Source organism: Phyllopteryx taeniolatus, chromosome 7 (genome assembly GCF_024500385.1).
Source record: "Phyllopteryx taeniolatus isolate TA_2022b chromosome 7, UOR_Ptae_1.2, whole genome shotgun sequence".
NCBI lineage: Eukaryota > Metazoa > Chordata > Actinopteri > Syngnathiformes > Syngnathidae > Phyllopteryx > Phyllopteryx taeniolatus.
The window spans coordinates 18,223,964-18,287,164 of NC_084508.1; the positions used below are offsets into that span (position 1 = coordinate 18,223,964).

The following is a 63,201-nucleotide window of genomic DNA, read 5'->3' on the forward strand; positions in this document are numbered from 1 at the left end:
GTACTGTACATTTGTTTTGTTAATTTAAATGACTTTTACACTGAAACCTGCCCCCACCCCCCAAACAATTATTCCCATAGTCATCTAAAAAAAACAACCAAAAACATGTCACAATGAATGCTATCACTGGTCAACACATGCCGTAACAACTCAACTGTATCAGTATTGTAGCCCAGCACACAATCTCAGGAAGTGGTCAGGTCAACTGAGAAATAGCGTCACAATGTAACTTCTTCTTGTGGCACTTCTCAGTTGCCGTTTCCGCACAATGACTTGTTTCCCTAATCTGACCGCCGCTCAAACATGTTCGCCCACTGCAGCTTATGTCTGCTGTCTATAAAAATAATTGGCAGTTTTAAGATTGCCATCTTTCTTCATGACACAAACTAAAGTTGTCCCTTTTTGTTTTCCAGAGTTGTGTGCGGATGGGCCTTTGCCTCGCCCGGCTCAAGTCATCATTTGTAAAGTTGGTTGGTTGCAAGTTTTAACCGTTCTGTGACCAAGCTCAAAACTCGACCCGTACAGTATAACAAATCAAGTGTCTTCTTTTAAATAATTTCAAATGCCATTAATGGGTACCATCCCCCCACCCCCAAAAATGTTGTTTTTCATAAAGAAAAATAGCACTGTATTGTATAGAAACATATTGAAATAGAATGGAAAGAAATAAACTGTTTTCTACAGGATAATTACAGTACATACTGTAGCGTGAGTGTTGCATGTGTGCCTTTAAGGGGTGTGGCCTCGTGAGTGATATCAGCCCGACAAGGTAACGTTCGTCCCCCTTCCCATGGGCTCACCACCTGTGGGAGGGGCCATAGGGGTCGGTGCAGTGTGAGCTGGGCGGTGGCCGAAGGCGGGGACCTTGGCGATCCGATCCCCGGCTACAGAAGCTGGCTCTAGGGACGTGGAATGTCACCTCTCTGGCAGGGAAGGAGCCCGAGCTGGTGTGTGAGGTCGAGAAGTTCCGACTAGATATAATCGGACTCGCCTCCACACACATCTTTGGCTCTGGTACCAGTCCTCTTGAGAGGGTTTGGACTCTCTTCCACTCTGGAGTTGCTCACGGTGAGAGGCGCCGAGCAGGTGTGGTTATACTTATTGCTCCCCGGCTCGGCGCCTATAAGTTGGGGTTCACCCCGGTAGACGGAGGGTAGCCCCCCTCCGCCTTCGGGTGGGGGGACGGGTCCTGACTGTTGTTTGTGCCTATGCACCAAACAGCAGTTCAGAGTACCCACCCTTTTTGGAGTCCTTGGAGGGGGTGCTGGAGAGTGCTCCCGCTGGGGACTCCATCGTTCTGCTGGGGGACTTCAATGCTCACGTGGGCAATGACAGTGAGACCTGGATTGGGAGGAACGGCCCCTCCGATCAGAACCCGATCGGTGTTCTGTTATTGGACGTCTGTGCTCATCACGGATTGTCCATAACGAACACCATATTCAAGCATAAGGGTGTCCACACGTGCACTTGGCACCAGGACACCCTAGGTCGCAGTTCGATGATCGACTCTGTGGTCGTGTCATCGGACTTGCGGCCGCATGTCTTGGACACTCGGGTAAAGAGAGGGGCGGAGCTGTCAACTGGTCACCATCTGGTGGTGAGTTGGCTCCGATGGTGGGGGAAGATGCCGGTCCGACGTGGCAAGCCCAAACGTATTGTGAGGGTCTGCTGGGAACGTCTCGCGGAATCCCCTGTCAGAAGGAGTTTCAACTCCCACCTCCGACAGAACTTTGCTCATGTTCCGGGGGAGGCGGGGTACATCGAGTCCGAGTGGACCATGTTCCGCGCCTCCATTGCTGAGGCGGCCCACCGGAGCTGTGGCCGTAAAGTGGTTGGTGCCTGTTGTGGCGGCAATCCCCGAACCCGTTGGTGGACACCAATGGTGAGGGATGCCGTCAGGCTGAAGAAGGAGTCCTATCGGGCCTTTTTGGCATGTGGGACTCTTGAGGCAGCTGATGGGTACCGGCTGGCCAAGTGGAATGCAGCTTTGGTGGTCGCTGAAGCAAAAACTCGGGCATGGGAGGAGTTCGGTGAGGCCATGGAGAAAGACTTCCGGACGGCTTCGAGGAAATTCTGGTCCACCATCCGGCGTCTCAGGAGGGGGAAGCAGTGCACCATCAACACTGTGTATAGTGGGGATGGGGGGCTGCTGACCTTGACTCGGGACGTTGTGAGACGGTGGGAAGAATACTTCGAAGACCTCCTCAATTCCACCGACACGCCTTCCCATGAGGGAGCAGAGTCTGGGTTCTCTTCTATCTCTGGGTTGAGGTCACCGAGGTGGTTAAAAAGTTCCTCGGTGGCAAGGCCCGGGGGTCGATGAGATTCGCCCAGAGTTCCTCAAGGCTCTGGATGTTGTAGGGCTATCCTGGTTAACACTCCTCTGCAACAGGGGACAGTGCCTCTGGATTGGCAGACTGGGGTGGTGGTCCCCCTTTTTAAGAAGGGGGGCCGGAGGGTGTGTTCCAACTACAGGGGGATCACACTCCTCACCCTCCCTGGTAAGGTCTATTCAGGGGTGCTGGAGAGGAGGGTCCGTCGGGAAGTTGAAACTCAGATTCAGGAGGAGCAGTATGGTTTTCGTCCTGGCGTTCGACCGTGTTTTTCGGGGGGTCGTGTGGGGGGTGCTTCGGGAGTATGGGGTACCGAACCCCCTGATACGGGATGTTCGGTCCCTGTACGACCGGAGTCAGAGTTTGGTCCGCATATCCGGCAGTAAGTCGGACTCGTTTCCGGTGAGGGTTGGACTCCGCCAAGGCTGCCCTTTGTCACCGATTCTGTTCATAACTTTTATGAACAGAATTTCTAGGCGCAGCCAAGGCGTAGAGGGGGTCTGGTTTGGTGGCCTCACTATTGCATCTCTGCTTTTTGCTGATGATGTGGTTCTGTTGGCTTCATCAAGCCGTGACCTCCAACTCTCACTGGAGCAGTTTGCGTCTGGGATGAGAATCAGCACCTCCAAATCTGAGACCATGGTCCTCAGTCGGAAAAGGGTGGCATGTCCTCGCCAGGTCGGGGATGAGATCCTGCCCCAAGTGGAGGAGTTCAAGTATCTTGGAGTCTTGTTCACGAGTGAGGGAAGAATGGAATGGGAGATCGACAGGCGGATCGGTGCAGCGTCTGCAGTGATGCAGACTTTGTATCGATCCGTTGTAGTAAAGAAGGAGCTAAGCCGAAAGGCGAAGCTCTCGATTTACCGGTTGATCCCCGTTCCTACCCTCACTTATGGTCACGAGCTGTGGGTCGTGACCGAAAGAACAAGATCCAGGATACAAGCGGCCGAAATGAGTTTCCTCCGCAGGGTGTCCGGGGCTCTCCCTTAGAGATAGGGTGAGAAGCTCCTTCACATCGAGAGGAGCCAGATGAAGTGGCTGGGGCATCTGATACTGATGCCTCCCGGACGCCTCCCCGGTGAGGTGTTCTGGGCACATCCCACCAGGAGGAGACCCCGGGGACGACCCAGGACACGCTGGAGAGACTACGTCCTTCGGCTGGCCTGGGAACGCCTCGGGATCCCCTCGGAAGAGCTGGAGGAAGTGGCTGCGGAGAGGGAAGTCTGGGCGTCCCTGCTAAAGCTACTGCCCCCGCGACCCGACCTCGGATAAGCGGTAGAAAATGGATGGATGGATAAAAAAATATATATACACACAAAAAATACACACACACAGTGCTTGCTTTCCCATTTTGTCATTTTACAATAGTGATATGTTCGCACTGCAGACATGTATGTCAGGCATGTGGCCCCGCCCGTTGATTGGGTGACAGCTTGGTGCCTTGACACACCGGCCGGGTGTCCATATGCGCACACGCACAATCGAACCGTGCAGGCTGACGAAGCTCCTTCACAAAGTAAGTACACGCATCCATTTCTCTTTAACATATTCCTGTGAAGTGTTGATCCCACTTTCAAAATAGTTGAATAACGGCCGCTTTTGAGCCCCCCCCCCCCCCCTTTAAAAACAACAACAACAAAAACTGCGAGGCATTTAAGTTTCGTTGCATGTATATGTGAAAAAATTTTTCAAGTCGCTCCAATTCCGAAGAAACTTGTAAGTATAAAATGACATGAAAAAAATATTGAGATAGCTTGAGTAAGAAGTAAAATACAAGCTTTCGGTATTATCGGTTGGTGACGCCCTTTTAACGGTAACCATTTTTTTCCCAGCAAAATTTTTATAATACCAGTTTAGGATGACTATTGAGCATTATGATGCATAATTGGACGTTTGGAGCCCTTCGAGGTGGATTTATGACCTCCAAAAATAAGTCGATAATTCACTCTTTTTACATTTCAGTTTTTTTGTGGTTCAACTTAAATATAGGTTACGTGAGTAAATCAGTATAATGCAGTGCGGTTTTACTAATTCGTATCATAATTACTGTAATTTGTCTGATAGTCAAAAGTGAGCATTGTCCCAAGATTTGTAAAGGCAAAAGGTGGTAGTTATACGACTTTTACTTGTCGTCTACTTCTTTCTTTCTTTCTTTCTTTCTTTCTTTCTTTCCACTTCAACTTAACTTCCTCCTTTTGAAAAGTCTCTCCTCATCTTTGTTTTGTCCTAAAGCTTCTCTTATATGTAGATGCCGATGCAAAATTTCAATTTCACGAGACAATACAATACTCGGTGACTAATATCATATTTCCACATGCTCCATTTTCTGCCAGATCGCTGTTAAGCAACTGCTCCGGCTGAGCGTGTGTGTGCATGTGTGTGCATTTTACATTTAAAAAGGTTGTGTGATTTTCCCACATTTGAATCATGTCCAACTTATGTACATGTTTAAATCAAGTACTTTTTCAGTAAATGCACAGTTTTGAATTGACACATTCAGAAAGGTATTTATTGAATGATATGTTTATTATGAATTTGTTAATATTGTATCATATCAAAGAACACGATGAATGTACAAAGTCCCCCCAAAACCTTCAAAATAGAATAGAGTAGGGAATTATCATTTGAAGGCTCAACACAACTTTTACAACATGAAACATTTGCACAACCAAGAAAAACTTATATTTTTTGGGGGGGGTGGGGATTTGTGGTGTGAAACTGAAATAGTACGAGAACTTAAAGCACTTGTCTAAACTCTAAACCAGTCTAATCAGGCTATCAGTCTTTTCGGACCAGCCGTATACGTTTCAGTATGGGATATTAAGATTTATGTATATTTTTTAGTTCAATGAAAATTTCAATTAATGTAATGAAAACTAAAAATAGGGTGGAGGTGATAGCTCATGCTGTTTTTACTCAATGTTTCTAAAGATTTGATCTGTGAAGGAAACGCTATCTAACAGGTTTTACCTGTGAGAATGTTACTTACAGTAATGTACAGTCCTACTTCTGTGTCTGCTTTAGCACTAGTGGACACGGACGCAACTGTCTTATCTAACTTATAAATTGATCTTTCACAATGTTCCATGATTAATATGCCTGGTATGCGCACACAGTGTAAAAATCTATGCAGTACAAAATTGGATAACCTTTGAACACCCTCAGTGCAAAAGTCACACTGTGATTGTGCTTGCCAAGTGAGGCTCAGGACGTCCAACTCAGGGTGGGCATACAAACAGATTTTGGTGGACAAACTGCCCCCCTTCGACTAATGTATTTCGACCGGGCAAAAATTCCCTCGGGACTCTCCATCCCCGTCTACGAACATATTTTGATCATGAAAAATTTCTGCCAGCAGCCGCCTCCACACTGTCGACGAATATATTTTTGTGTTTCATTAGTTAATTGCATTTTTTGCCCTTTATATTAGGACTACATTGGTGAATAGTAAATATATGATGCACCTCTTTGCTTCCCACATGCAGTACACTAAATACAGCTTTCGTTATCACACACACACACACACATACACGTACACACACGCACGCTACCACTATTTTTTTACTCAAGCATAATTACAGGTGTTTCCGTGTGCCGTTGTAGTTTCAATCAATCCTTGTGTTTTATTGTGACGTAAGAAAGGAGTGCGTCAGCCTTCGGGTTTATATTTGCTCATACGTGTTTTTATTGGCTATTGACAGTGGAGGACAGGATTTTCTACACGTGCAACGTTTTGTACATATGCAACATATTCCATCCAGCTGAAGGTGACATGACTACTAGTAATTACTTTCCACCCCACACCCATTGCACCAGCAGAGCATGCAAGCATTCTCGCCAGGTCACCTCATGTCTGCTCTTTAGCCCACGTCAGCACCTCTAATGTATAAGTACGGGTGAGAGGAGGCAGCCGCAGGAGTCTAGTCTTCTCGTGGGCTCAAAAGGGTGTATGTTGAGTTGACACAAAACAGTATGATGGAAATCTCAGTATTCTACTCCACGAAGAGTGAAAAACAAGTTTAGGTCCACTTACACATTAAAAAAATGAGTTACTCTGTAATTCCCGTCCCTGTAGATATCCCTGTAGATATATTAATATTTTATGTCCTCGGACCTCATGTGTCTGTCTGCCTGTGCCCCGATCAAATTCTTCAAAATCACATGAGACCCGCGGTCTACCTTGTGCCAGTATTTTGACGTGGTTTTAGTAGGCGTAAATTTAAGTTTTTTTTTTTTTTTTAACGTAACAGTGTCGATGTTAAAGTTAAAAAGAACAACAACAAAAAACAAGTTCACTATACTTTAATATACTATAGAAGGAAAATAACCTCTCAGCTTTTGGTGGCGAATGAATTTCAAGGGGGACCCCTAAGGTCAAACTTTACTTGTAACAAGGCAACAAACCACATTTACTTGCATACAATGTGAATTTCATTCCTGTAAATTTAACTGTCCAAATGAGCCGTGTTGCATGTGTTTATGTAATAATACTTCCTATGTTAGGGGGAACTGACTAAATAATTTAATTTATAGATTTACTGTAGTGACTTTTACATTCATATGTTTATGTTATGTTTAGGTGCTGAAATAATATTTGATACTATACAGCAGACCAATAACAACATTATGGCACAAAATAATGATATTCCATACAAATGCTGTGTGAAATATTTTGATAACAATGTTCCGTTTTGAATGAACCTGGCAGCTCACGAAGAAAAGGGACTAACAGTGAAATCAAAGTCGTATGTGCACATCGGTGGTCATTGAATTATGTGCACCAGTTGAAATACAAAAACTACCCCAAAAAAACCCCCCCCAAAAACATTAGTGTTACCAAACAAACAAAAAAACACACGTGGACTAGAAAAACCCATGGGTGCCATTGACGACTGGTTTCCAGGGCGGACAATCTTATGTTGATCTCTTTTCTTTTTTCTTGATTTTCTTTGTGGTTCAGGTGAAATAGGAGGGGCTTAAAAATAACGTGGTCACATGACCACAAATTTCTTCTGTTGGCTAGATACAGGGGGTGTCTTACATTACCCAATTTCTCACACTACCCCATTACATTACCCCATTTCCCCCTATAATGTATAAAATTGTGCATTTGTACCCAATATGATATTTCATTTGTGAATAAATCATATCTTGCACTTTCTCTCAGCAGAGTTTCAAGGATGATACACTTGAGAGCCCGAACGTGGTTGCTCTTTGGAAGTCTTAGCGTGTTAATCGTCCATCTCCTTATAGATTTTATTGACCGAAAGAACATTCACCACCAAGCAGGCATGAGAGAGGATCGCAGTAGTGTTACGGAGGCCGCCAACAAGACCAAACACTTCACCTGGCCAAGGGAAGTTTGTCACCAAAACATGTCTGTAGCCAACATGTCAGGCTTTGCCGCTCTCCCTGGTGGTATTAAAGACTTTCTATACTATCGCCACTGCCGGCGATTCCCTATGCTGCTGGACCTTCCTCATAAATGCGGCGGAGCTGATCAGTCGAGGGATGTTTTCCTATTATTGGTCATTAAAAGCTCGCCTGTGAACTACGATCGCCGGGAGGTGCTGCGCAAGACCTGGGCTAAGGAACGATTACACAACGGGGTTTGGATCAAAAGAGTTTTCCTTTCGGGTACGACGAATCAAGGCTTTGAGAAGATGAGGCTGAACAAGCTCCTCCAAATAGAGCAGCGCGAGTACAAAGACATCCTCCAGTGGGATTTTGCTGACTCCTTCTACAACCTCACCTTGAAGCAAGTGCTTTTCCTGGAATGGATGGAAAGAAACTGTCCAAATGCTCGCTTCCTGTTAAATGGTGACGATGACGTTTTTGCCAACACAGACAATATGGTGGAATTCCTCCAGAGCTTTCAAGACAACGATGGAAGCAAACATCTCTTCACTGGTCATCTGATCCAGAATGTAGGGCCCATTAGGTCACCTTGGAGCAAGTATTACATCCCGGTTCAGGTGCAGGAGTCGGACTCATATCCACCCTATTGTGGGGGCGGCGGTTTCCTGCTGTCAGGCTACACAGCCTTAGTCATATACAAGATGTCCCATTCCATTACCATTCTTCCCATCGATGATGTTTACATGGGGATGTGTCTTGCTAAAGCAGGGATTGGCCCAAGCTCCCATATGGGGGTGAAGACAGCGGGACTGTACATTCCTGCCAGCAATCTAGACGGATACGACCCTTGCTACTATAGAGATATCCTGCTGGTCCACCGATTCCTTCCGGCTCAGATGTACCTCATGTGGCACAGAATACATGAGCGTGCTCACAAATGCGGTCCTTCTGGGGAGAAACTTGCAATAATTCAACAGTGACTTTTCTGGTAAAAATCACTGTATTCACGTGCAGAGAAGGGGTGGTCCTCCATGTCTTCATGTAGATGGTTTGAGCAGAGCTTTGCACTCAGCTGGTGAGGATGACTGTCAACAACATGGCCAGGCAGTCAGTCAAACCCACTTCCCAGGAAATGGAGGAGCAGCTGCCCTGTCACTAGAAGGAATCAGGTCAACTTGTTCTTATGAGAAATGTTTCACGAGAAAAACGTGAGCACTTATTTACATTCCATCTTTGTCCAACAACGTAAGCATTAATCATTGCTCAATGAAAAGCCTTAGGTTAAAAACACAAAAAAGATCAAATGTGTATGTGAAATATCAAATTGTTTATTTTAATGAAAAAAATAATTTGCATTCTCAAAATGTATATGTATTTTTTATTTTACTAATTCGTTTTTATTTATAATAATGACTGGGGAAAAAAATCAGTAAATACATTTTAATCAAGCAATTTTATCTGGAAAAATGGTAACAAATATTATAGGGTTCTTGACGATATAAATGCTTGGTGGCCAAGATTAAAGAGCAGAGCAATTATGTGGCCCACTGGCCATACTTTGCACACCTCTGCTTAAGGTTGTACAAGTCGAAATTAAACTAATATATATATATATAAAACAAAATGCAGTCATATACTTGAAATGTTATATTTTGCCACAAATGTGCATCATTTAAAAGCATTTAGCATATGGTGAAGGCGGATTCTTTTTTTTTTTTTTTTTTTTTTTTTTTACATATATATACAAACGAAATCTTAATATACTTTCTCATTATCGCTCTGATAAACTTCTCGTGAATCACCAGCTCATCAGATGGACCTTATCATTTATTTATTTCATGACGCTTTATGACACGTCTTTCTGGTACAAGTTTTAGTGCCCTTCTATACTGCTGATCGTTATCGTCCACTCATTAAGAACAAATACATTTGTCTTCAGCTTGCTTTACTTTTCATCAGCACTTTATCCGATGTTGGTTGCTGAGGTTTGGAATGGGTTTAGTTGGAATCGTGTAATAAAGCATTCAACAACTCATCTATGTTTCCATCCAATTACACAAAAATTTAAAGTGCATGCAACAGCAAAGAAAACCCAATCACTATTTCCCAGTTCCACATTAATTATTACTGTCACCATGACACCAAAAGGTGCCTGAAATTACAGCAGGAAAATCAGTGAAATATTTTGATTTATCATTAACACGAGAAATATTCAGCTAGGGTTAATGTTATACTTGGATGTGGTGCAAATATGAGGAACTGCGGGAATATGTTTAATCTTATTGTATGTCTAATCTTGTCTGGACTATGAAGGTTTTATAATGTTAGACCAAATTATTATTCATGGCACTGCAGAGTAGAGGATTGTGCTTGGATTCCTTCTTTTTTGCTGACAATTAGGTTTTCTTTGTGTGTCATTGTTATAAACTGTTATAAATAATGTCCATGCGCTGAACATGTATCATCCTACATCTTGAGTTGTTTTGATATTTCAATGTATCAGAATCAAAATCATCTTTATTTTATGTCAAAAAGTATGTCAAGAAACACACAAGGAATTTGTCTCCGGTAGTTGGAGTATATCTGTGTATATTTATGCATTGGTACTGATGTTTGTTATTTTAAGTTAAGTTTAATGTATGGTTTTGTAAAATGTTAGTTTATATATTGTCTCAGGGTTTCTAAGGTTGTATGATGATCTTCTGTGATTTATGCTGATGAGGTTCAGAACGTTCTTTACTGTGATTCGCATTGGAAACAGTGGGCTCTGTATTGTAGTTGGGTGAAATTAGTTTACATTTTTTCCATTTTCTATTGCCTTTCATTCGGACTTTGCAGGGAGAAGTCACTGTTGCACTGTTCATCTGCCTTTGCTTTTGCTCCACAAATATTTGTATGTAAATGTGTTTAAGTCTGTTCATTAATAAATAGAAATATCCAAATGCCTTATCTATATTTATATAGCTTTTATACTATATACTGTGTATTTCAAATTCCCACAATCTACAGTAGAGTTACAAAAGGAATCCGAAGTGAAGGACTATTTTGGGAGATGGAAAATGAGATCAAAAGGGGCCATGGGTGGGTTAATTAAACAGAAAGAATATATAAGAATAACTTCTGAGCAAAAAAAAAAAGAAAAAAAGTGTGATTGTTTAGGGCTTGGTGTCCAAATACTTTTGAGCCCCTGAAAACAGAGGTAGTCTTCATAACATCCTTGATTTGTGAAGTCTTAAATTAAAGCCGAACGTCTACACTTCAATCACATTTTGATTTGAAATCCATTGCGGTGGTTTATAATGTAATAACTGTAAAAACGCCATCCTCGACTGCCCTGGCACTTTAATACTACAGTACATAACCGCTGTTGCGTTCTCACTGAATTGCTCGAAGGACAACATTGAAAGCTTACAGGTGATTAAAATTGAACTTTTTAAACTATTACGATAGGGCCCTGCAGCCAATTCAAGAGAATTCAGATCTGGAGATATGTATTCTTCGTTAAATGACTTTATAGTGACACAGTAACAGGAACTTCTCACAAAATGTAAAAACTCTCCAGTACTGTACTGCCACAGAATAAAATAATGCAAAAAAATGACAACATTATACAGTTGAAACATTTTCCTTTCCTGTGTTTTTCAACCGTTTGGATCCTGCTGCAACTGCATGTAGAGATAATCTTAACGCTCGCTCAGAGCAGCTGCAAGCATGCCGTTTTGCCATTTTTAGAAGCAGCGCGAGAGGCTCTTCCAGTCAGTCTCTCAGGTTTTCTCTCTCTTCTCGCATGATGATTTCTAGTTGATCCTCCAGGCTGGAGAAACATGGCCTCTCCTCAAAGTTGTAAACCCAGCACTGCCTCATCAAACCGTACACCTGGTGTGACAGTGACAACATTTTCAGTGACATTGCATGCAGATACATTTCATAGAAATTGGCATCATAATCAATTAATCACTTAATCGATCGTTTGGTCTATTGCGTGGAATTGATTGTTTTACACATAATACAATATTGAAGGGATTGAGGCAAAATTACTACTACTGCTTGACTGCAGCCATTTTTTCAATAGCTTGAGTGGTCATGGCGATGTGAGGTTATTAATATGATGCTGCATATTCCATGAGATGATTTGAATGTATAGCACGACTTACCTTGGGCGGGCAGTTTGGAGGGGGAGGCAACCTCCAATTGTCCTTGAGGATATTTAGCAGATGGATTGAAATGGATAATCCATGCACGTTGGTCCCAATCCTCTGTATACATAGCTGAAACATGCATGAATGATCAAACAACCATGCGTGGTTTGAAATCAATTACAACACGTTATTAAAGTTGGATGGTAAAGTTCACTTTTTTGGGGTTGGAGTTCATATCGCAGTAGGAAAAGAGCTCATGAAGAACAACTCCAAAACTCCACACATCTGACTTTTGGGAGAATCTAAAATCATTGATGGATTCTGGGGCATACCTGCATAAACACAGATGAATAATTAACCACACTTCCCTCCAAAACGTATTGGAACAGTTTGGCAGATTCTTTCATTTTTGCTGTATCCTGAAAACATTTGAGTTAGACATACAAATCTCAAAACGAGACAACAGATCAACATTTGAGGTAGCTGGATCGGATACACAATTTATAAGGTTTGTAACGCTGAGCAAAAGTATTGAAACAGATTAGTAATACTGTAATACCGTGAATGCAAATAAATAAGACTTCATATTTATTTGAAAATCATTGGCTTGCAACAACTGCGTCATGCCTGTAAATCACATAAACTTTCTTCGTTTGTGAAGCTTTTCTGGGCTTTTAGCCTCAGCATCTTTCAGTTGTTGGTTTTCGCGGTTGCTCCCTTTTAATCTCTTCTTTAACAAGTACAATGCATGCTCTATAGGATCTAAGTCTGGAGATTGACATGGCCAGTCTAAAACCTTCCACTTTGTTGTTTTGGGAGTGTGTTTAGGTCATTATCTTGCTGCAGAGTGAACCGGTTGAGCCGATTTTTTTCTTTAAATGAAAAACAGTCTACGGTTCTGTAGACTTTTGATTTTATTTATCTTATTAAAGAGACATTAGCTCTCTCGCTGTATTTTTTGGGGCAAATTCTAGAGTGTTAATTTCTTCTCTCTAATAAGTAGTTTGTATCTATTGGTTTAGACTCCGTACTTTTGTTTGTGAAGCCATCTGCAAATAGTAGATTGTGAAACCTTTACTTCTGCTATCTGGAGTTTTTTTCTTTTCTTTTTCCTGATGTCACTAACATTTGTTTTGGGGCGTTCCTAACAGTTCTCACAATGTTTCTGTCATCACTTGCTGCCGTTTCCCTTGATCTACGTATTCAACCTCTGCTACTTAGTACATTAGTGATTTATTTCTTCCTTTGGACATTCCAAACGATGGTAATGTCCGCTCTGGATAATGTTTGTGCAATGGCACCAACTAATTTTCCATTTTCCATTCCATTCTCAAGCTTGTTTTTTCCACCCATAGACATCTCTTTGAATTTAATCTTGGTTACGCCTATAACTTGTATAAATGTCATCTTCACAGGTCAAACTACAAATCTGAAATTGAGCATAGACATTCAGCACTATTTATTGTTTGAATAATCAATGTAATATGATAAACCGCACGGGTCCGTGACATGTCCCAATACTTTTGCTCACATGAACAATGGGGTGGATTCAAACAAAAGCCATAGGCTTTCTTTCGTCTACGTTGTGTAGCAAGTGACAACATAAGTACTTGGAAATAAAAGTTAAAATGTTGAGCTCTTGTCTCATGTTCATATTTTGATGTGAAACCCAAATGTTTCAGTATTCACCTAAAATAAAATAATTGGCCTCACGTCACGTTAAAACAAAAAAAAAAAGAAGAAGATTCCCACCAGAAGATGGGACTTTCTCCAGGCTGTTTGACTCTGTAGTACTCTTTGTCCAAAGGAACAATCTTGGTCAATCCAAAATCAGCAATTTTCACCAGTGATTCACTAGCCACAAGGATATTTCTGGCTGCTAGGTCTCGGTGCACATAACGTAACGTCTGCAGGTACGCCATGCCCTGGAAGATACAAAATATTGCCACACAGGGCATGACATGATTTGATCATTTGCATGCTGTGTTCATTTTGTGGATTTGTTGTAGATGTGTTTCACAGTAGGAATGGTGCTGGTGTAACAGCAAGAAATGATCATCATCCCGACCACCAGTAGGTGCTAGGCTTTTCATTTCTTCTGGTCAGAGTCTTTACGAACGTGTCAAATTGTGTGTTTTTTCTAGTTTTTGCAGTTTTGACTGAATGTGCGATAGTGACCTTGTACCTGCTCCATCGTACGATACCAGCCTTTCAGTCAGTTCCCTTGAAGGCACACGAGTGCTTACTTTACTGCCCCACAAAGCAGTAAAACTCAGTTCAACTGAATTCATATCACTTATTAGCATGTAACTACGAAATTCACTGCGTTAGGTTCCTCCTCTTTGTTAAATGCACGTGTATGTTGACATTGTGTCACACTGCCACTGTCATACTATTTACACAGCTGACACGGCTATCACTATCCTGGCCATCGGAAAAACAAGCAAGATGAGGTTTTACAGACACAAACTATTGGGAATGACATTTCTGTCAGACTCATCCTCAATGTAACAAAATTGTTCCATCTGTTTTAAGTAGGGGCATAAAAATGGATTAATGGATCATGAAGTATCCTGTAGTAGAACTGAATTTTGATTAATCAAGTTTTGAAGCAAATCAGTCAAAATCGGGTGCACTACCTGGCTGCAAACAGTAAAGGCGTTGTTATTTTAGTCTCAACTAGTTCTGGGATCTAAAGAAGAACAACATAAAATATCCGTTATTGGAAGTTGAGCAACATCTTCGGAGACATGCACTATGCCTGGCACAATCCCTCCTCGAAGCATTATTCTACAACACTGGTAGGGAGACTCAGAACATTCAGACAGCTATTTTCCCCTTAAATAGTAGTTAGAAGACTTAGACCATAATGTTATTTATCAATGTAACTGTCCACAAAGTGAAGATTTGGCATTCCTTCAATGATCTCAGTCATAGTCAACATTGCATTCACACAAACCTTGTGATGAAAACTGGTTGTAAACTTATACAGTATATTTATGTCTTACTTTACAGATCTGTGAAGCAAATAGTAGCAAGCGCCTGGTGTTGATGTTGTGTCTGTTGTTTTCTGTATATACAATAAGACTTCCGTGTGGTAAATACTCCATCACCAAACTCATGTTGAGCCGCCCTGAAAGCACAATCCAAGGTTATCACCTTTACATATTGCTTGAACCACGCTAAATCGCAATTAACGCTGCAAAGATGAAACATTGTTTTCCCTTGAAATACATTTGCATTACCCATGCTGTAGCAGACCCCTCTGTACTTGACGATGTAGTCGCAAGACATCATGCTGAGGGTTTTGATCTCCTTGCGGAAGTCCTCCAGGGTTGATTGCTTATTGGGCTGTAGCTTCTTCACAGCAACCATCTCACCTGTGTCATCTCCCAGTGGGTCGTAACGACATAGTTCGACACTTCCAAAGTTTCCCTGGGGGGGAGGACATCAGATTAACTTCATCAATAGTCTTTTATTATGTCTATAAGGCATGTAATGTTAAGTACAAAATGATTCATTAGCCAAATTATTTATACCTTACATTTTCATTAAAATGTATTTTAAATTTGGTGAATGGGTAGAATATATTTTAGCTGGAAATGACAAGAAATTGGCAAAAGTCTGCAAGTCAGTTTTTTTTTGAAATTTTAATACAGAAGATCTTTTACATTTTGAAAAGTATTCCTATCCCTGACAATTTTGAGAAAAAATATTTTGCACTATTCTAAAACATCTTGGTAACTTTTAGCATGATCTTGAGAATTTGAATAAACCAGAAATGTAGGACATTAATTGAATCTCTCTGTATTGTGAAAAATAACAGATGAGGGCAAATAGCAAGTGGGTGGAGACCCCAAGTGCAAAAGGTTGGGGGAGTGCACAATTTTAAAAAGAAGAAAAAAAAATCCCTGCTTCCTCCTACTGTGTGAATTTAAAGTCTGTCCGTGACAGGAGTAAGACAGCTACAAGGTCACTGAGGTCTGAGCTATGCTATTCTCGTACTGACACTAATGGCATTGTGTGTGTTTATGTAAAAGTTATACGACGTAGCTGTTCTATACACTGCGGCTTTTTAATTAATTAATTTATTTATTTTATACTCCCATCCGAAAGACAAAAAAAAAAAAAAAAAAAAAACTACGGTGGCCCGAAAGAATACCGAAGGATCATGTGGACCCATGGATCCTCTGTAGTCTACCTCTGTAGGTGCCTGCAACCAATGATAGGCCACTGGTTCTGCCGAGCAAACAGCCAAATAATAAAAAACATTTTCAGGTGATGTTGTGGTTGTTGTTGTTTTTATTTTTTTTTTAACCAATGATTTGTGTTCATAGGGTTTATAAAATTGCTTTTTAAAGGGAAATATGAATTTTAAAAAGGAAAGATGGTAAGGGTCCTTCCTATACAGGGTGATTTAAAAATATAGTTCCCGATTTTAAGATATTTATAAATTATTTATAACTGTATTTTTTGGTTAATGTTTGTGGTTGTTCTTTAATGTGTGACAATTTAATCTGTATTTTTTAAAATCAGTTTGTTGTTTTGCTTGTACTTTAATGTATGAGAATTTAGCGTGGTGTGGGATGACTATGGACAAGATTATGGGTCTATTAATTCTTCACGATACCATGAATACCGAAAGTTACCTTAGCGTGATTTAAGATGAACTCTGGACAGTTATCAGCGCTTGGGAGAATATTGAAGAGTTGATTTTCATGCAAAATGAATGCTTGCTACTGTACCAAATCAAAGAAGAGCAAATAGAAGGAGTCTTCTAATCTATCCCACAAGAGTTTATGATGAAATCGGGTGATACTATTGCCTCTTGAAAAGCTGGTAGCACACTCTGGTGCCTATATTGAATTTTAAATAAAAAACCTCTTGCTAAAAACTTTCTTTTCACATGCATTTGTTGTAAATATTCATACATTAAAGAGAAAACACAAACAATGGGAACTATTTCAAAATAGGGAGTTACTTTTCAATCACACTGCAGTCATATATTAATGTTGTATGGAGCCTACTTAAGTCATTTCCTGTGTACCTTTCCCAGTAGGGAGATGTACAGTAGGTGTCTGTCCTCAAACAATGTCTGGTCCTGCAGGCCGGGACTAGATGCCTGACACACTGGGTTGAGGGTTACAGGCTCAGTGGCATGAAGTATCACATAGTCTGTCAGGAAAGCAGAAAAATAGCATTCATGGTAGTTTGTGTTGATAAGAGTTTTGTTTGGCCCACTGTGTCAGAATGTGTGTAGAGACCTACACCTGTAGTATAATAAATACTGCACCAGCACCTGATGTGATGAGACTGTTGAGCTCACGGATGAGGCTGCGACATGAAGGTCGAAAGGCCGCTTTGTAGTTCATACATTGGCTGATCAGCTCAGCCAGCTCTGTCCACTGAGAGGGTGCCAGCTGGCGGAAACTCTCGTAAAACTGCTGCTTCTACAAATGAAGATTTAAGATTCTAAGCGCTTATTGTCATATGAGCAGCGTGTGCAGTAAAATTCTTTCTTTGCCGGGAAAATGGATACCAACATAATATAAGATATATAAGGTTAAAAAAAGAGACAAAAAGATAATAATACAAATCATAAGTAGAGGGATGCAATACAAAATAAAAGAATACAACTGGATTGTGAACTTGTATTGCAACTGTAAATTTATAGTACAGTACTGTGTGTCTATTATTTTCTGCAGGCCAAGTCAAAAGCGAATGTGTGATGCAACTGCAGTCCAAGGCTGTAATGCCACCAGGAGGAATATTCTATAATAAATCTATACTGATGGATTTATAACAGATAAGACCTTTTTTTTCTATTATTGCTATTATTATTAGTAGTAGTAGTATTATGATTTGTTATTATTATTAGTATTATTTTAGTATTATTATTGTTATTATTAATAGTAGTATTATGATGATTTATTATTATTATTAGTAGTAGTAGTCATAGTAGTGGTATTGTTATGATTTATTATTGTTTTTACTGGCGGCAGGGTGGACGACTGGTTAGAGCGTCTGCTTCACAGTTCTGAGGACCGGGCCTCGCCTGTGTGGAGTTTGCATGTTCTCTCCGTGCCTGCGTGGCTTTTCTCCGGTCACTCCGGTTTCCTCCCACATCCCAAAAACATGCATAGTAGGTTAATTGACGACTCTAAATTGCCCGTAGGTGTGAATGTGAGTGCGAATGGCCGTTTGTTTACGTGTGCCCTGCGATTGCCTGGCAACCAGTTCAGGGTGTACCCCGCCTCCTGGCCGATGATAGCTGGGATAGGCTCCAGCACGCCCACGACCCTAATGAGGAGAAGTGGCTCAGAAAATGGATGGATTATTTTTACTAATTAAAAAAAATAATCTTTTTTTTATTAGTAAAAATAATAAAAAAAAAAATCTTTTTTTTTTTTTTTTTTAAGTCTTTGATATGAAGAGTAAATACTGTACCTGTTGAAGGTCCCAGTCTTGCAGTGGAGCATTTCCACTGTTAAAGATCTCCCACACAGTGGCACCAAAGCTCCATTTATCACACGCCAAGGTCAGCTTGTCTGGAGCCTCCAACACCTCCGGGGCCACCCAGGGAATCCTGTCCAGGATAACTGAAATTACCATATACAGTATGTGTCAATACAAAATTATAATATGTTGCCAACTGTATTATGAAATACAAATGTATTATGTTCTGAATTTCCCCTCTGGGAATCAATAAAGGATATATTATACCAATGATGTCATTTGTGACATATTTCTACTTTTATATAACCGGGAGACAAGAGCAATGTCTTACCATCTCTCCCTATCACTGCAATGCTGATGCCAGGGTCGCTAAGCTTGATAAAGGGAGAGCTGCGCTGAGACACGTCACCTTCTCTGGCCAGTAGAATATTTTTTGCACGGATATTTCCATGAACAATGTTCTTTTCTTCCTGCAAGACCATTGCTTTTCATGAAAGCTGTCACGCTTTTAATGATCCATGTCGAAAATATTTTCTCACCAGAAAGTTGAGGGCGCATGCAAGCTGTTTGACTACGTCAAGTTTCCAGCTCACTGACATGGATCTCCCCCTCTTCAGGTAAAGGTCGAGGGCCCCATACTTTACAAACTCTTGGACCATTATGTCTGCAAAGAGCAGGGAAGGTTGCTTTAACAGCTGCAAGACTCATCAGTACATATTTGTATTTTTGAAGATGTAAAAGAATAAATGCAAGGTTACCCCATAAAATCACATTGTGAACCCCTTTTGAAGACATTCAGCAAAACCTTTGTGATATCATGGAGTAAAATCTTGCGAAGGTCGAAAACCTGCATTTGGGTTTCAACTTACTTTTTGTTCCATGGACACTAATGCCATAAACCAAGAGAAGGCGTTTGTGTGAGATTTGACTCATTATGCTGGCAGCTTCAAAAAATGACTGGGTGGCAGAAAATACAAAGTAGATGTCACACGTTTAATAATGATGCATCTGGATCAAGAGGTAAATAACAAATCATTTATGTATTTTCTTCAGTTAACTCACTTGCCAGTGGTTTTTGTGAGCACCATCAAGTTCTTTGAGGAGAACATCCGTCACATGTTTCTCCCCATCACGAAAGTCTGTTTTGGAGCCTTTAAAAACTCGAGTAAAAGATCCCTGTCCAAGGCTCTCCCCCTAGTAAGGGCGGGAAATTAAAGAGGGTGAAGTAAATTAAAGTCATGTCACTGAAGTTATCAAACCCTATGAGGGGAACAAGCCAGTGCAAACTGGAGGCTGGTACCAAGCCCGAATAAATGCAGAGGGTTGTGTCAGGAAGGGCATCCGGCTTAAAACTTTGCCAAACAAGTATGAGCCTTCATGCAAAGAATTCCATACTGGATCGGTCGTGGCCCGGGTTGACAATGTAATCTGAAGGAGGTTACTGACTGTAAGGAAGTGATAGGGGAGAGTGTGGCTGGACAGCATAGGATGGTGGTGTGAAAGATGACTCATGGTGGGGAGGAAGATTAAGAAGACAAAGGCAGAGCAGAGAAGCATGTGGTGGAAGCTGGGAAAGGAAGAGTGTTGTGCGGCTTTTCGAGAAGAGGTGAGATAGGCTCTCGGTGGACAGCAGCTTCCAGAAGACTGGACCATGACGGCAGCCAAGGTGATCAGAGAGACAGGCAGGAGATGACTTGGTGTATCTTCTGATAGGAAAGGGGAGAAAGAGACTTGGTGGTGGAACCTCAAAGTACAGGAAATCATACAAGGAAAGAGGTTAGTTAAGAAGAACTGGGACACAGATGGCTGAGGAGGAATACATGGAGATGTGACATAGGGCGAAGGTAGAGGTGGCAAAGGCCAAACGAGACATATGATGACATGTATGCCAGGTTGGACACAAAAGAAGGTGGAGGAAGAGTTAGAAAGGTGGAGATATGCAGTGGAAAGGAGAGGAATGAAGATTTGCCAAAGATAGAATATATGTGCATGAATGAGAGGGGTTGATGGGGAAGAGTGAGGCTACAGGGAGAAGAGATAGCGAGAGTGGAGGACTTTAAATACTTGGGGTCAACGGAGCAATGGTGAGTGTGGTAAGGAAGTGAAGAAACGGGTCAAAGCAGGTTGAAACAGGTGGAGAAAAGTGTCAGGTGCGTGATGTGACAGAAGTGTCTCTGCTAGGATGAAGGGCAAAGTTTATATGACAATGGTGAGGCCAGCCATGATGTACGAAGAGACAACAGGAAGCAGAGATGGTGGTACGTAAATGAAGATGTTGAGGTTCTCTCTAGGAGTGACCAGGTTGGATAGGATTTGAAATGAGCTCCAAGCAGGTTGGAACGGGTGGAGGAAGGTGTTAGGTGCGTTATGTGACAGAAGTCTTTGCTAGGATGAAGGGCAAAGTTTATAAGACAGTGGTGAGGCCAGCCATGATGTACGGACAGTGGCACTGAAGAGACAACACGAAGCAGAGCTTGAGGTCGCAGAAATGAGGACGTTGAGGTTCGCTCTCGGAGTGACCAGGTTGGAGAAAATTAGAAATGAGGTCATCAGAGGGACAGCCAAGGTTCGATGTTTTGGAAACAAAGTTAGAGAGAGAAGACTTATATGGTTTGGACACATCCAGAGAGAGAGAGAGAGAGAGAGAGAGAGAGAGAGAGTATATTGGTAGAAGGAGGATGATGAGGATGGATGCCAGGCAAGAGAGCTAGAGGAAGACCAAAGAGAAGTTTGATAGATGTACTGAGGGACGACATGAGGACAGTTGGTGTTAGAGGGGAGGATGCAGGAGATTGGCTAACATGAAAAGGATGACATGCTGTGGCGACCCCTGACAGGACAAGCCGAAAGGAAAAGAAGAATAGTCAAGTCACTGGATTACAGAAATACAGAACCTAAAAACCCAGAGGCTTGCATTAATACAGTTTAGAGATCAATCAAGATTTTTCAGAATAAAAGTCCACTCGTCTTACAAAAAGTAGATAATCACAACAGCGGTAGCATCTCATGCTACTTTCCTGGAGAAAATGCAATCAGAAGACAGTTTTTGTAACGCTCAACTGCTTCAACAACATACCCATTTTAGGTCTTCATATTTGATCATGTGGAACTGAATATGACTGAACTTTTTCCTCTCAGGTGTTGGGGACCCTTGAGCCTCAACAGAGATGCTGTTACGTATGATGATGAGATTTGTGAGCTCTACAGAAGAAATGGAAAATATTTATCGTGATATATGGAAAATCCGCAAATTGGACGGCACATAAGAAATTAGTTTTGAGGTCTTGAGGTGTTAATGTTTTTGGATTTTCTGTTCTTGATATCCTTCGTACAGCATATTAGTTTGAGAAGGAAGTAACCTTTGGGTTTTGGTGGACAGCAATGGCCGAGCTTGGCAGGAACATTATCCAGCAGAAGTTTGTGTTGTTGGTAAAAGCTGGTGAGCTCTCTTAAACTGGAAAATGACTTCTGGACACCGGGAAGACGGTAGTGCTCATTCTTAACGATGAGACAGTCTTTATAATCAAGTCCAAGAGGAGTCTGAAGGAACATAAACATGACCACACGTTCACAGTATTGTGGTTGGTAGGTTGGTTTGTAAGTAGGTACAGTATGTCATTAAAGTGAAATTTACCTGAATACAAACAGTGAGGAAGAAGTTATCAAAATCTTTGGGACTCTGCCGGAGTAGGAATGTTCCACCTTTAACTCCAGATTTTTTCAACTTGTCGACAGCAAACTCCGACCTCATTGGAGATGTCATAAAAATTATACTGGTGTTGTGGTAGTAGATTAATTATTTGTGAAAAGGACTTACGTAATTGGCCCATGAAAATGGTTTCTGATACCCTCCAGAATACTTTCAGGCACAGTGTCCTGACAGAAGTAGTGGCTGGAGTCGGTGGTCAGTCTGAAGTAGCCGTCAACAAGTGACACAAATGACAGTGCTTCTTTGAGACTCTTGAAATTGGCTTCCTTTGGTACAAATCAAGAAGAATGCAGGGACATTGTATCATTCTTTAATTAAGCATGTTTCGGCATGACAGATGCTAAAAACTCACCATGTATCTGTCGTCATGACGAAACACAGTCACCATCCTGCTGTCTTCCTGCTCATGAAATACCCTCTTCATACTGATGGCAATTATCTCCTGGAAATCACAGAAAGTCTGCCACTCCTACAAAGGAAGATAATTTTTGATTGCTTTTAATCAGCTAATTTCTACATTTTACTTCTCACGAAGTCAGCCATCAAGCCATTTTCTATCGCACTTATGCATTGAAAAAAGTCCTTTGAATTTATTTAATCGACATCGGTTGCACCTGGTCACTATGCTGCCCCAACAAAGTAAAATCTTCATTCATGCAAGGCTGAGGCACAGGTCACAACAAAAATAATGTATCTTGAGCTCACCAAGGAACCATCAGGATTACAACTTCCGCTGGTTTGAATTCCAGTTTCCCCAGTGACCTTCACATGAGTGAACGTTCCACTGGAATGGGAAGAACCAGCGCTCATGTGGTAGACTTCACTTCCTAAGGTGGGAACAATGCCAGCCATTTCGACCAAGTACTTCAGTTTCAGGCAGCACTCATCCACAGAACAGTTCCCAAGCTTCTTTAGGAAACGCTTGAGAGTATGTCTGATTCGATAGCGATCCAGGCGATTGCGCTTCTGGATGTCGTGGCGGTGTGGCTTTGGAAGGCAAGATTTGTAGCTGAGGGGAAAGAGTAGACACAATTCTTGCTTATTTTAAATTTAACCAGTGAAAGGTATTTGGTCAAAAGTGCTGCACAGAAAATTAACCCCAAGGTAGAAGGGATTGTGTGTATTGTGTCGAAGTCCTCTGCATAGAGATGCATCCATTTCGTACCTTTTTAGCTGCAAAAAAACTGAAACTTTTAAAACATCTCAGTCACACAATCCGGATTGCGTGTGCTACCATGTAAGCAAGTCATTTGCATACAAGTGGCGCAACGGTACAATGGAGGAGAATCCAGGGATTACATCTGAACCATCCAATTGCAAAACCACTTCCTCAGATTAAGGGAATGACACCTGTGTCTAAATAAATACCTGACAATCTTGCAGAGCTCCCTTACACTCCGATGCTGCTCCTTTGCCATCCTCCACATGTCCAGCACTGCCAGGCCGAGGCATTCTTCTTGAACGCTCAATGGTGGAGCCACTCCAGCTTCACCTGTGACAAAGTCACTTCGTACCTACATAACCGAAGAAATCAGTAACATACCAATGAAAAATACATGCAAGTCAAATTCAAGATTAAACCTTGAGACACAACGCAATTTTGGGCTGATAATACCCTCAATATACTCTATCTTGGCACATTAATAACATGTAACAACTTGCTAATTTACATGCTCAATTCATGCATGTTTCACGGTGGACAGTCAGGGTTAGCTTAGTTACAACTAAACTTTTTAGTTTAGTTAGGACCCACACTGGTCTCAACGATTGTTTCAAATTGTTCATTAAAAAAAAACAAAAAAAACCTATACGTAAGCATTCTTGCAAATATACAGTATAGATCATGTTTTTCTTTACCTGGGCAAAGAGATAGTCAATGACTGGAATAACATGCAGGTTAGAGCGTCTGCCTCCCAATTCTGAGGACCGGGGTTCAATCCCAGGCCCCGCCTGTGTGGAGTTTGCATGTTCTCCCTGTGCCTGCGTGGGTTTTCTTTGGGCACTCTGGTTTCCTCCCACATCCCAAAAACATGCATGGTAGGTTGATTGAAGACTCTAAATTGCCCGTAGGTGTGAATGTGAGTGCGAATGGTTGTTTGTTTATATGTGCCCTGCGATTGGCTGGCAACCAGTTCAGGTTGTACACTGCCTCCTGCCTAAGGATAGCTGGGATAGGCTCCAGCGCTCCCGCGACCCTTGTGGTGATAAGCGGCTCAGATAATGGATGGATGGATGGGTCTTGAGGTAATCCTGTAAGGTTATTTCTTTTCTTTTTTTCTTTTTTTTTTTTTTTTTTTTTTTTTTTTTTTTTTTTTTTTTACATCGTCCTAAGCACTGTCTTTAGCAATGGCAGTTTTTGTTATCTGCCAGTATTTCTTGTCTCACATCAATACAAAAAAAGTGCGTAATTTGGATTATTATTTACATCATGAAATGTAAATCATTGTGTTCTGTACAGTATGTGGACATTACACTCTCTGATGGTGTCGTATGGGTTGTCTTGCTAATGTTTGTGAATGGAAGAGATTACTGGCTCATATTGCGGCTGCATGAGCTTGACTTTGAAATCGTCAAGTGCAGACTACAAGTAAAGTGAACTCAGTCATTCATGGGCAATCATAATGTGGCAACAGTTAGGACCACACTAACGTTGTAATTATTGTAATCGGGCGGGGTGTAATCAGAACACCACCCACACCCAAGGTGCCACTTACCAACAGCACAATGAAAGGAATACCAACCACTAAAATATTACAAATGAAGTAATTATGTACAAACATGCCGCTAGGCATACCGGTCAGTCAGTCAACTTATAAACGCAAATTAACCAGCAATGGAAGTCTCGTTATTGCTTGACAATCGACGATTGCAAGTTGCGGTGTTTTCTAATTTTTTGTGGGTTGACAGTCGAAATACTGTTCTGAACAACTGCAATTTCTTGTTTTACACAAAATGTCTTCAAGTGCTACCAAAGATGACCATATCTGATGTTAAGGCTAAGTTCGTTTTTACATATCATATCATATATATATATGCATAAATAAATATGTGTTTAACTTTTGTCCAAAAACACCAGCGATAATGAAAACAATATTTCAGCAGCCTCTAATCAATGTAGTTATTGCTGCGCACAAAGGAACCTGTTTTCCAGTTTGGCCACGTGATGTTCCACAAACGGCCCATTAATAACATGTAACAACTTGCTAATTTACATGCTCAATTCTTCTTCATCTATTCTTCAATTTTTTGCATAGTTTTCCCCACTTTAATGTTTGAGATAATCAAACAAATGTCAACATCGGACAAAGATAGCTGAAGTCAACATAAAATGCAGTTTTTAAATGGTGATTATTTTTATTAAAGAAAAAAAAAACAATTCAAAGTTACTTGGCAGCTTATTAAATCATGAATTAATTGTGGCTAATCAATTTTTTTTTGGCTGAGGTCATTTTCACTGACTACACCTTTGGGGCAAAAGGGGTTCTAGCACAAGGGACCATTCAAGTTAGGACCCCCACTGGTCTCAAGGATTGTTTCAAATTGTTCATTAAAAAAAAAAAAAAAAAAACCTATGCGTAAGCATTCTTGCAAATATACAGTATAGATCATGTTTTTCTTTACCTGGGCAAAGAGATAGTCAATGACAGAGTAGTCAAGCACAGGACTAATTCTGTCTCTGGTCAGATTGTAGCGGTATGACATTCTTGATCCCTGTCCATACCAGTTTCCAAAGAAAAACCTGTACATCAATCACACATAATTCTTATTCACAGATTGATGAAAAACAAAAACAAGTTACACTGAGTTATTTTAAATGGGAACACTGTTGTATCATGTCTAAATCATTATACCGCCTCAGTATGAGTCACTAGATCTGGCAGGTAACCACACCAGAATGTACCCTGCCTCTTACCTAAAGTCAGCTGGAATAGGTTCCTGATGCAGACAAGTGCTAACAGAACATGGATGGATTAGATAACATTTGCAGCTACAGCCTGTACCCTGCTGGATTCTACTGTGTATAAGTACGTTATCACCCATCTTAAAATTGCTCATGAATTCGCAAGAATTTCTAGCATACACAATTTTTGGGGAGAATGTCAACCAATGACGTTTTGTTGTTGTTGTTGCTGTTTTTGATTTCTGAAGCACTGGCAAGATCATTGGACAATTAAATATCCCAACCTGACTCTGAAGTGGACCTGTAGGTTTTCTTCTGTGTTGAACATGTGTGATGGAGGATACCAGAATGAGAGATCACCAGATGCCAGACCAAAAAGACTTTGGTAAACTGGTAAAATTCCTTGAGAAATAAAAGACATGCATCCTCATATGCATTACCATGGCTATGAGAGGAAAAGGCATGATAAGCTTTTACATGAATACATTTTTGTCTTACCGCATCTTTTGGCTGCTTGGATGCAAACATTTTCAGCAGACATTTGGCCAGATGATATGTGTATTGTCGTTGCATCTTTTGTGGGAGGGAAGAAGTACAGGTGTACTTGCAGACTGGAAGCAGTGCTCGAACTGGACTTCTGGCTGCCTCCACGGTCTCTGATCATGAGAGGAGTAAACTCCTCCTCGCTGAGATCCATGGATGCTTTGAGGATGATATCAGCTCACTGAAGATCTACAGGTAGGGGGACCTTTGTGTATAAAGAAGTGGACACAGAAGGAGGGCATTACATTTCTAAAGCTCCTTCATATACAGGACAGCCCTTGCTGCCTTCTTTTCCTCTTTTATTGGATGATATGCAGGTACTTCCCTTCACCTTCTCAGGTCTGAATTTTTTTTAAATATGATTGAAGAAACAGCAGGCAGCTTGGTAATATACTGTAGTAGTTAGCACATCTGTCTCACAGTTCTGAGGTCCTGGATTTGAATCCGGCCTTCCTGTGTGGAGTTTGCCTGTTCATCCTGAGCTAGCATGGGTTTTCTCCAGTTTGTCCCACTTTCTCTCACATTTCAAAAACATTCATGTTAGGTTAATTGAAGACTAACGGGTGTCAAACTCACAGTCTGTGGGCCAAAACTGGCCTGCAAGGGGGTTCAACCAGCCCCACAGGATGAATTGGAAAGTGTACATAATGATTATCTCATAACAATTTATTCAGATATGGACTAACTCAGTGTGAAATCAGAAGCCTGTTTAAATGAACATACAAATGTAAAACTGATGAAGCCATGACTTTCTGTTGCATGAATGGCACCAGATGGATACAGAGGTTTATTTTACCTTCTGCCATCAAATGGAAAAAAACATTTAAATGTTCTGCCATAATGTCTGTCACATATGTCGCTGGCATAGATAGATGAACAAAGATATATTTGTGATTAGTAAATAGTAATTTTGGTCCAAATTAAGTGAAATTGAATACAGCAGTTCCCTGTAGCACCTCTGATGACCTCTCAACTCGGGAAACTCGGGTGCTACGCCACCAAGGTAGGGAATCACTGGTCTAGTAATGATTGCACACTTAACAGAACTCAAAGCTAACTGTTGAAAATCAAGTTACATTAAATCACGTCACGCTTTGACCCAACCTAAAATGAGTGCTGCCATTACCATGGCAATAGTGGCACGGAGAAAAGAGGTACAGATGATGAAGAAGGAAATGTCTATCAGCCATCACTTGAGAGCATAAATTTGAAATGTGAAATGAATGTTTGAGAAGTTCCATTTTTATCTGAAGAAATTCAATAACTTTGGATGAATTGCAACCACTGTGTGATGATAATGAAAATAAATAATAGAAAAAGACGTTATACTGGTTCATATTTTACAACATATTTTATAAATACATAACACTACATAGGATTTCTTTCACATGAAAAATCTATTAACAACCTAATAAATACACTTACAGAATATGTAAGCATTACTGGTGTGTACGTATTTCAAATATTCTGAAGCAAAATACAAAAGCCTCAAATAAATAAAAGCTGGGTTTGAAATAAGCACGCTACCCACGGTTTCATAAAATAAAACGGAATAAATTCAGCACTTTTTGGAAAAAATATCAACAAAGACACCCTTTACCTTTAAGTTTGTATGGCAGGAGTCCTCAGGTTGATAATTTGTTCAAGGATTTCTTCTCTTGTATGTGTGTGAACAGGAAGTCTTTGACAGGTTTTCCGGTTTTAGAAGAGCAGATGTGACCCGATCAGTAGTTACAAAAAGTATTGCTTACCTTATGTGCTAATTTTATCATCATCTTAAATAGATAGTGTAATCATCTGTGATTCGTATTATATTCATGTATTAGTTAAAGTAAATTCACTCACATGCAGAAATCAACTAATTGTAGCTGATCTTACAGAAAAAGAGAAGCAACCGACTGCTGCGGTTTCCCTGTTTGGCACAGAGGTTCTCAGCAGTTTCCTGTCACAGAAATAGCCACGTGGTCTGAATGGCAATTTTTTTTTTTTGTAAATGTTCCTCTGATTTCTAAAACTATTTCTCATCCGTTTTTTTTCTTAATTGCTATTGTTATGTTGCATCGATCGGCTTGTATGCTTTTGTTTTCCTACAAGTTTCTTTTCTTTTCCCCCCACCGTTTATTGGGGGGGGGGGATCACAATTTCCAAAATTACCGATAACATTAAGTTAAACTAGGTTAAAATGATTATAAATTAAAAATAATACATTATCTCTCATAATATCATACTACAATTTCTTAACTATTTAACCTGGGCATATTAATGAATAATGACTACATGCTTATCAAGTTGTAATAAAATATCCATCCTCTTTATAAACTTAATCTTCACTAGGGTCGCAGGTGTGCTGGAACCTAGCCCTGCTGAATTTGGGTGAGAGGAAGGATACACCCTGGAGTGGTCCCTGGCCCCAAACAGGTAAATATAGACAAACAAAAATTCCCACTCACATTCACAGCTATGGACAATTTAGATGTAACATGTATTATTTTGGGGATGTGGGAGGAAGCTAGATTACCTGGAGAAAACCAATGTAAGTAAGAGGTGAACATAAAATTTCCACACAGAAAAGTCAGAGCCCCAACTTCAGAACTGTGAGGCGGCTGTGCTAACCAAGACTTTACTGTGCTGCCATGAAAAAAACAACAATAATATGAATAATAATCCATCCATTAGCCGAACCACTTGTCCTCATTCGTGTTGCAGGTGCGCTGGCGCCTATCCCAGCTGACTTTGGGTACACCCTGAACTGTTCGCCAGCCAATTGCAGGGCCCATATAAACAAACAACCATTCATACCTACGGACAATTTAGAGTCGTCAATTAACCATAAATGTTTTTGAAATGTGGGATGAAACAAAAGTACCCAGAGAAAACCCACACAGGCGCGGGCACAACATGCAAGCTCCATACAGGAAGGCCCGATTTGTACCCAGGACCACAGAACTGTGAGGCGGATGTGCTAACGACTCATCCACCGTGCCGCCCATTAATAATAATAATAATTAATAATAATTAAAGCAAGCAAGGAACTAAATACTAGCAAAGTGACGAGTCAACGAGGAGCACCTGGACAAGACATGCGTGGCTGGCGGAAGGTGATTGGTAGACACAAGGGACAGGGCTGACGAGTACAGGTGGAAACGAAAACCTAACAAGCAAGGACACACGGGAAAAACATGACATACCACTCAAACTAAATCTAATCAAAACAAAGTCAACAAAGACATAGATCATGACACAAGCGGACAAAATGAGTTTCCTCAACAGGGTGTCCGGGCTCTGCTTTCGAGATATGGTGAGAAGCTCGGTCATTCGGGAGGGGCTCAGAGTCGAGCCGCTGCTCCTCTGCATAGAGAGGAGCCAGATGAGGTGGCTCGGGCTTCTGGTTAGGATGTATCCAGGAAGCCTCCCTGGTGAGGTGTTCCGCCCATGTTCCACTCGGAGGAGGCCCCAGGGACAACCCAGGACACACTAGCTTGACTACGTCTCTTAGCTGGCCTGGGAACGCCTCGGGACCCCCGGAAGAGCCGGACGAAGTGGCAAGGGAGAGGGAAGTCTGGGCTTCCCTGCTGAAACTGCTGGCCCTGTGACCCGAAAACAGAAGAAAAAAAATGGTAAGCCAAAACTTACATTTGTACCACCAAAATGTTCTTTACATTTTTTTAAATACAGTATAGGGGACTGTAATCAGACTGAACAGTTTTTAACAAGATCCTATAAAAATGTACTGAGCTAAGCTATAAGGTATATAATGTAGCTTAAGGCAAGGCAACTTTATTTATAGAGTGCATTTCACAAAGTAACTGAATGTGCTTTACATCAGTAGTCCCCAACCACCGGGCCGCAGAAAAAGAATTACCAATTTATATAATTGCTCTTGTATTGCAATTGGCGTGTCAATGTGTTTTATTTTGAAAATTGACCGCATCTTCTTCGCCGCACCAGCGTCTCAATTGACACTCGACTCGAACACTACTGCTTCCGGTCCGAGCGGGCTGGCTAACGGCGGGAGAGCTCAAAGAATTAAATAATTTCATTACGTTTACTGCAAAGATTTGTTCTTTTGAGCGAAACGTTCGCGAACGAAACAACACTATATCAGGAGTCCTACTTAAAATACGGGTTTATACAACAGTTAACTCTCACGCACCAAGTCCGCGACCCCTCACTCCTGCATCGCAACCACAGTGGACGCACCACGAACGGCGAAGGAGGAAGCAGAAGCGAGGCAAGCGTGTGTGTGCGTGTGCACACACACACACACACACACATCCATTTTCTGAGCCGCTTATCTACACAAGGGTCGCGGGAGTGCTGGAGCCAATCCCACTTATCATCGGGCAAGATGACACCCTGAACTGGTTGCCAGCCAATCGCAAGACACATATAAACAAACAACCATTCGCACTCACATTCACACCTACGGGCAATTTAGAGTCTTCAATTAACCTACAATGCATGTTTTTGGGATGTGGGAGGAAACCGGAGTACCCGGAGAAAACCCACGCAGGCACGGGGAGAACATGCAAACTCACACGGTCGGGGATTGGACCTCAAAACCAGTGAGGCAGACGCTCTAACCAGTCGTCCACCGTGCCTATATATATATATATATATATATATATATATAAATAAAATGAAAATTGAACATTTGTGTGTGTGTGTGTGTATATATACACACACACACACAAATGTTCAATTTCATTTCAGAATTTTCTACACTTGTTGATATACCCAGGAACAGGATCTGTTCAGATACTGTGGGTTTTGCATAGTTTTGTGTGGACTAGCAACTAAATTAATATTGCAACATCCCCAGGGTGGCTTCATAATGGGTTAACCAGCCTTTCCCTTGTGGGAATACATTTAGTTGTAAACATTGACACGACTAAACATACAAGTTCAATCGCCAGGGGGTGAAATACAATCACAGGCAAAAAGTCAGGACGGGTGTGCACCCACCTACAGTATACCTACGTTTGACTGTGCGTGCTTCAGGAGAGCTGCTCCTCAGACTATCAGCACATTCCAACTGACAGACTCCAGATCCTGTCACCCACGAATGGTGAGTCTTTAAAACCATCATTTATTTATTTCGCTCAGTTTATTTAGTTCTTTCCACTCATTACACAATGACAAGGAAACGATTATTCTGTTCTGCAGCTCAATAGGAATGAAGAATATTTGATCACTTTTGCAAGCTGGTTGCATTTGGTGCATTTCCATTTCAACAACTTTTGTACAATTTACCTGGAACATTTTTTTTAAAAGAATGAATAATAACCTGTCAAACAATTTATCTATTTATAACTTTGTTTTCTGTGATTAAATGATACTGGAATAAATTCTTGCAAAGTGCTAAAAGTGGTGCTGAATTCTGATACTGACAAGGTCCTTCATCTGTCTACCTTCAGGTTTCATTGCAACGTATTGTAGACCTTGTATCAAAAATCCAAAGGATACAGTAACTATATCATTGACCTTATGTAGATGCTGATAATTAACGTTTTTACAAGCACACTTGTGTGATCTTCTGCCAATTGATATCACTGATGCACTGTTGAAAGTAGCAGCAAAAGAGAAAGGAAATGTTAAAATGTAATTAAAAGTTCTACAGTGAGACTTTGTTCTCTTAGAATGATGGAGGAACATTCAACCAGCGAGCCATCCACAGAGAACTTCGTCACGGCCGACTATGCCGTCTTTGCTTTGATGCTACTGGTCTCCATGGCCATAGGACTCTATCAGGCCCTGAAGAAGCAGCCACAGGATGCCAATACTGATGATTTCTTCACAGGCGGTCGCAGTATGTCAGCGGTGCCTGTCGGACTTTCCCTCTGTGCCAGCTTTATGTCAGCTGTGCAGGTTTTGGGAGTTCCAGCTGAGGCTTATCGCTATGGATTCAAATTTCTTTACATGTGCCTTGGACAAAGCATCAACTCTCTGCTGACTGCCTTGTTGTTCCTGCCGGTTTTCTTTCGACTCGGCATCACAAGCACCAATCAGGTTGTGAATAACTTCACTCTGAATTAAATGGAAATTCAGTATAACTTGGATAGTACCAAAGGCGAACAATCACAACTAGTTTTGTGTGATTTTAATTCATGATTTAAAGTCATGTTTTTATTCATTTTAATATCCTACCTGTCTCTACTGTAAAGAGTTATTGAGTAGTTTGAAAAGTGTGATACAAATTAAATGTATTATTATTATTATAAACACATCCATCTTTTCTGCTGGATCTCATTAGTTGCTCCTCCGACTTGGCCTTAATTCGTGTTGACTAATGGCATAAATTAAAAATCTGTTTTTGTACATTTAATATACAGTATTAATTTTCTACCGCTCGGCACATGTGCTACTCTTCCACAAACTTTAACGGGTAAAATCAAATTGTCACTTTTGCAGAACGAACAAGTCAAGAAATTATCAAAACAGTACCTTTCTTCCTCATACTTTTCCCTTGCCAGAAGTAAAAATATGTGATGTGTGACTATCTGTCACGAGTGACTAAATACACACTTATAAGTGCAATGAACCATATCTGGGTTCTTGAGTGAGTGTTCAGCAATAAATCCCATAAGGACCCACTGTGACATGGGTGTAACACAGGCTTCAAAAGTCCTTTACACGTTTATGTTTGCTTTATAATATAAAATCCCTCGGTCACATTTACTGTACATGCTGGGGGAGTCATGTGGGTCTATATGAGTGTGTGTATGGTTGACAACCTTTCAAACATTTGTCAGCATGACTGGAACATGTCAGAGAGGCAGTTCATTTCAAAAAGCTTCCTTTTGGTCGAGAAAGGTGAGCCGCAAACCGTTTTATGGTGAAAATTGTTTCATAACATGGCCCGTGTTCTACTGAACCTGTTCTGACCTAATTTTTTGAAGAAACTTATTTAAAACAACTTGAGAAAATATAACTGTGACATATACACGTACGCCCTAAGCCTTAAAATAGCCATACAACATTATGTGAGGCCTATTTCACAATAAGAAAAAATAATGGCAATGAACTGCTCAAATAAATTAGCAGATTTAATTCTTTTGAATATACCCTGTTATTCAACATAAACATAGAACATTTTAAATTAAATTTATAATCAAATGATCTCTGGATTGCATTTCAGTGCTGGAATTACAGTCAGGCTTTTCTCGTATGAGTCACAAAATCTGAGTTTTTAGGATGGATGCGTTGGAGATCTTCATAATGGACGACAATGAGTTTGAGGGATGTAAAGATACCATAGACAAAGACCCCGAAGACCCCAATTAAATTCCCAGCAAAGAGGACATGGAGACTGGTGAGTCCAGTGGTCCTGGTGATTAAGATGTTAGTGGAACAGGTGATCTGGATGATGTACAATGACCAAAGAGGAATCTCAGGAGAAAACCTGTAGCTATAGCATTCTTGGGGAAACCATGGAACTTGAATACCTGGTGTACCATTAACTCGACAGTGTCTTTAGCTGAGGGGAGTTTCGGGAGTGCAATGAAGTGTACCATTTTAGAGAACCTGTCCACGACTGTGAGAATGGTGGTATTTCCTTTCGAGGCCGGTAATCCCGTTACAAAGTCTACGGAGATGCCTGACCAAGGACGTGGTGGTATTGGCAGGGGTCGCAACTCCCTAGAAGGACGTTTATGAGAGGACTTGTTGGCAGCACATACCTGGCAAGCATTGACATAATTGGTCACATCCCTTCTAACATTGGGCCACCAAAAGCGCTGTTCGACCACAGATTGAGTCTTGGCAATGCCCGTCCGGTTAGTGTGGGCCCAGTGGATGACTCTTCCCCTTAAGGTCGGAACCACATAAAGCTTGTTTTCAGCGCAATTTTCAGGGCTAAGAGTGTTCTTCAGAGCCTCCTTTACTGCAGTCTCAATGTCCCAAACAAAAGCAGAAACGAAACATGACTTGGGCAAAATGTTTTTAGGGTCGGACAAAGAATTCTCTCCACAGAAAATGCGCGATAAAGCATCTGGGCTTACCATTTTTAGAACCAGGTCGGTAGGATAACGTGAAATTGAATCTAGTGAAAAACAGAGCCCATCTAGCCTGCCTCACATTTAATCTCTTAGCAGACTTAAGATATTCCAGGTTCTTGTGATCTGTCCATACTAAAAACGAAGTATGTGCCCCCTCTAGCCAGTGCCTCCACTCCACCAAAGCCACCTTGGCTGCCAGCAGTTCACGGTCACCAATGTCATAATTTTTCTTGGGTGGGGTCCGTTTTTTTGGAGAGACAAGCACAAGGATGTAATTTACCATCCATGAGACATTTCTGGGAGAGCACTGCTCCTATACTGGCATCAGACGCATCGACTTCTACCACAAACTGCTGTTTGAGATCTGGCAAAGTGAGGATGGGAGCGAAGGCAAAGCTCGATTTAAGTTTCTGAAAAGCTGCCTGACAAAGCGGGTTCCATACGAAAGGTCTGTGTGGCGAGGTAAGATAATGCAAAGGCGTGGCTATAGAACTGAAATTTCTAATGAACTTTCTGTAGAAATTAGCGAACCCTAAGAACCTTTGTACGTCTTTGTGTGACGTGGGAGTGGGCCAATTAGTCACAGCATCAACTTTGCAAGGTTCCATTTTTATTTCACCTGGAGCCACCACAAACCCCAGAAAAGAAACGGATGCCTTGTGGAACTCACATTTCTCAGCCTTGACATATAGTTGATTCTGCAGTAACTGCTGCAACACAGAGCGGACATGAATGATGTGAGTCTCCTCATCCGGGGAAAAGATCAAAATATCATCCCAATATACAAAAACACACATTCAACATGTCACGCAGGACATCGTTGACAAAGTTCTGGAACACAGCTGGAGCATTAGTTAGTCCAAAAGGCATCAACAAATACTCGTAATGTCCCGTTGGTGTGTTGAATGCTGTTTTCCATTCATTCCCCTCCCTTATCCTGACTAAATGATATGCATTTCTTAAGTCGAGTTTGATGAAAACCTTGGCTCCCTCCAGGAACTCAAAGGCGGTGGAGATGAGAGGAAGAGGGTACCTGTTTTTCACCGTTATGTCGTTGAGACCCCAGTAATCGATACAGGGTCGCAGAGTCTTGTCCTTCTTGTCCACAAAGAAAATACGGCTACCGCAGGGGATGAAGATGGGCGAATAATCCCGACTGCCAGTGATTCATCCGCATACTCCGTAGACTTGTGTTCCGGCCTTGAAAGAGAGAATAACCTCCCTCGTGGGGGTGTGGTTTCAGGCAGCAAGTCAACACCACAGTCATAAGGTCTGTGGGGTGGAAGGAATTTGGCCTTGGACTTGAAAAAAAGGGTACTTGAGATAAGTCAGGATCCCCAGATGGGGTTTGTGGATTGTCATTTGAAACATAGCCCTGAACATCACATGGATGCATGAAACAGTTCTGGGTGCAATTGCTGCCCCATGACATAACCTGCCCAGAGGACCAGTCAATGTGGGGGTTATGTAATTTCAACCACGGGTTCCCTAAAATAAGGTCATGATTCATGGCGTCAAAAACATGAAAACTAATGCGTTCCGAGTGAGAATCAAGAAATGTCAATGTGAGTGTTTGGGTGCGGTGAGTGATCTTGCCCATAAAACTGCCATCTGCAGCATAGGTGTTGCGGTGGCGTTTTATTTGAAAGGTTCTAAGGTGCATACGTCTAACGAGGAGGGAGTTGAGTAAGTTCGCGTCAGAACCAGAGTCAATTAATACAGGTGTATGAATTTCTTGATCAGGAGAGCATAGTGTCACTTCAGGAAGAACCTGGGCAGGGTCTTCTTTAATGAAATTCAGACCTCTCTTCACCTCTCCTGTGCCCTTGCTACCGGCACCGGCAAGCTTGACGTGACAGTTGCTCATGGAATGACCCAACTGCCCGCAGTAGAAGCACCGCCCTTCCCTCAGCCGGCGTTGACGTTCCTTAGGGGAGAGACGGAACCTGCCCAGTTGCATGGGTTCATCCGTGGTGACGCTAGCCAGTAGATTGAGACCGGAAACAGAGGATCTGCCTTGGTTTGGCTGGTCACCGAGGCTCGTCCTCCGCAGCCCTCCGCCAAACTCCGTCCAGCTCGCGATCCAAAAGCCTCTTGTCGATCTTTACGGCGAGAGCGATGAGAGTGTCCAAGTCGGTCGGCAGGTCTAGCGGGACCAAATGATCCTTGGGGATAGTCCTTGAAAAAAAATTATCTAGTAGTGCCCTATTATTCCACTGACTCTCAGCTGCTAGAATGTGAAACTCAAATCGCGCAATCTGACACCCTGCGCTTGCCTTGTTGTAAGGTGACAAGGGAGCGAGCTGCCTCACGATCTGGTGTGGAAAACTGAAAAATTTGCTCCATAGTCTTTACGAACAAAGACCACGAATGGCACGCAGCGGAATTGCGGCTCCATTCAGCAGTAGCCCACACCTCTGCACGACCAGTCAGGTGGGAAATGACGAAAGCGATTTTTGCCCGCTCAGTGGGGAACGCAGCTGCCTGCAACTCAAAGTGGAGTTTGCACTGAGTGATGAACGGCTTAATAGTCCCAGAATCTCCAGAGAACCTCTCCAATCGAGAGGGCAGACAGCAGCGGAGGTGGCAGGTGGCTGCATGGTGACTGCTTCACCTGGAAACGATGGTACAGTGGCGGCATCGGGTGCTGCGCCAGCTGGTTCCTTCATCTGAAGCATATTCATTAGCACTTCAAACTGTGAGGCCACCTGTCTCATCATATTGTCTTGATGCTCTGACAGTCCCTCTAGATGGTGGAGGGCAGCAAGCTGCTCAACCTGCTTTGAGAGGCGTTGACCCTGCGCTTGAAGGGCTTTACGCACCGGGTCGGAGTATGATGGGTCCATGTTATGGCCAGTTTGTTCTGTCATGAACGGAAGAGAGGATAGGACCCAAAAATGCACAACTCCAAAACAAATGGACAGTTTCAAAAAGAGAGGTTTAATATACGGGCAGAGGTCGGTACACAGGCAGGCAATCCAAAAAAGGCAACAGTATCCAAAAACCTGAGGCAAAAAGGCAAGCTCGATAATCGGAACAGGGTCTAGTCTTACTGTGAGTCGGTGACGGCAAAGAGGACCGATTTGCTAAGTTTGGGGGGACAAGTCACCCACACCCAGCCCCCCTAACTACGCCCCTGCTCTGCAGACAACATTAAAACACAGCAAGTAAGCCAAGCAGTATTAGAGTAACCTAGCAACCAATGTTAGAAAATTTACCTTTAAAGTTGCAGAGGTACAATGAGAAATAAAATTTGAAACCCTTTTCAAGCTTAGTCAGTTGTGCTGCCGAGCCGCACGATTCTTCTTACGCCATTCATGGTAACTTTCGGTAATTCCAGCCATCAGCGCTGGCCAGAAGTTTATGCGCCACTGAACACCGAACAAGCAAGTACTGCGTGCATATAGCCCATTCATCTCAGGAGTCCTGTGCCCCAAATGCTCCTGTCTCTTGTATTGAAGACGAGCAACTACACTTTAACAACTTTTATCGAGAGTCTACGGGTAAAAAGATCTTTGCACCCCCAACTAGAAATACGTCACAAAAACAGACATCACAGATGAACAAAACAAATGTTCTCATCATTAATTATATATCCTGGTCATCTATAAATGGATATAAGTATATTTAAAAATATTTTTACTCTGTTATTTGATTTGTATTTTTTTCATGTCTTCTTTGTGAGTGGTCGGGCAGTGCCCCAGCACCCCTATTGGCCAGCCGCGTATGTGTTACACCCCACATAATTTTCCTTCAAGGAGAAATGGGTCTGGATTCTTATGGGATAATCATATTGAAAAGGGATGAATGAAATAGATTTAAATCATTTAAATCTTCAAATCATATAATGATATATCATTATTAAATATGATGACAATGAAACAAAATTGTGTCTTATCTTGAAATATACTCAAATAGTTGTGTCAGATGTTAAACTCCCAAGTGCTTCAAGAGAGACTATTCCTAGTGTAAATGTGTGTCCCTTCTCTCTGACAAAAAGTTGAAAGCATGTTGGTGATGATTAAACCTATAGATTATAATAGGTGAAGAATGATCAGGAATGTGTGTGGAGATCTTGAGCCATGTTGTATGTGTGGCCTGTCTACCCGTCACAGTATCTGAAGATGAGGTTCGGCAGAGGGATGCAGCTGCTGGGGAGTGTCCAGTTTCTTGTGGCCACAGTAAGACAAGCACACACATTGTCTTATTCTTCGCTGTACTCCAGTTTTGTTGAAAAGTTGTGTTTGCAGCTTTCAGTCGACTCAAATCTGGATATCATCTCATGCACAAATATTGACAGCATCTTATTTCCAACAGGCATGATGTTTGTTGTATGATTAGTTCAATACCATACAAAATGCATCAGATTAACCTAATATTTTGTAGTTGAATTAACAAAATTAAACTGGGTGGAACTAATTTTTAAAAAGGAAGTAAGGCTACAACTGATGGCAGAAAGTATTGGTTTTGGTGTCGCTAATTATATTTGCGATGGCACGGTGGCCGACTGGTTAGCACATCTACCACAGTTCTGAGTACTCAAATCTGGCCACGCCTGTGTGGAGTTTGCATGTTCTCCCCCGTCCCTGCGTGGGTTTTCTCCAGGTCCACATCCCAAAAACATGCATGGTAGGTTAATTGAAGACTCCAAATTGCCCATAGATGTTAAGGTGAGTGTGTGTTTGTTTATATGTGCCCTGCGATTGGCTGGCGACCAGTTCAGGGTGTACCCCGCCTCTCGCCCGAAGATAGCCAGGATAGGCTCCAGCATGCCCGCGACCCCAGTGAGGATAAGGAGCATGGAAAATGAATGAATAATTATATTGCATATATATATTCATTCATTCATTTTCATTTTTCTCTGGTGTACGCAGCAGTTTCAGTTATCCTAGAGATGCTTGGTTGCAAGATAAACAACCAGAAGGAACAAGGGCAACCTCAATGGAACCTGTGCACTGCCTGGACTGATTACAAGAAACCCTACGACTTGATGCCACACACATGGATACTGGAGTGCATGGAACAGTATAAGAGCAACAGGATCCAAAGAACATTCATCAATAGCTCAATGAGGGTGTGGAAGACAACTTCGGAAGCCAACTCAAAGACAGTTTCACAGGTGAACATCAAATGTAGCATATTCCAAGGAGATTCTCTGTCCCCGCTGCTATTCTGCAAAGGCCTGGACCCCCTGAGTCAGATCATGACCAAGAGTAGTTCCGGGTACTGGTTCAGAAGTAGAACAACAATCAGCCACCTCCTCTACATGGATGACATCAAGCTGTATGGCAAGAATGAGCGTGACATTGACTCCCTGATCCACCTCTCAAGGATATAAAACAATGACATTGGAATGTCATCCGGACTAGATAAGTGTGGGTGAATGATATCTAGACGAGGGAGGATAATCACAACCTAAGGGCTAGAACTACCTGATTGCAGCATAACAGATGTACAAAACAGCTACAAATACCTTGGAATTCCCCAGGCAAATGGCAACAATGAGGAGGCAGGTTGAAGGACAGCCACAGCCAAATATGAGGCAGATCCTGAATAGTTAGCTCAATGGCAAGAATAAGATCCACATCTATGCCCTGCCAGTAATCAGATACCCCGATGGCATAATACCCTGGCCACTCGAGCCAAGCCACTGACATCAAGACAAGAAAGCTCCTTATAATGCACGGAGGGTTTCACCCCAAGTCCAGCATCTTGAGGCTGCACAAAAAGCAGAAAGAGGGAGGGGCGAAGACTAGCAAGCGTCACAGGGACTATCCAGGAGGAATCAACAGGTCTCCAAGACTACATTAGAAGCTGGCCTCCAGGGATGAACTACTAAATGAATGCCTCAGGCAACAGAAGGCTTGTAAGGAGAAGAAGCAAGATGGGCTGTCATGGAAAGACAAGCCCCTGCATGGCATGTACCACCAACAAATTGAAGAAGTGGCTGCCATAGAGAAAACATACCAGTGGCTGGAAAAGGCTGGACTGAAAGACAACACGGTGGCACTAATCATGGCAGCACAAGAACAGGCCCTAAAGAGAAGATCAATAAAGGCCGGGGTCTACTACATCAGATGAGACCCCTGATACAGGCTGTGCAAAGAAGGCCCAGAGACATTGCAGCACATCACAGCAGCAACACAGCAAGATGCTGGCAGGCAAGGCATACATGGAGCGGCATAAACAGGGAGCAGAAATAGTGTACCGGAAGATCTGTACCAAATATGGACTGGAGGTCCCAGAATCAAGATGACAGACATCACCCATGATTGTTAAGAACAACCAGGCCAAGATCTCGTGGGACTTCCAGATCCAGACTGACTAACTAGTGGTGGCCAACCAGCCTGACATAATGGTGGTGGATAAACATCTGAAGACAGCAGTCGTGATAGATGTAGCAATCCCAAGTGACAGCAACATCCCACAAGCTGGGAGGATCCAGCAGAGACCAGGAACAACATCTCTGTCCAGAAGAGCGGAATACTGGGAGCAGCTAAGATCCTACGCAGAACCCTAAGCTCCCAAGCCCTCTGAGAGAGGACTCGAGCTCGAAGGAGATACTGCCCAGGTGGGCGAGAAAAACTATTTCTCACACACACACACACACACACACACACAGACAGTATATTGTATATATGGCGGCACGGTGACCGACTGGTTACCACATCTGCCTCACAGTTCTGAGGACCCAAGTTAAAATCCGGCCTTGCCTGCGTGGGTTTTCTTCGGGTACTCCGGTTTCCTCCCACATCCCAAAAACATCCATGGTAGGTTAATTGGTCATTCTAAATTATATGTGCCCTGCGACTGGCTAGCGACCAGTTCAGGGTGTACCCTGCCTCTCGCCAGAAGATAGCTGGGATAGGCCCGCCCGCGACCCTGGTGAGGATAAGCAGTACAGAAAATGGATGGATGAATGGATGGATATATAAAGTGATTCAAAAGCTACCTCACCATCGCACCATTACGCTGATTGCAGTTGTTGTGAGTGGTGCCTTCAGACAAACAAGTAGTCACAGCAGCAGAAGCAGAAAAGCTCCTCGTAGTTGGAAGAGTTCCCTGCAGGGTGCCGATATTTAATGTGATACAATATTTCGATATTCAGTTGTTGCTGTAATGTGGTAGGGACACATTACGGCTGTTGGGCAATCTGTGAGCCTATATGAGCCAGGTGTGCCCCACACCGTCAGTACGAGGAACGTCACCGGCCGTTGGTTGCAACTTAAAAAGAGGGGGCGCTTGCTGGGCTTGACTGACACGCCAAGACACTAGCAAAGCGTTCTAGGATTTGTAGTATTATTGGCGCATGCACCTATATACCGGCTTGCCAGCTCTAATACACATTTGATATGGTCTCGCAGGCCAAATATAATTACAGCATATGTCAAACCCAGGCCCGTGGGCCAAATGTGGGACGCAGGTCTGGGTTTGACATGAGTTAAGGGAATCAAAACAGCCTCTGGAGTGTGGAAGAATAAAGGCGTTTAAGTCTGCTGGAGAATGCGAGCACAGCCAGATTCAACACAGAATTCCCACATTTCAGGGTTGCTCCACTCAAAGTGCGTAGCTGGCACAAGCGTGCGTAAATGACAGATTTTCGTTGACAGCACAGTGCGCAGAGCCAGAAAAAGCATGCAGCTGCGCACCTTTACTTGCTTGCGCACATGGGAGAATATGGCTCTAATGGTTAAACTTTAATTGCAGACAGGTAAAAAATGATAATTCCCATACAAATACAGTGGCTACTGCATGTTGAAATAAGACACCTAAAAATTTAATCTGTCATGCTTTCTTTATTTATTTGCTTTCGCCAGCTGCTGTACACTGGGGTGGTCATTTATGCACCAGCACTGATCCTCAACCAAGGTGGGTGAGATTACCTCCTGCACACATGACTACAAACACTTTTGTTGAATTTTGTCCTGTGATGTCATTTTTTTATTATATTGCTGGGCAGACAGATGATTTTGTTAACATCAATGAAAACTAAAAACACAACAACATTGTAAGTCAATACACAACAAAATAGCAACTTAAAATGGCGCGTTGTTTTTTAAAAGAAAAAAGGTTATGAGCAAGGGTTTTGTCTGTCTAATCGACATGAATCATTTGTCTGCACGATATATTGCCAATCAATGGGTTCCACCCAAGGTTCCGCTCTATATTTTCCCTCACAGCTACTGGACTCAATAAGTGGATGTCTCTTTTCTCTACCGGAATCATCTGCACCCTGTACACAACCCTGGTAAAGTCAGCAAGCATGTCTACTAATGCAGTAATTCCCAACCGGTGTGCCACGGGAAATTATCTAGTTTTTCTTAAGTGGTCAGAAAATGTTTTATTTATCACATATAATGTATCTAGTCCCCTCCTGGAAGCCGTCACCTTATCGTAGTGGAGGGGTTTGTGTGTCCCAATGATCCTAGGACCTAAGTTGTCTCGTGCTTCATGCCCCTAGTAGGGTCACCCATGGCAAAGAGGTCCTAGGTGAGGGACCAGACAAAGCACGGCTAAAAGACTCCTATGATGAAAAAGGTTTCCCTTGCCCGGACGCGGGTCACCGGGGCCCCCCTCGGGAGCCAGGCCTGGAGGTGGGCCTCGAAGGCGAGCGCCTGGTGGGCGGGCCTGCACCCATGGGGGCCAGAGGCCAAAAGCGTAACGTGGGTCCCCCTTCCCATGGGCTCACCACCTGTAGGAGGGCCCATAGGGGTCGGGTGCAGTGCGAGCTGAGCGGTGGCTGAAAGCAGGGACCTTGGCAATCCGATCCCCAGCTACAGAAGCTGGCTCTAGGGACGTGGAATGTCACATCTCTGGCAGGGAAGGAGCCCGAGCTGGTGTGTGAGGTCGAGAAGTTCCGACTATATATAGTCGGACTCCACACACTGCTGGGGCTCTGGTACCAGTCCTCTTGAGAGGGTTTGGACTCTCTTCCTCTCTGGAGTTGCCCACGGTGAGAGGCGCCGAGCAGGTGTGGATATACTTATTGCCCCCCGGCTCGGCGCTTGTACATTGGGGTTCACTACGTCTCTCGGCTGGCCTCGGAGAATAAAGTGGCTGGGGAGAGGGAAGTCTGGGCGTCCCTGCTAAAGCTACTGCCCCCCGCGACCTGACCTTGGATAAGTGGTAGAGAATGGATGGATGGATCAAATTTATCTAGTTATGCCAGGGACGTATTGTGACAGGCAGAACAATTAAATGCTCCCCCACGAGATAGCAGAAGGTACAGTAAATTAACGTGTGTTTCCACCCTCTGTGACATTTTGGTTTGGTGGTGTGCCATGAGTTTTTTCAAATGTAAAATACATATGTGTCTTGGCTCAATAAAGGTTGGGAAACACTACATGGTTTGCACTCATTGCATGTATCCCAAGATATCCCTGTGTGCCTAAGTGTCTCCTGTATTATCGGTCTGTCATAGGGGGGCATAAAAGCTGTGATCTGGACAGATGTTTTCCAGATTGTTGTGATGTTTTCAGGCTTTGTGGCCATTTTCATCCACGGCACAGTTCTGGTTGGTGGTCCTGCAGCAGTGCTGGAAATTGCTAACAATGGATCGCGGATTAATTTTAATGAGTAAGTGATGACAATTTCATTAGTCAAAGAGTATTCTTTGTATGAAGATAGAGCCAGTTGACACAATTAGTATAAGCCTTCCATTAGCATTTTTCTAAAGAGCTAAGAGTAGTGTACAGTTATTTTACCGATAATACAAGTGCAGTACATTGCTTGCTTGGAGGCAAAGATGTGTCAGTTGATTTTTGACAGATTCTACATTGTGGGTGAGTTGAGGGGGGAGTGGCAAGGGGGGGCTTAGCTAAAGGTCAGTTGACTTCCGGTAGTTGTATATTTGGTATTTTACACATTTGTATAAACAAAATGAAATAATTGTACTTTAAGTGGCTCTCTCTGGATGTTTTGTACAGTTTTAACTTTGACCCACGACAACGTTACACCTTCTGGAGCTTGACTGTTGGGGCTTCACTTTTGTGGCTGTCCATGTATGGAGTAAACCAAGCTCAAGTCCAACGCTACGTCTCCTGCAGGACTGAGAGACAGGCCCAGTGGTGAGTCATCCCGGTCCCTGCTAAAAAAATCAACAACAACAACAGAGCATAGACCAGCAAGGTTCTCACCTATTAGGGACCGTTTGTAAAGCTGCTCACGCCCAAAATAACAGCAACATTTTGTCACATTTAGCTTCAAAATGTGTTTAAAAAACTGGTATACATTTTAGACAGTCACTTTTCTGACTACTTTCTACTTTTAGAACAATATTTGTCAACTGTATAGTTCCATCCATCCATCCATTTTCTGAGCCGCTTCTCCTCACTAGGGTCACGGGCGTGCTGGAGCCTATCCCAGCTATCATCGGGCAGGAGGCAGGGTACACCCTGAACTGGTTGCCAGCCAATCGCAGGGCACATATAAACAAACAACCATTCACAACTACGGGCAATTTAGTCTTCAATTAACCTACCATGCATGTTTTTGGGATGTGGGAGGAAACCGGAGTATGCAGAGGAAACCCACACAGGCACGGGGAGAACATGCAAACTCCACACAGGCGGGGCCACAGAACTGACTAACCAGTCGTCCACCGTGGCATCACGCCAACTGTATAGTTAATGTATGTCACTGTTATATAAATATATCTAAATATAATACATATATATGTATATATATATATATATATATATATATATATATATATATTAAATGTAAATTAAAATTTTAAAACTAAATGTTTTATATATATTTAAATGTTAAATGTAAATCTAAATGTAAATATTAAATATACATGTTAAATGCTAACTGTAAATGTTTCAGGTCAAACTAAATAGTTAGCTAATATGCAAGTCCACACTGTCAAGAAACGGCTGTAACAAAATAAAAGCTGTGTTTGTAGCGTCAAATAGCAACATAAAAAAAAGAAAAGAATAATAATTATCCAGGGAAATGGACCCTTTGAAATATCACTGTCTGAAACCAGTTATGGAAATGTTATTTTCAGTGTTTAGTGTCACTTTTATGAAGAAGTGCCGCATGAAAGTCGCAGGGAGGGAGGGAAGAAAAGAGAGCAGTGAGAAGAAAAGAGAACCAGCCAGAGACCAGTGCTTCTAACTGGCCTGCACGCTCAGAGTGCTTGCCCGCCGGCCGCAAGAGCCCTGGAGGTAGATTTGGGAAAACAAGTGGCAAGGGGGGTGAGGGAAGAAAAAAAGAACTGTTGCTGCCGCTGTGGTTCTTTTTCAGCATGAAGCGTCCCCCCCCCCCCTTTCCTCCTTCCCTCCTTGCGCTCTCGGTTCCCGCGACGTCCACACGAATGGCTGCTTTCTGTTTCGGTTGTCCAGTGCTGAAGGTGGACAGCGGCCGATGGCAGAGGCACTGAGGCAGATGGCGGTAGCTGTGTTAGGTGGCTTCCTTGCTTGAGAAAGGAGGCTGAGGTCCCAGCCAGCGAGGATTTCCAAGGGAGAAGCAGCATCTTCCAACTGCACCCAGCCATAACCCATTGCAGAGCTGTTGCGAAGCAGCACTTCTTCATAAAAGTGACACTAAACTCTCAAAGTACTCATCAAATAAAGTTTCTCTAGATGGTTTGTTATTTCAGGTAGTGATCATCTATGTTCAAGAGTCCATTTCCCTGTAAAAGATGTTTTTTTAATACGTTATTTAACACTGAAAACACACAGTTTTTATTGTGGCACTTCCATTTCTTGGCAGTGTGGATTCCCATATTACCTAAATATTTAGTTCCAACATTGAAACATTTACATTTAACATTTATATTTAACATTTAGTTTTAATATGTATATTTAAATTTCATAATTATATTTAGATTGGCGCCATGGTGGAGGACTGGTTAGCACATCTGCCTCACAGTTCGGAGGACTGGGGTTCAACGCCTGTGTGGCGTTTGCATGTTCTCCTCGTGTCTGTGTGGCTTTTCTTCGGGCACTCTGGTTTCCTCCAACATCCCGAAAACATGCATGGTAGGTTGATTGAAGACTCTAAATTTCCTGTAAGTGTGAATGTGTGCGCGAATGGTTGTTTGTTTATATGTGCCCTGCGATTGGCTGGCGACCAGTTCAGGGTGTGCCCTGCCTCTCGTGCAGAAAAGTGACTCTCGAAAATTCACACGTTTTTTTTTTAAACACTGTTTGAAGCTAAATGTGACAAAATGTAGCTGTTATTTTCTGTGTGAGTTGCTTTACAAACAGCACCCCTTACTCAACAGCACAACCTATGCTGTTTTTCTTGTTTTTTTTGTGTTGCTCTTGCTGGTGACCAGCAGGGCAACAGCAGCCTGCACGAAACCACAACAAAACTGCATATCCTGGTTATGCTTGTGAGCAACTTGCTGGTCTATGCTGTTTTTTTTTTTTTTTTTTTTTTTTTTTTTTTTTTTTTTTTTTCCTACAGTGATGCCTGTGCCTATTCCCACCTCTTGCAGACTTTTTTTCGTTGAGGTAGACAGCAGTGTTAACCAAGGCAATGTTGCAAAAAAGCAAACTCAAGTGTGTCAAGTATCTGAAGAATCAAGTACTGTATAAGTAATATTAAAGTGATAGTGAACTTTTTCTGTTCCCCCTACACAAAGTAAATTCATATTGAAACCGAGTCACTATTAAAATTGGGGTTATGACTTTTTCTTGCAGGGCAATATTTGTCAACCAAGTAGGTTTGTGCCTAATTATTGGCAGTGCAGGTGCCTGCGGCATCGTCATGTTTGCCTATTATATCAAGTGTGATCCACTGAAGTCTGGCAAACTGGCTTCTCCTGATCTTGTGAGTTGAGCACTGCATGGTGCTATGTCTTTGGTCATCATTGCTTATTCTTTCTGTCTTTTGAAATTGATAGTCCCGAGTGATGGAAAGACATGTTTTATTTAGTGGTATATTTGTAAATTGGGCGGCACGGTGACCGACTGGTTAGAGCGTCAGCCTCACAGTTCTGAGGTACGGGGTTCAATCCCCGTCCCCGCCTGTGTGGAGTTTGCATGTTCTCCCCGTGCCTGCGTGGGTTTTCTCCGGGAACTCCGGTTTCCTCCCACATCCCAAAAAAAACATGCATTAATTGGAGACTCTAAATTGCCCGTCGGTATGACTGTGAGTGTGAATAGTTGTTTGTTCCTATGTGCCCTGCGATTGGCTGGCAACCAGTTCAGGGTGTACCCCGCCTCCTGCCCGATGACAGCTGGGATAGGCTCCAGCACGCCCGCGACCCGAGTGAGGAGAAGCGGCTCAGAAAATGGATGGATGGATTTGTAAATTGGTTACTTATGAAGTTTTAGTTATATACAAACAATAATACAGAAGAAAACTGATATATTGTACATACCACTTTGAAAATACATTACAAGTTAGTTAATACTAACACTTTTTCTCTCTCCTCATTTTTTTATGATGCAGTATATGCCATACTTTGTGCTTGATATATTCAAGAGCTATCCTGGCTTTCCGGGTCTTTTCCTGGCCTGCGCATATAGTGGCACTTTGAGGTATTTCAATCTTGAACATAATCTCATATTACTTATTGAGAATTGTATATTAAAGGAGACCGACAGTATTATTAATTGTTTTCATAATGTAAAACCATTCCCAGGTGTCGTACTAACATGCTTTCATCAAAATACCCTTCAAACTGCAAATGAAAGGCGCTTGCACAGCTCGGGTTGTGATCAGGGGGGCCGTTCCTCCCACTCATGCCCATCCAGGTCTCAATGTCATTGCCCACGTGAACATTGAAGTCTCCCAGCAGAACAAGGGAGTGCCCCGTGGGAGAGCTCTCCAGCACCCCCTCCAAGGACTCCAAAAAGGACTACTGTTTGGTGCATAGGCACAAACAACAGTCAAGACCCATGCCCCCACCCGAAGGCAGTAGGAGGCTACCCTCTCATCCACCAGATTGAACCCCAATGTGCAGGCATAGAGCCTGGGGACAATAAGTATGCCCACACCTGCGCTGTGCCTCTGGCTGTGGGAACCTCCAGAGTGGAAGAGTCCAAACTATGTGTGGGAGCGAGGCCGACAATATCTAGCTGGAACGTCACAACGACACACACCAAATTGGGCTCCTTCCCTGCCTGAGAAGTGACATTCCACATCCCTAGAGTCAGTTTCTGTAGGCTTGGGATCGGACCTTCGGCAGTCACCCAGCTCACTTTGCACCCGAGCCCCTTGCCCCTCCCACAGGTGGTGAGCCCATGGGAAGGGGGACCAACCTCTTCGGGATGTTCCCGGCCGGGCCCCATAGGTGCAGGCCTGGCCACCAGGCGCTCACCATCAAGCCCCACCTCCAGGCCTGGCTCCGGAGGGGGGCCTCGGTGACCCATGTCCATGCAAGGGAAAATGGAATCCATTAATCATACTCGCCAGAGGGAGGGTCATTTGAGCTGTACTTTGGCCCCTCACCTGGGACCTGTTTGTCATGGATGACCCTACCAGGAGAATAACGCCCAAGACAGCTTAGCTCCTAGGATCAATGGGACACACAAGGCCCTCCACCACGACAAGGTGACGGATAGCTCAGGCAGGGGACTGATAATAATAATGGTCTCAAAATACTCACTAATTGTGAGTAAATTGTGACGTATGAAATCTGGGCCTGTTTAATAAAACATGAAGTTGATATACTTGCAGGAAGCCATTACTTTTTCTGTTGTATAAATGGCAACAGTTACACATGTATATTTTACCTTTTTTTCCTTCAAAGATACATATTTGTGATTAATAAATAATAAATTTCAGATAAATTAGGTGAAATTGTAAACATTTTCCACGGGACCCCAAGTGATCCCTCACAGCACACTCATGTGCCAAGGCACCTGGGTTGAAAATCACTAGTCCACCTCCACCAGTTCAGAGTAATTCTACTAACAAATACTGTTCAATACAGTAATGACAAAAAAGAATTAAATGAAGGAAGACTTTCAATTAAATTTTTTTGCAGCACAGTTTCCACGAGTATTAATGCGATGGCTGCAGTAACGATGGAGGACCTCTTTCGACAATATCTGCGCAACATGAGCCAGAAGAAATGGATCCTTATTTCTAAAGGACTGAGTAAGATTGATGAATACTCATTCATTCATTCACAATTTTTTCAGTCACACATTTGTTTAAAATCTACAAGGCTGAGGCTGTTGTTCAATGTAAATGAGAACAGCAGCATGCTGATGCTGTCACATACAGTGAGGCCACACTATTGACTCTTCTTTCTTTCTATTCTCTTTCAAGCCTTCCTCTATGGAGTTGCTTGTATAATCATAGCTGTTCTAGCCTCCTTCCTGGACTGGGGAGTTCTTCAGGTAAACAACTCGGTAACCAATTTTGTGCATAGCATCTTCTTTATAGCGTGAACCCTCAAAAGTCAAACACAGTCTATTTTGTGTTGCTGGTTGACATCCAAGTTGTTCTACAGTCATTTCAAAATATAATTTTCATAATTTAATAATTAACTGGCGGCACGGTGGACGACTGGTTAGAGCGTCTGCCTCACAGTTCTGAAGACTGGGGTTCAATCCCTGGCCCCGCCTGTGTGGAGTTTGCATGTTCTCCCCATGCCTGGGTTGGTTTTCTCCGGGTCCTCCCACATCCCAAAAACATGCATGGTAGGTTAAGTGACAACTCTAAATTGCCCGTAGGTGTGAATGTGAGTGCAAATGGTTGTTTGTTTATATGTGCCCTGCGATTGGCTGGCAACCAGTTCAGGGTGTACCCCGCCTCCTGCCCGATGGTAGCTGGGATTGGCTCCAGCACTCCCGCGACCCTTGTGAGGAGAAGCGGCTCAGACAATGGATGGATGGATGGATAATAATTAACTTTATTAACCTGTACAGGCAATGTTTTAAGTAACCTTTACATTTTCATCCATTCATTCACCTTCTGTACCGCTTATCCTCACCAGTGTCGCAGGCTTGCTAGAGCCTATCCCAGCTGTCTTTGGGCGAGAGGCGGGGTACACACTGAAGTGGTCGCCTGCCAATAACAGGGCACATATAAACAAACCACCATTCACACTCACGTTCGCACCTACAGGCAATTTAGAGTCCTCAATTAACCTACCATGCATGTTTTGGGATGTGGGAGGAAACCGGAGTACCCGGAGAAAACCCACGCAGGCACGGGGAGAACCTGAAAACTCCACACAGGCAAGGCTGAATTTGAACCAGGGTCCTCAGAACTGTGAGGCAGACGTGCTAACCAGCCGGCCACTGTGCTACCCCTTTACATTTTGCCACTTTATAATAAAACTAAAATAAAATAACACTACTCACCCTTTGATGACACCTAACAATGTAATGGAGAAGGAACAGGATGAAAGTGTTTGGAGAGTGTTACTCTCACCTACTGGCGTTTTATGAGTCATGCTGGAATGAATGAATAAATGTTGTGTACTGAACAATACATGTCTTTATGTTTTCTGCTTGGTAAATGTATTTTGTGTATGTAATTGATATGTAATTATTTGTTGTTGTTGTTGTTGTGACTTTCAGCTTGTCCCATCAGGGGTCACCACAGCGAGTCACTTGCTTTATTTGTTTGTCACAGTTTTTCCGTAGGATGGCCCACCCATTTTGAAATTCATTTTTCTTTTTATCATGCCGAAAAATCTAAGTGCTTTCTGCGAGAGGTGTAAAGCTAAAACCCAAAGCCACTTGCCTCAAGTTTCACATCTTTAGTTCAACTATTTGTCCACGGTCATTGTGTTCTCTCCTCAGGGGTCCTTTACAGTCATGGCTGTGATCAGTGGTCCATTGCTAGGTGTATTCATCTTGGGGATGTTTATTCCTGCCTCAAATGCACTGGTGAGGTTTTGTTTTTGTCAAATATGAAGGAGCTTCAGAAAATATTAGCACAAACTTGACAACATTTTGGGACTTCTTTCAAAACCGTTGTTGGCATACAACTGAAACAATTTTTTTTTCTTTTGTCATTCTTCTTCCGCTTTAGTCGGGTTGTGTTGGGAGAAGGGAAGACAAATGTGGAAAAATAACCAATAAATGACTGAAATGATTGGTGCAATATCCTGATCAGGGATACAGAATTGTGCACCTCGTTTTTCTTGTTACTCAAGCGTCAACTTTGATAATGAGTTATAATGTGTATGGTGCTGCGGAGTCTTACTGCTTTTTGAATGTGATTCTGCATACTTCATTAAACCTTTAGTATAGTTTCTTTTTCTTTTGTCACTTTCTTTTTTTAACACCACTTGATGAGTGCCGGCCCTTCTTTTGGAATAAGTACTGCAAAAAAGCCACAAAAAGGAAAAGTTAATGCTTCTGTCATGGTCTGTGTTTTGGGTTTGGGTTGTGTTTAGTTTTGTTCCATGTTTTCCTGTGTTCCATGTTTGTCGTGTGCTCATTAGGTTGTTGTGTCCACCTGTTCTCGTCTATTTTGTGTCGACCAATCAGCTCTCTCCAGCCACTCGTGTCTTGTCCAGGTGTTCCTCGTTGTCTCGTCAATTTGTTTGTATTTAGTTCCCTGGGTTCTTTCAGTCCTTGTCGGTTCATTGTCGTTGTCACATGTCTTGCCATGTCATAGTCGCCAGTTGTTTTTGTCATAGTCGCCAGTTGTTTTTGTCATAGTCGCCTGTTGTTTTATCATTGATTAAATATTATTATTTTGAGATTCCCGCACTCCTGCCTTGCCTCCCTGCTTCCCTGCAATTGGGTCCACCATGTTCTTGCCTTGCGTTCCTCGCCGTCGCCCTAACCATGTTCTTGACAGAATGAACCGACCAGAACAGGACCCAGCGGGAAGAACATGGCGTCACCCTGGACGCCACCAAACTGCCTCCCACCGTCCTCAGCCTGCCATCCATACCTACCCTCCTCCAGTAAGCCCTATCATTCAGTCTTTTCTGTCCTTTTCCTCGGGTCCCCCCACTTGTCCTAGTTATTCACCATGCCCTACTATTGTACATCCACATGTTTCTTTAGATTCAGATTTTTCTGATTGTGAAGATGGCCCTGATTTAGTTAACCTCCTATCTGATTCTGACTCTGACACAGATTTAGATTTTTATGGTTCCTTCCCTAGTTTATCCCGTCCTCGTCCGTTTTTGTCACGTCTCCCCGTTTCCAACCCCAGTGAGTCCAAATCCTTTCCCTCTGACCTTTTCTTGGGCACCCGTTTGGCCATCTACCCGGGACCGCCGCGTGGTGGCCAACGGAGGCGCCCAAGTAAAGGTCAAATTTTGCCCCCTCGTTTTTTCCCCCCTGTTCACAAATCACTTGATTTTTCACCTGTTCCCACACGTTGTTCCACGGCTCCAATTAAGTCACGTCTAGTCAAACCTGCCCCCAAGCCATGTTCAGTACCAGCCATTTTTCCTAGTTCACCTTCCCGAGACCTTGTGCACTCTTCCACTCCTGTACCCTCTACTCCCACACCTCAATGGCGGCAGGCTGAGGAAGCGACTGCAGCTCCCGTTCCGGCTCCTCGGCAGCTGCGCCAGGCTCCCGCACCGGCGGCGCTCGTCCAGCGGCCGCCACCCGTCCTTGCTCCGGCGGCGCTCGTCCAGCGGCCGCCACCCGTCCTTGCTCCGGCGGCGCTCGTCCAGCGGCCGCCACCCGTCCTTGTTCCGGCGGCGCTCGTCCAGCGGCCGCCACCTGACCCTGCTCCGCCGGTGCTCCTCCAGCGGCCGCCACCCGTCCTTGCTCCGGCGGCGCTGGTCCAGCGGCCGCCACCTGACCCTACTCCAACGGCGCTCGTCCAGCGGCCGCCACCCGACCCTGCTCCGCCGGCGCTCGTCCAGCGGCCGCCACCCGACCCTGCTCCGCCGGCGCTCGTCCAGCGGCCGCCACCCGACCCTGCTCCGGCGGCGCTTGTCCAGCGGCCGCCACCCGACCCTGCTCCGCCGGCGCTCGTCCAGCGGCCGCCACCCGACCCTGCTCCGGCGGCGCTCGTCCAGCGGCCGCCACCCGACCCTGCTCCGGCGGCGCTCGTCCAGCGGCCGCCACCCGTCCTTGCTCCGGCGGCGCTCGTCCAGCGGCCGCCACCCGTCCTTGCTCCGGCGGCGCTCGTCCAGCGGCCGCCATCCGTCCATGCTCCGGCGGCGCTCGTCCAGCGGCCGCCACCCGTCCTTGCTCCGGCGGCGCTTGTCCAGCGGCCGCCACCTGACCCTGCTCCAGCGGTGCTCGTCCAGCGGCCGCCACCCGTCCTTGCTCCGGCGGCGCTCGTCCAGCGGCCGCCACCCGACCCTGCTCCGGCGGCGCTCGTCCAGCGGCCGCCACCTGACCCTGCTCCGGCGGCGCTCGTCCAGCGGCCGCCACCCGACCCTGCTCCGGCGGCGCTCGTCCAGCGGCCGCCACCCGTCCTTGCTCCGGCGGCGCTCGTCCAGCGGCCGCCACCCGACCATGTTCCGGCGGCGCTCGTCCAGCGGCCGCCACCCGTCCTTGCTCCGGCGGCGCTCGTCCAGCGGCCGCCACCCGTCCTTGTTCCGGCGGCGCTCGTCCAGCGGCCGCCACCTGACCCTGCTCCGCCGGTGCTCCTCCAGCGGCCGCCACCTGACCCTGCTCCGCCGGTGCTCCTCCAGCGGCCGCCACCCGTCCTTGCTCCGGCGGCAATGGTCCAGCGGCCGCCACCTGACCCTGCTCCAACGGCGCTCGTCCAGCGGCCGCCACCCGCCCTTGCTCCGGCGGCGCTCGTCCAGCGGCCGCCACCCGCCCTTGCTCCAACGGCGCTCGTCCAGCGGCCGCCACCCGACCCTGCTCCGGCGGCGCTTGTCCAGCGGCCGCCACCCGACCCTGCTCCGCCGGCGCTCGTCCAGCGGCCGCCACCCGACCCTGCTCCGGCGGCGCTCGTCCAGCGGCCGCCACCCGACCCTGCTCCGGCGGCGCTCGTCCAGCGGCCGCCACCCGTCCTTGCTCCGGCGGCGCTCGTCCAGCGGCCGCCACCCGTCCTTGCTCCGGCGGCGCTCGTCCAGCGGCCGCCATCCGTCCATGCTCCGGCGGCGCTCGTCCAGCGGCCGCCACCCGTCCTTGCTCCGGCGGCGCTTGTCCAGCGGCCGCCACCTGACCCTGCTCCAGCGGTGCTCGTCCAGCGGCCGCCACCCGTCCTTGCTCCGGCGGCGCTCGTCCAGCGGCCGCCACCCGACCCTGCTCCGGCGGCGCTCGTCCAGCGGCCGCCACCCGACCCTGCTCCGGCGGCGCTCGTCCAGCGGCCGCCACCCGACCCTGCTCCGGCGGCGCTCGTCCAGCGGCCGCCACCCGACCCACGCTCCGGCGGCGCTCGTCCAGCGGCCGCCACCCGACCACGCTCCGGCGGCACTCGTCCAACGGCCGCCACCCGACCACGCTCCGGCGGCACTCGTCCAGCAGCCGCCACCCGACCACGCTCCGGCGGCGCTCGTCCAGCGGCCGCCACCCGACCACGCTCCGGCGGCGCGCGTCCAGCGGCCGCCACCAGACCCTGCTCCGGCGGCGCTCGTCCAGCGGCCGCCACCCGACCCTGCTCCGGCGGCGCTCGTCCAGCGGCCGCCACCCGACCACGCTCCGGCGGCGCTCGTCCAGCGGCCGCCACCCAACCCTATTGCCTGGCCCCTGCATTACCATTGGGTTCGGCACCGTGGCCGTCCGCCTGAATGGCCCTGTAAAGACCCTGGTGCTTGGCGTCCTGGACGACCTCCTGAACCGCTCAGCCAAGCACCTCACCTCGGGTGGCCTGGATGCCCACCAGACTGACCTGAGGGGTGGACTCTGTGCCCTCCTCCAGGCCCCCTTCCGCCCACCCTGGGTTGATGACTTTTTGGTTGTTGTTTGGGGAACGTCTGGGATCCGTTCCTTTAGAGGGGGGGTACTGTCATCGTCTGTGTTTTGGGTTTGGGTTGTGTTTAGTTTTGTTCCATGTTTTCCTGTGTTCCATGTTTGTCGTGTGCTCATTAGGTTGTTGTGTCCACCTGTTCTCGTCTATTTTGTGTCGACCAATCAGCTCTCTCCAGCCACTCGTGTCTTGTCCAGGTGTTCCTCGTTGTCTCGTCAATTTGTTTGTATTTAGTTCCCTGGGTTCTTTCAGTCCTTGTCGGTTCATTGTCGTTGTCACATGTCTTGCCATGTCATAGTCGCCAGTTGTTTTTGTCATAGTCGCCTGTTGTTTTATCATTGATTAAATATTATTATTTTGAGATTCCCGCACTCCTGCCTTGCCTCCCTGCTTCCCTGCAATTGGGTCCACCATGTTCTTGCCTTGCGTTCCTCGCCGTCGCCCTAACCATGTTCTTGACAGCTTCAAAGTTAAATGATTGATGATCCTGAGCTGAAGTCTCACACCATATACCGTCTTCATGCATGATGTGTGATGGCATTTCAGACTCAAGAGGAGAGTTATATATTTCCCCTGGTTTTTGTTACATATTAAATTGTAAGACCTCAGGGCAATATGGCTCGAAAGGTTCAATTGCCTATTTTGATGTTTCAGGGGGCATTCTCTGGAACAGCAGTGGGCTATTGTGTCTCTTTGTGGCTGGCTGTTGGTTCCACTCTTTACCCGCCCAGTTCAAGGACCATGGGCGTATTGCCTAGTTACACAGCCGAGTGTGAACCTCGAAACATCACCCTGAATGGTACACACCATCAAGACTCCATCTCAACCGCACTTCATCCTGACAACCCAGGGTCAGTGATACCCGAAAAGCAATTATCTTTTTCAGTAATGACATATATTAAATACACACAAGTAAAAATTCTGTGCATATCAGTAATATCCAAGGCATCAAGGAACTAAAGACATTTGTCATCTCTTCCAATATCTAGGGGCCTGCATAACTTGTACTCTATCTCCTATCTCTATATTGGTGCCCTGGGAACAAGCTCGGTTGTCCTAGTTGGGCTCCTCATGAGCTATGCTGCAGGTAAGCACATGGTATAAAAACACTCAGGGCACATTAATAAATAGACTAATCAATGTAATTGTTTCTCAAATGTTTACTCGGTCACAAACCTCTGGCTTTACTTGCTCACGTTTTGTGTGTTCTTGGGCAAAAGCTAGTGCTGTATGTTCCAGGTTTGGCAAAGTGTCCACCTATGTAAATATGGAGCCCGTTTCGGCTAGGCTATGTTCAGTTTTATGGTGAATTTTTATGTCACATTATTGTGGACGTGAGCACATTTCTCCCAACACGCAGGACCAATGAAGAGAACTGATCTTAAAGAGGGTTTATTATGGTGGGACTTGGGTAAGAAGCAAGCAGTCATCCAATCACAGGGCGGGGTAAGTGATGATGTCACATTTTGTTCTGAAAGATGACAAATACTGCTGCAATCATGACTCGGTGCATCCGTTTATAAATATGAACATCTGTTTATTCGAAGACTGAAATGGCATCTCCAGTTTTCTGTAGTGCTTTGTCCTCATTAGGGTCACAGGTGAGCCCAGCTGACTTTGGGCGAGAGGAATGGGTACACCCTTGACTGGTCGCAGGTCAATCACAGTCCACATATAGACAAACAACCATTCGGACTCACATCCACACCTATGAACTATTTAAAACAGGGATGTCAAACAAATTTTCAGTGTGGGCCACGTTGTAGTTATGTTTTCCATAGTGGGCCATTATGACTAAAACGATGTAAATGTACGCCTGGAAAAAAAAAATGAATGAGATAAAAAATAACACTTCTACCTTTGTTGGTATTTTTATCTGGCAGGCCACATCATTTTATGTGGCATGCTAAGTGTCGGCTTCACATTTCTTGCTAAAGTACTGTATATATTGAAATTGTAAATTATCTTATGTTTAATAATGTTGAGACATTGCATATTTGTGTTATTAAACCAATTTTTTTTGCATAAATTAAACAATATTTTAACAATTTTTTCTTGGCTGTATATACAGCTCTGAAAATAATTATGAGACCACAGCAAAATTATCAGTTTTTTTCAATTTAGCAATTTATAGGTATAGATTTGAGCAAAATGAACATTGGTTTTATTCTATAAATTACTTCCTTACAACATAATTCCGAATGCAACTAAACTAAAATAAATTGTCATTTAAAGTCGGAGTTTGCAAAAAACATGATGAGATATAATCTAACTCAAACAAAAAAAAAAGTAATGTTATTACTTGCAATGAAAATATTTTTTGCTTGCGATGACGATATTTGCGTGTGCGCTCCCTGACTTTTTGCTCAAGCTCCAATCTCTGTGCGTGTGAACTCCCTGACTTTTTGCTCACTTCCAATCTTTGTGCGCGCTCTGCCTGACTTTTTGCGTTTTCTTTTTGCCACAAACCTCTCAGGTGGGTGGGCTTTAGGTTTGTGAGAGATTTGTGCCAAAAAGATAATGCAAAAAGGCAGCCAGTGCATGCAGAGGGATTTTTATTTATTTATTTATTTATTTTTATAGGTCAAGTAGAAAGGAAGATCTGTATCCCTTTGATGCCGGAACAGTTTTTCTGTGTCACATTGGACTTTTTAAGCTACCACTGTGGTTTCTTTGTATTCTAATGGATATTTATTGAGAAATACAGTCGTTCAGTCGAACAGAACACAGTTTTTTAAGGGGAGCGACAAAAAAACAAAGGAGAGAGAATGAAAAGTTAACTAAATAATATCGGAAGAGAACACAACAAAAGACAAAGCACTCGCTGTAAACAAGATGAGGAAAGTAAAGCATTATATAACTAGTAAAATGACACATTGGATGAGAGTGTTGTATGGGTCAGGAGTGCTACGAAGGAAAGACAGGACAAGATAGGGCAGGACTGGACAGGACAGGCAAAGGAGGGGAAGCATGCAGGATAGGAGTCGTGGATCCGGCTGTACAACTGAAGTGTGGTGGGAGTGGCTATGTAAATTATAAACCTCTGTAGGACCAGCGTGTAAGCGGGGGGATACCCAAGAAATTCGCATAGTTATAAGTTATTTGTCGCAATGAGTGAGTGGCCCTACACCCAGTCGCAGGGGTGTATGTCTACAGACACATGCAAGTAAAGTGACAGTGTTTCGAACGCCCAACAACTGTCAGAAGTGTCCTGTAATTGCTGTGCCTGTACCGCGGGGGCTGAGGACCCCACCCCACCCAATCGAGAGGTGGGGTCAGGCCCAGGAGTCCACCCGAGAGCGGCCCGGTGGAAGGGACACCTCCCACACAGAGGGATCCAGGGTGGTCCACCGGCCAGGGTGGTCCACCGGCCCCACCTGGAGGAGGCCGCATGGACCCACCGTCCCGCCCAACCACCACCCCCCCCTCACACACACACACAGAGGGGAGCCCCCATAGCAAGCAGCCATCTAGCCAGAGGGTCCAGCCCCAGGAACACCGCCATGAGGCTAGTGAGAACCCACCTCCCCCCCTGTTACTATGACTGCCAGGTCCCCGGCGGGCAGTCATTGGCCCTATCCCGTGTATAAGTGGCCCCTGAGTGGTATGGTGCATTACAATCTGAATGGCCCATGAGGATGGCACGGGGGCAGGGCTGCCAGGCAGATTTTGAAAACTTGCATATTGCACCATTAAATAAAATAAAAAAAACATACAATGTTATTATATTTGCAGAAAATGAAAAAAAAACTTTTTTTTTTTAAAGTAAGACGTTTTTTTGGGTCTTGTAATTTTTTTTCCTGTGGGTACATTGATATGGTTTTAGTAAAAACGGCTCACTGAGGGGGGAAAATAACTACAATGTGGTCCACAACAAAAAAAAGAGTGACATTTCTGTTTCAATGCAGCATACTTTTTACGTTTGAGTATTTTTATTAAGAAACGTTTTACCTTTATCCGGTACATTAAGCAGCATTCTGCTTGCTATCTATTATTGCTTCTGCAATCCATTTATTTTTATTTATTTTATCTGTTCTATTTTTTGGGTTCATCAAAAAGTCTTGTGCCTCGGCTGCAGTCACTGGATTTTGTTTCACCAATCTAGCGTAACCACGAGCAACGTTTGACTCGATTTCACCAATCAAATGGAATCACACAAAGTGTAGAGACTTACATACAGAAGCAGTTTTTGAAGTGACTAATTTATGTGAAACATGGCAGTTACAACTGGGGACATAATGGCATTCGACTCATAGTCAGAAGAGGCACAAAACCCCTGGCCTCCCTGACATTTAATCTTCTGTATGTTTACCTTACCAACTATGAAAAAGAACAGCCATGACATCTGTCTGCCTAAAAATGTCCTCATTTTAGCCTACAAAAACTCTACTGCAAACTTATTCTTGTTTATCTATGTAATCTTTGCCTGGTGAACCTATTGTGCTGTTTAATGAGTGATAACAATGAAAGTTAATTTATTGTGGCTGAGTCTGCCTTCAGATTTATTATATATAAATATTAGATGTATTATCGTTTCAGTTAAAGTGATAGACAAATTCTGAATTTGAACATTCCCATTTTATATTTTTGTCTATTTGATGTTCACGCCCTGGTTAAATAAATAAGACATCAGAAGTCAATCACCAGTTACTCATTACTTGAGTAGTTTTTCACTGAATACTTATTACTTACTCAAGTAATTGTTTGGAGTACTACTTTTTACTTTTATTTGAGTCATATTATTCTAAAGTAACAAGATTCTTACTTGAATACAATTTTTGGCTACTCCAACCTCCTCTGTCCATGACTGACAGTGGGCCTAGAAAATAATATTGTCAGTTTGTGGTTTTGAAGTGTGGGCTAAAAGTGTTGTTTCATGGGGCCCCAAATGTATTTTCTGTTTGCTCCTAAACTATTTTTTCCCCTTTTTTAGAGCACAACATGTACAGAGAGACAGTGTGTGGCTATGACGGAGCCGCATGAAAGTGACGAAAACCACGCAGAAGAAATGGAAAACTTTAACATTATTAAGTCCATTGTCCAAGTGTAAACAGAAGTTTTTATCCAAAGAACATACTGTAATTTATACCTTGTTGCAGGACATCTGCACATCTTAATTTCCCTCACGGGATTAATAAAGCATCTATCAATCAAATTCTTTTTCAATCAACTTCTGTAATTGTTGGCTGGATCACAGAGCAGACTCCACAAACGATGAGCAATCGAGAAAGATTTATTTAACCAAAAGTGCACACAAACGTAAAGTACAAATAACACATACCGAGAGCGAAAAACGATGACTAAAGATCGTTGCGAAACAACTAAACGGAGGTAACAAAGAGGTGGATGGAGCCACAGGGAAAGGAAGAAAAAAAACGACTCTAACCTCCACCAAGTACAAGCGTAGAAAAAAAAATCACAGAAAAAACAACGAAATATTATCTCTGGGAGGAACAAGACAAACACAAAACAGCGACCAGCAAGGTAATACTTCCATTTGCTGAAGTTGCACCTAAATACAAGAAAGAGTAAATTGCCAGCAGGTATGCCAAGGACAGTGGTGTGCAAAGGGGGTGGGCGAGGGGGCGGTGTCCCCGTGGATCCACCTGGGGAGGAGCATCCAAACTGACCGTCCCGAATTTCGCTCAGGAAAAACATAATTGGAGGCGTGAAATTTCCATCAGCAAAATCAGCTATCTCAAATGAATGTGTTTTTTTGAGTGTAGGCATAGGTAGCTAGCTACAGCAATTGCACCGGATAACCGCAGATGCGAACAAAGGTGTTCAAATTCTCATCAAGTGGGGGAGAGACGACTCATGCCGGACTCCAAAGTCACCTGGCGTCGTTTTAGCCAAGCCCAAAAAATCCGGAAAACTGAAATGACAAGAAACAGTTGAACGCTATCACCACAATTGAGTACAGCACTACATAGTTCTCAGTCTTTGCATATTTTCAGCAGTTATCTTCAAACATGTAGTTCCAAATTTCTGAATTCACTTTACAGGGTCTTTGAGTGCATCGTGCTCTGTTTAAGTGATAAAAAAACAAATAACAGTTTTTGTGAGATGTCACTAATTTGTGCAAGACAAAAGTTGTTGTTTTTTCACCTTTGGGCTCCGTAGGTTTGAGTTTGTTGCATTTGAAGCGGGAAGTATGAACAGAAATTAGTTTGCCCCATTAAGGATTAAATGCTATATATTCGCTGTCAACTTTTTTTTTTTTTTTTGGGGAGAGCTCTATTTGTCCTGTATTTTCTCTCCCTTTATCCGTCTTTACACAACATTTTTTTCCCACATAGTACTCTCTATCTCTGCCTTCCTGCATCTATAACTCAACTTTCTCCAGCATAGTAGTCTTTATCTCCCCTTTTCTCTGTCGCTCTCCCTTGTTCTGTCTGCACCTAAAGTCATAATGATTACCGCCTGGAAATTTGATTGGCTGAGTAATATCATGGAATGTCTCATCTCGCATGTATTTAATCTGTACTTTTCGTCATCTACATTAGCGGTTTAAAATATAAGCACGCAGACAGGTCCGCGTGGGACAGCTTCTGGGTCCGGACCCGGACCGGGATCCACCAGTTAATGACCTCTGGTGTAGGCTATGTGTTATGCATGGATGCTCTTTGTATAAAAAGGCAAGCTTTGAGCGGCTCCATAATGTTCAGAAATATTGTTGATTTTGCACCAAACACTGTCATTACCTGTCTGTCTGATGCTGTGAGTCAGAAGAGACCTGCAGACTGACTGCAACGGTTTGAAACAAAACAAAACCAAAATACCATGCAGCATGCAGCACTGCATGAGAGCTAAGAAGAGGAGGACGAGGATGCTTGACTTACAGTATGTGTATCTGTGTACGTGCCTACTTTTGGGCACACAGTAAATTGTAAATCTTGATAGCACCACCTACCTGTTTGAATTCAGGAGCGCTGCTGTTGAGACTGTAAGCACATTCCAACTGTCAGACTCCATCAGCCGTCACTGACAATTTGTGAGTAGCATTTCTTTCTTCCAACTTTATCAATTACAAGTTGTCAGGGAATCTGTCAAAATACACAATGATATTCCCCAAAAATAATTGTGGCTGGGTTCTGCAGCTCAATTGGAACGAAGAACAGTTGATCAGTTTTTCTAGCTGATTGCACATAATGCATTTAAATTTCAATAACTTCTACTATATATTACCTGAGATGTTCCTTTTAGTTTAAAATAGGTTGTCCTTTTTGCATAACAAAAAAAAAGAAATGTATATCAAAACAAAAGCTTTCACCCTCATACTTTTGCTCTTGCCAAAGATAATAGTTTGCCATGCATGATTTTTCAGGAGTGAGTCTACTGTATGTAGGACTTTTAAGGGCAAGAAGCCAAATGTGGGTGCTGGAGTGGGTGTTCGACAATAATCATAATATTGAAGAGGAGTGAATGAAATTATAATGAAACAGATAAATAACTGGATGAGCCAAGATTTTCTTCAATCAAACCACAACAAAACTGAGATAATTGTTTGGGGAAATAAAGAAAAGAGCATTGCTGTTAGTAAATACCTGCAGTCACTCTCTTTAAAAAACAAAGACCAAGTCCGAAACCTTGGTTTTCTTATAGATTCCGACCTGACGTTCAACAGTCATATCAAATCAATGACTAAAACTGCCTTCTACCATCTGAAGAACATATCCAGAGTGAAGGCTTGTATGTGCCAAGCAGACCAGGAGAAGCGCATCCATGCTTTTATCTCAAGTAGACTTGACTATTGTAATGGTCTTCTGACTGGACTCGCCAAAAAGAGCATTAAACAGCTGCAGCTCATTCAGAATGCTGCACCTCAGGTTCTGACCAGAACAAAGAGGTCAGAGCATATTACTCCAATTCCAATTCAAGTTTTTACACTGGCTTCCAGTCACTTTTAGAATAGATTTTAAAGTTCTGCTACTGGTCTATAAATCACTAAACGGTTTAGGTCCTGAATACATGAAATAAATGCTCATGGAATATAAAC

At 43.7% G+C, this 63,201-nt stretch overlaps 4 protein-coding genes across 10 annotated transcripts in view; 3 read left to right on the forward strand and 1 right to left on the reverse strand.

Moving 5' to 3' along the window:
• The window catches only part of LOC133481081 (low-density lipoprotein receptor-related protein 8-like), a 27,648-nt gene extending 26,954 nt beyond the window's left edge, over window positions 1-694 (forward strand). The window contains 1 exon segment of the mRNA XM_061780000.1: window positions 1-694. This exon segment is cut by the window's left edge and continues 977 nt beyond it. The gene's annotated coding sequence lies outside the window, so the exon portion shown is untranslated.
• A 2,808-nt stretch (window positions 695-3,502) lies between these two features.
• LOC133480587 (N-acetyllactosaminide beta-1,3-N-acetylglucosaminyltransferase 3-like) lies at window positions 3,503-10,633 on the forward strand. Of its 3 annotated transcripts, XM_061778853.1 has the most exons (3): window positions 3,592-3,608; window positions 3,721-3,849; window positions 7,504-10,633. In XM_061778853.1, the coding sequence occupies exon 3, from the start codon at window positions 7,514-7,516 to the stop codon at window positions 8,669-8,671; it is 1,158 nt and encodes a 385-aa protein (XP_061634837.1). In that variant the 5' UTR covers window positions 3,592-3,608; window positions 3,721-3,849; window positions 7,504-7,513; the 3' UTR covers window positions 8,672-10,633. The 3 variants fall into 3 exon arrangements, with proteins under 3 accessions (XP_061634836.1, XP_061634835.1, XP_061634837.1); XM_061778852.1 differs by having other exon boundaries at window positions 3,503-3,849; window positions 7,501-10,633; XM_061778851.1 differs by having other exon boundaries at window positions 3,505-3,849.
• A 119-nt stretch (window positions 10,634-10,752) lies between these two features.
• jak3 (Janus kinase 3 (a protein tyrosine kinase, leukocyte)) lies at window positions 10,753-29,868 on the reverse strand. Of its 4 annotated transcripts, none has more exons than XM_061778847.1 (24): window positions 29,509-29,868; window positions 26,395-26,644; window positions 26,181-26,298; window positions 25,617-25,734; window positions 23,364-23,509; window positions 22,701-23,004; window positions 22,348-22,464; window positions 22,104-22,261; window positions 21,921-22,032; window positions 21,646-21,826; window positions 21,363-21,487; window positions 19,349-19,480; window positions 19,156-19,243; window positions 18,826-18,950; window positions 18,618-18,756; window positions 18,278-18,429; window positions 17,130-17,280; window positions 16,878-17,005; window positions 15,076-15,265; window positions 14,839-14,963; window positions 13,583-13,755; window positions 12,045-12,162; window positions 11,846-11,959; window positions 10,753-11,567 (listed from the first exon to the last, which is right to left on the reverse strand). In XM_061778847.1, the coding sequence occupies exons 2-24, from the start codon at window positions 26,591-26,593 to the stop codon at window positions 11,448-11,450; spliced, it is 3,333 nt and encodes a 1,110-aa protein (XP_061634831.1). In that variant the 5' UTR covers window positions 26,594-26,644; window positions 29,509-29,868; the 3' UTR covers window positions 10,753-11,447. The 4 variants fall into 4 exon arrangements, 3 of the variants coding, with proteins under 3 accessions (XP_061634831.1, XP_061634830.1, XP_061634832.1); XM_061778846.1 differs by lacking the exon at window positions 29,509-29,868 and adding an exon at window positions 28,040-29,460; XM_061778848.1 differs by lacking the exons at window positions 25,617-25,734; window positions 26,181-26,298; window positions 26,395-26,644; window positions 29,509-29,868 and adding an exon at window positions 23,853-25,521 and having other exon boundaries at window positions 10,764-11,567.
• Window positions 29,869-29,919: 51 nt separating this feature from the next.
• Window positions 29,920-60,347, forward strand: slc5a5 (solute carrier family 5 member 5). 2 transcript variants are annotated; one of them, XM_061778849.1, is made up of 17 exons: window positions 29,920-30,056; window positions 31,441-31,507; window positions 32,079-32,448; window positions 38,552-38,617; window positions 42,254-42,305; window positions 42,617-42,684; window positions 43,858-44,012; window positions 44,363-44,503; window positions 47,093-47,222; window positions 47,847-47,935; window positions 49,387-49,499; window positions 49,674-49,744; window positions 51,158-51,244; window positions 55,857-56,053; window positions 56,192-56,289; window positions 56,563-56,648; window positions 60,136-60,347. In XM_061778849.1, exons 3-17 carry the CDS (start codon window positions 32,080-32,082, stop codon window positions 60,250-60,252), a joined length of 1,839 nt encoding a protein of 612 aa, XP_061634833.1. In that variant the 5' UTR covers window positions 29,920-30,056; window positions 31,441-31,507; window position 32,079; the 3' UTR covers window positions 60,253-60,347. The 2 variants fall into 2 exon arrangements, with proteins under 2 accessions (XP_061634833.1, XP_061634834.1); XM_061778850.1 differs by lacking the exons at window positions 29,920-30,056; window positions 51,158-51,244 and having other exon boundaries at window positions 31,201-31,507.
• Window positions 60,348-63,201: the final 2,854 nt, after the last annotated feature.

Excerpts from the sequence above, each read along its gene's own strand:
- LOC133480587 (XM_061778852.1), top strand. The coding sequence starts at position 7,514 with ATGATACACTTGAGAGCCCGAACGTGGTTGCTCTTTGGAAGTCTTAGC.
- jak3 (XM_061778847.1), bottom strand. The coding sequence starts at position 26,593 with ATGGATCTCAGCGAGGAGGAGTTTACTCCTCTCATGATCAGAGACCGT. Across the intron at positions 19,481-21,362 it reads AATATGAAGACCTAAAATGG|GGGGAGAGCCTTGGACAGGG; the intron begins GTATGTTGTTGA and ends CGCCCTTACTAG. Across the intron at positions 17,006-17,129 it reads CAACAGTCTCATCACATCAG|ACTATGTGATACTTCATGCC; the intron begins GTGCTGGTGCAG and ends CTTTCCTGACAG.
- slc5a5 (XM_061778849.1), top strand. The coding sequence starts at position 32,080 with ATGATGGAGGAACATTCAACCAGCGAGCCATCCACAGAGAACTTCGTC. Across the intron at positions 51,245-55,856 it reads TTCCTGCCTCAAATGCACTG|GGGGCATTCTCTGGAACAGC; the intron begins GTGAGGTTTTGT and ends TTGATGTTTCAG. Across the intron at positions 56,649-60,135 it reads TCATCCAATCACAGGGCGGG|AGCACAACATGTACAGAGAG; the intron begins GTAAGTGATGAT and ends CCCCTTTTTTAG.